We start from the raw sequence: 56400 nt of genomic DNA on the forward strand, positions 1-56400 counted from the left end.
ATGTATGTTCCTAGTATACTTTGTCGTTCGTCTTCCTCCTAAAACAGCATCAAGCATAGATTGGATACAAATACAAATGCCTGTGAACTGTGCCGTGAGCCTGTTTAGTGTTTGTGTTTTCATTTTCATAAAACCTTTGTTAATTCTTATGCAGGTAGACTGAGAAGGGTCATTTCCGTTATTCCGTTTGCATTATTCCGATCTTTTACAATATGGCAATGGTGTATTCTTTTATAAACAGCAATTGAATGTATCTAATAAATGCCAACGATGTAAAAATACTCATGGTAAAATCAAAATGGTAAATTCACTTTAATTATGAAAACGATTTTTTTTTCTTTAATACAAATTAATTTTTAAACTTTTTTGCCATACCTACAATTAAAACAATTTTAAGAAATTAATTCGTCAAGATACCTACATACCTAAATTTTATTAATTATTTTAAAAATAATAAGTTGATAATCTATAAGGCTAACATTATTCTTCCTATACATACATATTCTTTTTAAGATATTTTAAAAGTACATATGTACAAGTATGTGTTAAGCACATACTTTTAAAGTATATTCGATGAAGGTATATTCCAAGAATATACTTTTACGAATATTCTGAGATACTACGTACACGAATGTACTCAGTACCTATACTCGGCACGAGAATATTCTTTAAAGTATATGCAAAGAACATGAAATTTAGAATGTTTTTTATGGTACACGCTATGCTTGTACTGCGCATGTACTAAAAACAATATACTCTGTTGAATGTTGGTAGTATATGCTTTGAACATGATGCGAACATCATTGTTATGTGGGAACACTGTGTTACAAGTACAACTGCAGCTATTTTCCTCTGAGACATTCCTTGCATCCTTGCTCCACAAGATCAATAATATTTCTCCTTTGCATATCCGCTAACCCAACATAGAGCATATTTTCGTTTTTAAACGTAAAAATTAGTTTGTTTATTTTCAATCAATGTACAATTAGAGCAAATAATCTCTAACGTACAGAGCTGTGTTATGTGATTGTTTTATCGGTTTGTTTATTTTCAATAAAATCCTTTTATTCTTCGCAAACATAACAAGTTTTTTCAAAAGAAATAAATATTGCTTTGAAATACATGGTAATTCCATTTAAGTTTGGTTGTGTGTATAATAGTAATAAGGGATGAAATAGACAAAGCAGAAAACTCTCCCACATACAAGGAAATTCTTGAAAGAGTGAAAATGTTATAGTCAGGAAAATCAGCAAGACCTGATGACATTTATAATGAAATAATAAAAAATGGAGGAGAAGAACTCATGCATTAGATGCAAAAAATGTAAATATATCGGATCTATAATATCTAAAGAAGGCACTGTCAAAAGAGACATCGAAAACAGAAAGCAGCAGGGCAAAAAAGCGGTAAACATTCTAAGCTTTCTACTATGGTTTAAAGATATAAGACAAAAACGAAATTGACAATCTATATCGAACCTTGGTAGAGTCTATTATGACTTATGGGGCAGAAGTTTGGAAGATCACGAAAAAAGATAGAAAAAAGAATAGAAGTAGGTAGTAGAAATGGATTATCTAAGGGGAGCGTGCGGTGTGGTGTATCCAAAAAAGATCACATCAGGAATGAAGATATTAGAAGGAGGAAAAATAACTGTATATTCCAGTGTAGATAGAATTGAAACGAGACAACTAATGTGGTATGGTCACGTGAAACGAATGAATGAAGATATATGGCCAAATAAAGCTTTAAATTACACACCACAACAAAGAAGAAGGGAAGGCCTTCAGTTGTCTGGGAAAAAAATGTACAGCACATAATATGAGAGAGAGCCATCAAAGAAGACGAATAGATGGACAGAAAACGATGGCGTTCAAAATTCGAGAAGCGGCAGAGGCTGTAGGAACCTCGCTTATAGATAGATAGATAGAGATAGTATTGAGTTTACTGCATTTATTTTTATTCTTTAATTAGTTCATATATCTTCTTCAAGTACACCATCTTCGCGACAGAGGTCGGCAATCATCGGCTGCTCTGAAAAGTTCATTTGATGTAGGTACATCCAGGGCCGCGCCATCCATAAGGGCGGAGAGGGGCGGTGCCCCCTGGCGCCGAACCAAAAAGGCGCCGCCAGGTGCCGAGAAAAAAATTTGACGATAACGAAATTACCGGAAATATTAGTAATATTTTATTATCTTGTAAAATTGAAAATTTGCCAATCGTACGTAGATATAAAAATATCAGTTATTATTACTTTGATCCCAGTGTACGAACCGTTATTTCTCTCATTAAACTGAACTATTACTCCATTCACTGACGGTAAAATATTGCAAAACATCTGAATTTTAAAGAACAGCTTGTATTAACATGAAGTTTGGCATACACATAGCTAACATGTCAAAGAAGAAAATTATATTGTGTCGTCGTGTGCTTTTGCCCTAGGGGACTACCACCCCTTCAAGGGGAGAAAATATACGTTCAAAATAAGTCCGGTAGTTGTTCTATAAAGTTTTTATATCACTTAAGTCAATATCTTCTTTTCGAGTTACTTAAACTTAATTTGCGGGTGAATATGTTCATGTTTCAACAAAAAAATACAAGTTTTTTAGACGGTTTTTCGCAAATAACTCAAAAAGTATTTCATGGAAAATAGGAAACATTTTGAAAAAAGGCATTTTCTTCAAAATTTCAAATTTTGGAAAATATTCCTTCATGGAAATGGAAAATTAAATTAAAAAATGGAAAGTCCCCACTTAAATGGAAAAGTTTATTTAACTTTTTTTGGTTTTAGGACCTAAGCTTCACAACCCAATAGGTTCCCATAACGCTCGAGTAACTGCAAATTTAACATATTTTCCTCCCCTACTATTAAGGTAGTGTCGCCAAATAAGGCCAGTGTCTTAATAAGGCCAATTGCAAATATTTTCTTAAATATAGATATTATATATTAGAGGTCACTGTAAATGTCTTTCTCAGTCAAAATCGTCTAAGCCATTCAGTCGGTAGTATCACATAGCAGCGCCAAGTAGACTAGACACGTGTTTGTTACGGTGCAGAAGTTCGTTTATAAATTTTAGGTAAGTTATAAAATTACTAAAATGGTACTTAATGAATATAAGCCAATTATTTTTTCTTTGTAAAGCAATAGTAAATTAATACTTTTTAAGAAACTGGAACTGTTTTTTCTCTATATTGCTTTTTATTATTTTTTATGTAGTAGACAGTGTCCTAATAAAGCCAATTGTCCTAGATGTGTGTAAATGTACGATAGGTGTGCTTAATGTATTGACAAATTTTTGTTTTTAATATGAATAAAAGTTTCTTTCACTAAATTTTGTATTTTTTTCTTTAATTCTTAGGTTTAAATTTTATTATCCACCTCAATTTGCGTAAAAAATGAAACTGGCCTTATTAAGCTACCAGTTCTTAATAAGGCCAAATATTCCAGATTTATTAAATGTTAAAATTTTATATTTATTTATTTATTTATTTATTTAGTAAGTATTTTATCCTGAAATTCGATAGCTAAAATGTTAGGCAATACGTATACAAGAGTTTTCCCCAATATTATTCCTGAATAAAATATTACAGATATTTAAACGTTAAGGTGGCCTTAATTGACGACCTTACCTTATTAATTAGCTATGCGTATGCCAAATTTCATGTCAATCCAAACGGTTCTTTAAAATACGGAGCAAAAACCGTGAGCAAATGGACTATAATAATAATTATATATCTATTGGTTTCTCTGATAATGTAATCGTTGTTTTTTTTTGTAAATATTTATAGTATTCATAATACTTTAGCAGTATATTACTGTCTTGCTGCTAAAAATCTAAGGGCAGAAAATAAGGGTTACCCAGAGGGCCATGCTAAGAATCACAAGGAGACAGAATACCAAATAATATCAGGCAAATAACAAAAATCAAAGACATTGTAGCAAAAAAGAAATGGAGCTGTGCAGGTCATGTGGCAAGAACACCGAACAATAGCCAGACTAAAAGATTATTGGAATGGCAACCGCGGGCGGACAATCGGATAAATGAAGCAGAGATCGACCACCAATGAGCTGGAGTGACCTTGTAAAGAGAACTGCCGGGAACTGGATAGCTGGTAGCTCAAGATAGGGAGACATGGAGAAACTTAGAGGAGGCCTATGTTCAGCAGTGGACGATAATGGTTAGATTGTGATGATGATACTTTACTAACACATAAAAAATATAGCATAAGTTGGACGTATAAACATGTTATCAACGAACTGGCAACGCATCCCTTTGTAACGGCATCATTTAACTACTTGTAACGCCGACCTGAAGATGATCTGAATAGTGTAGAGATCGAAACCGGTCGTCAAAGTATTATTAAATGATTGTGAGTAAGTCTGTGTTTCATTACTACATTTAATATGGACTCACATATGCAACCCATTCAATACATAAAAAATAGTTTGTAGGTATACGAGTAGGTACCGTATAACGAATCTCTAATAAGCTACAGAAAACTACTTACAAAGGAATGAGGAAAGGGGCGCCTAAAATTATTTGCTCCGGGGCGCTTGGCGCGGGCCCGGGTACATCCGCACCACCGTACCACTCTCTCAAGTTGCGTAGCCATGATATTTCTGCATTTTCATATGCTTCTTTTTCCTGGAATCGTTCCCTGCATAATCAATTGCATCAAGTTGTGTCTCTCTTCACGTGCAATATGTCCGAGATATTTTAATTTTCTTGTTTTAATGGTATTTAAGATTTCCATTTCTTTATTCATCTTTCACAGACCTTCTTTGTTTGTCACGTGTCCTGTCCACGATATTTTCAGAATTCTTCTGTACACCCAGAGCTCGAACGATTCTAGCTTTTTCATTGAAGCTGCATTCAAGGTCCAGGCTTCCACTCCGTAAGAACGTTGATTGATATATTGGGGGTATTAATATTTCAATCAACGGTAAAACAGAGTCGAAAAAACGTAGCACCTAGCCAACCTACCTCTTAGGTCCAATTTCTATCTCTTGTGCAGAGTACCTACTTTTTTCATTTTGTTAAAATTTTTTCTAGCCTTATCTATTCTGATTTTGTTTGCCTGGAAGTAATCACATGTGGAGTTAATCGCATTGTTCCAAGATAAGCATAGGTATTGGTCTACTCGTTCGACATTGGCTCCGTTTATGAAGAGATTATCGTTATTTCTTTGAGTTTTCGATATTCTCATAAATTTTGTCCTCTTGACGTTCATTGTCAGACCGCATTGTTAGTTGTTCTTTTTCAAACTCCGTTATGCTGGTCACCAGCTTCTGTAGATCCCCAATATTTTCTGCTATGATAACAGTGGCTTCCGCATATCTAATGTTGTTAATGGGAACTCCATTTACCTCCGAGTAGGCATTAAAAAGAATTGGCGAAAACACCTATCACTGTCTTACCCCACGTTTGATTTCAATTTCCTCTGACAGCTATGCTCGTTAACACGTACTTTTGTTCGTTGCTTATAATATAAATTCGATATAATCCTGAGGTCATTGTAGTCTATCTTCTTTGATTTCAGCATATGCATTAATTGTTCATGTCGCGCTTTGTCGATTGCTTTATTATAGTCAATAAAACACGCATATGTCTTTATTGACATCCAGGCACCTTTGTATTAGTATACTAAAAAAGACCTTCACGCGTTCCAATTTTGCGAAATCCAAATTGTGTATATCATATAATATTATTTATAATTATCAATAATTATCAATAACGAAAAAAAAAATAGCAAATAGAATATCTCAATGCAATGCTATGATGATATTCTTTTCTTAGATTATTCTATGGTTTAATTACTATTATTTACTTCGGTTAGATAATATTCTCATAAAATAAGCGTAAAAATATATTTTTATTCTATAATTTTACAACCATGAACGGTTGCATAGCCACATCCAGTTGTAGTTAAGTTGGCACCAGTGAACACGACGAACGTTTCAAACAAGAAGGCTGTGATTTGAAAATTTTGAGTTTTAGCGTCGGTTCTTGTGGAAATTAAAAAAACTTTATTAAATTGTATGCATCACTTATTTTTTTACGCAAAACCACTTTTATATTGTGTCTTGCTTCGGTATCAGTACGTAGTACGTCGTGTCATTGTGTTTTACGTTGAAAAAGTGAAATAATTCATCAGGAAAGTTTACAGGTATGTAGGTACCTACTTATATTAGCATACAATTCGAGATTTTTATGTCATGCTTTTACCTATAACACCCTATAATATATTTTGGTGTTTCTAAGCGATATTCCCTTTTTTAAACCTCTAATTAATTTTGATTCTTTGCGTAGTTATCGGTTGTTTCTGCTTTTGTTTCAATTACAGACTAGATTTTCATTTTTCACATTATTTGTGCTCTCCCTTTTTGCACAGCAAGATATTTTCATTTGTGGCATAATTTTTGTCTGCTAAAAATAATTCAAAATTTGGTATATTATCATTATGATTCCGAGAAATCATAGATATCTTCTATTCTACAACATTACCGTCTAGTCACAGTATTCTCCTATACTGTGACTGTGGTCTAGTTACAGAGTTCATTGACAGTTGTCGCTGCTAGCGTCATTTCAAATCACTTCAAAAACATTTTTTTGTTCTTTACTTAATTCATATAAAAAATGTTTTGAATACCTACATCGTTTTTTCATTTATTTCAGATATTTTTCATGTAGTGTTTACTGCAGTGCAGTAGAAGTGTTTATCCCATAAGTGGCTGAGATGGAAAACATCTTCAAGATCGAGGTGTCATTATCAAGGTAGGTGGATGCCATTATCATGTAATAATAAAAAACAGTATTTGCCATTTGATATAATTGTTTATTTCCAAAATTTAAGACATAATAAATAATATCTTGTAATAAACACATAAAAAACAAAAATATATTTTTAATACTTACAAAAAAAATATTTTCTTTGTTATTTTTGTTATGCTTTTGGCTTATTAGCCCGATCAGGGAACACAAAATTTTACGAAAACCTCCAAAAAAATCAAAAAAATAAAGAAAGGATGAAAATTTGGGAATAGGTAGTTGAAATTGTCTATTATTTAATAAGAAAAAGTTTACAATTCTACATCCCCTCCATTTTGTAAAAATTGGGAAATACAGGGTGAAAAATATTTTCTCGGGAGTGAAAAAGTATACGTTTAAAATAAGCCCGGAATTGGATAAAATGACTAATTCTAAGCAACTTTTGTTCTATAGAGTTTTTTTTACTAAGTCAGTACCTACTTTTCGAATTATTTGCGAGTGAATATGTTCATTTTTAACAAAAAAAAAAAACATGTTTTTGGACGGTTTTTCGCAGATAACTCAAAAAGTAAGTATTCTAGCGAAAAAAATATTCTTAGTAAAAATATAGCCTATAAAAAGCTGAAAAAAATGGTGTACGCCTGAGGTCTGGAGACCCAATAGAAGCAGAGTTGTAGCTAATGAAAAGTAGGTTCTTCTTCGTCAAATTCCACATCGAATATTTCAATGTGAAATAACCAAAAAACAGAGCATTTTTTGGGGAAAATTCATTACAACCTTTTTAAAGTGTTTATAAAAAAGTATATTTTTGTTTTTTAAAAACAGTTCTAACATTAAAAGTAAGTGAGTTACGCTCAAAATATTGTTGGTCTCTTTTTTATTTTTTGGTACAAAAATCGCGAAAATCACCCCGTAGTTAGCTTCCCAAACAAAATTCACAAGTTACTTTACTTATTTACATTCGTTACCGCTTCACAAGTTACTTTACTTATGTATTATTTATATTATTTATAAGTTTCATTGGTTCAAAGTGCTCATTTTTGAAAAAAATGGGGTTTAAAATAAAACATTTTTTTTACTTTAAAAAAAATGGAATTGTTCATAGAATTAACTTAAAAATTATTAGTAATACCAAAAATCTTAAAGAGTAATAAAATGTACGTTTTACTTGCTTTTTTGTTTTCTTGTTAGACAAAAATTGGTTATGCTATGGCTGTTCAAAATTTGCCTAATGTGATTAGTTACTCGTTCAAGCCATTTTAACTACAGCTTTTTCAAAACGAAGCACTTTAAGCCGATGAAACTTACAGATCATATAAATAATACATAGACAAAGTAACTTGTGAAGTGGTAATGTTAAAATTTATATGTGATGCTAATTAGGGGGTGATTTTCGCGATTATTTTACCAAAAAATAAAAGGGACCAACAATATTTTGAGCGTAATTCACTTATTTTTAATATTACAAGTTTTTTTAAAAAACAAAAATAAACATTTTTTTAAACACTTTAAAAAAGTTTAAATCAATTTTCCCCTAAAAGTGCTCCGTTTTGGGTTATTTCACATTGAAATATTCGATTTTGAATTTGACGAAGAAGAACCTACTTTTCATTAGCTGCAACTCTGCTTGTACTGGGTTTACAGACCTCATGTATACACCATTTTTTTCAATTTTTTATGGGCTATATTTTTGTTAAGAATATTTTTTTCGCTAAAGTACTTACTTTTTGAGTTATCTCCGAAAAACCGTCCAAAAACATGTTTTATTTTTTTAAACATGGACATATTCACTCGCAAATAACTCGAAAAGTATTGACTTAGTGAAAAAACTCTATAGAAGAAAAGTTGTTTAGAATTAGTCATTTTATCCAATTCCGGTCTTATTTTGGATGCATATTTTTCACCTTCGAGAGGGGGGCATTCCCCTCCATTTTTGTAAAATGGAGGGATGTAGAATTGTAAACTTTTTCTTATATAATAATAGACAATTTCAACTACCTATTCCCAAATTTTCATCCTTCCTTTATTTTTTTTTGGGGTCAGATTGTTCTTTGATCGGGCTATATTTCCCATCCCTTTTATGAATAATTACGATATGCGTTAGTCGCAAACCTTGTGCTGAATTATTTATTTAAACAAATTTGAAAAAAAAAATCGAAACTTTTTGCTTTTTTGCGCCCATATATTTATCTATACTATAACTCAAGAGATACTGATGCAACAAAAAAAAAAACAGAACTAGGTATCATTGACCGAACTTTCATTAAATTTGACTGGGGCCACTTTTCCATAAGGAGTCATTCAGAGTTCTCTATGAAAGGTAAAAGTTTTAAACAGCAAATTTACTATTTTTGACTATTTGATTTCTTGAAATATGAGTGCAACATTTGGAAAACCTTTTTAAACACACTCATGGACATAAATATGGAATATTTTGGAATTTTTTTTGAAAATAAATTCTGGTCAATTAAGTCGTTTATCGTGAAGAAGAATTAATTTTAACAATGGTTCATGAACAATTTTAAGTTTTTTTTGCGAAGAAAATTGTGAAAAAATTAATGCTTAATGTTAGTAGTGCAGTCACTGAAGGTTTTCACCTCCGATTTCGTTGAACCTCCATCGATTTTCATGAAAATTGGTGAGTAATTAGAGGATACCTCAAGGAACAAAGGTGACATGATGCCAACTTGCGCTTTTACCCTGGGGGTGGATGCCACCCCTTCTCGAGGGTGAAAATTATTTTATTAAAAATAATACCATAAATCTATAGAGGGACAAATTATAAGCAAAATTTGTTATATAAAGTTATTAAAATAAATCAACACTTTTTGAGTTATTAAAGACCAAAGATTTTATTTTTTCGTAAAAAAATGCATGTTTTAAATCGGTTTTTCACGTATAAATCAAAAACTATAAGCTTTTACAAAAAAGTTATTATTACTGAAATTGAAGATAATAAGAAATTGAATACATTCCTTACATAAAGAACTAAATTAATGTTAGTTCAAAGTGAGTTATTGGCAATTGAATGTGTATTTTTTTCGACGAGTACTCAAATCTAAGTATTCAAGCTTAAATAACGGGAAAACGATGCAATGTGTAAAATATTGCTGCTAAACATTTGTTAAATTACTGCGAAATACCTATCAAATGAGCTTCAGAACAAGGAGCGTCAAAATTAAGCAAGTTATAATGAAAATAAAAGAACCGTTTCGAATTTTTTAGGAAAAAGTGAAAAATAAAACATACGCCATTTCCACAAAATTTAAAATTGATAGTAATCCTTAAAAGAACTTCTTTATATTAGGATAAGTAATGTTTTCGATTATTTTGACCGGTTTAGAATGCATATTTTTGAAAAAAAGATATAATTTAAAAAAGTCATAATTTTTAAAATTATTGTAATTCTCATATTCTTTTGATAATAACTCAAAAAATACTCAATATACATAAAAAATTGTATATAACCAAATTTTAGTTTTTTCTGTTCCAAATATTTAACCTGTTTTACTATTTCTATAGGATAAAAAATAACCGAGATAGAAACGTTTAAATCTTAAATTTTGCTGTGGGAACCGTGCAACCGGGGTCATTTAACCTTTTATTTTTTAAAAAAGTAAGGGGTTTAGAAGATTAGTTTTAACGTGCTTAAATAGCACTTAGAATTAGCTTTCAAACAGTTTTCAGATGAACCTGATATCGTAAACATGAACGGAGTTATTAAAAAAAAATAACGTTTTTTGGAAAAATTTTTAAAAGATAAATTTTGAAAACATTTTTGAGCATAAATTTTAACGCTATGAACATGTTCGGGTGCTCATTTGATAGATATTTTTAGGTAATTTGACAAATGTTTAATAAGTTTATGTTATAAAATGCATCAATTTCCCGTTATTTCAGCTTGATTACTTAGAGTTTTTTACTCGTCGAAAAAAATATATATTCAATCACCTTTAACTCATTTTTAGTTAACATTAAAAGGTTTTTCTAGTAAGGGATTTATTTGATTTTTTATTAGCTTCAATTTTGATAATAATAACTTTTTTGTAAAAACTTACATTTTTTGAGTTATTGATGAAAAATTGGTTAAAAACATGCATTTTTCTCAAGAAATATTAAAATCTTTGATCTTTAATAACTCAAAAAGTTTTGATTTATTTTAATAACTTTATATAACAAATTTTGCTCGAAATTTGTCCCTCTATCGAATTATGGGGTTATTTTTAATAAAATAATTTTCACCCCCGAGAAGGGGTGGGATCCACCCCCAAGGTAACAGCGCAAGTTGGCACCATGTCACCTTTGTTCCTTGAGATATTCTCTAACCACTCACCAATTTTCATGAAAATCGATGGAGGTTCAACCAAATCGGAGGTAATAGCTCATATCCACCTTCAGTGACTCCACTATAGATAAATAAGGTTATTTTACTCTAAACTTAAATGCTAATTTAAATTGCATAAACAATTTTTTTTTAACTGAACAAGTGCAAAGTCAGTAACGAGTATTCCCCTCTCTAGCTCTTATTACTGCCTCCATCCTCCATCCTTGTCGGCATGCTTAATTGCAAGTTAATTTTGGAGATATCTTTGGGGAATTGCATTCCATTCATCCTGTGCAAGCCAAAGCTGCTCTATCGTATTTAGAACGGGATTTCTTCATCATATGCGGCGTTTTAGCTGATCGCACATTTGCTCTATTGGATTTAATTGGGGTTAAATTTGGGATAAATGGTGGCCAATCCAATCTTCGAATGTGGACCTCATCAATATAGTTACTCACTATGGCAGCTGCTTGTGGTCGAGCATTATCGCTCCTTAACATGAATCTGTCATATCCAATGTAATCAAAATATGGCAAAACATGATCTTTCAGGATATGTTGAACGTAAGAATCACCAATCCTCAAAGCATTTTGCCACCACCTCTAAAACTAATGGCAACGCTAATGGTCTGGGCGAGATTTCAGGTGGCGAATTGTTCTCCACCCCTTCTGTAGACGTGGTTTCGACCATCTGGCTTCCACAATAGGATTCTGGTCTTGAGCTGATCAATAGGAAAAGAACATTTTACAGTTGTCGATATTCACTGAATACGTGTTCTTACAAATTTTAACGACGAGTTTTATGATTTTGGAGAGGGCCTGAAACTTTGGCAGGGCATCTAGGCTATAAGTTTGCTTCTTTTAATCTTCGTCTAACTGTTTTTGAACTCACATTAACTTGTCTAATAGGATTTATGGTCTGTTTTTAGGCCAAGAGGAGTAATTCAAATTTACCGTGCCATAATGTTTGTTTGTAATTTGTAAATCTCCAACTTCAGGCAAGTTTATTCCATTGTTATGAAATTTTGGCGCTAATGACATATATAAAATTTTGACACTTCTGTGTCAAAATAACGCTGTGAGCTCGTACGTAGTGGCAAGTCTGTAAACGTTTACCGGAAATTTGACATAAATGTCAAAGTAATTAATTTAAAATTAAAATTAAAAACATTAATTATAAAAAATATTAGTTGGTCAAAGCTATGGTATATATTTTTACCTTAAATATACTTACGTTTTAAATACTGAATTTACGTTTTTTTAATGTTCCGTAATATGTAATTATAAATTAATCTATTAATCTTAGCGACATCTACACGATAATTGTGAAAGTATCCGAAGTAAGAAATTAATATTTCATCAATAGAACGTCAAAATGATTAGCAAAATCTTAAAAAAATCTGTTACAATTTAATTACGTTTTAGCGTTGTAAATATTAAGCGATAACAATTAAATAATAAATTTACAAATTACCGGTGAAAGTTGAATTAGTAATCCGCCAGGAGCGACACCAGCGAAGCTCAGAGCGTACACCCATCGGGGATTTTTTGTGTTTTCTGCGTTATTTTTATGGATTTCCGTTGAAGGCCGATATGGCCAATAAAAAACAAGATGTATTTGGTGATTTTTCTAGTGACTTTCTTGGGTGTGCACCTGTCTCTTTAGTTTACTCCTCCTGGCATAAAAACAAACCATAGTAGCCCAGTCGGGATATCATTTGACCTTGCATTAGGGGCTGTTCCAAATTTTATTTTTCTAATCTTTAGGGGGGTCAATAGTAGTGTAAATTTAAAATCTCGACTGAATTCCGCCATTGCGTTAGCCGCCATCTTAATTTTAAACGAGAACGGTTTTTGCTCAATATCTACGATATTTTCAACTTTTCGACAAAAAATACATAAATTGAAATGATTTAAAATGCGATTTTCTATAATTTCGTTTATTATATTTTTTTTCGTGCGGTCCATATTTTCCGAGTTATGGGGAAAAAACAGTGACAGTTAAAGCATAATTATTGATTTATTGAATTATCTCGTTTATTATTACTTTTACAACAAATTTTAACCTATACAAAAATGAAGAGAATTAAATTTTGTAACATTTTGTTTTCTTTCATTTTTTTGATAAAATCAATATTTAAGGTAGTACGTATGTGGTTAAGGCGCGAGCGTAAGACCCGATTGATTTTATAGCAGTTCAATATCTTCCCCATTTTCAACTTTTCGACAAAAAGTGTAAGGAGTGAAATTGTTGCAATAACGATTTACTACAATTTTTCGAGAGAACCAGTGGCGGGTCTAAGAGGAGGGGGAATGGGAAAATTCCCCCCAACGGGGTCCAAAATTAAAAAAAATTGTTGAAATATTAAAATATGTTAGCTGACATGAAACTTAATTATCGACAGACAAATTCAACCAATAAAACCCGCTAGTTAATAAAATTAAGTGAACTGAATGCATATATTTATTATTTATGTCATTTATGTACCTACTTAGTTTGGTTAGTGTTTCATTGGAAGTTTCAAAAATTGTATAAAATATAATTCTCGTTATTTTTGTTTATGTACAATTATGTCGTAAAGTTAATAATAAATGAGCCAATTCAATAATTATGCTTCCCCTCCGCTTCCACTATTTTCCTCCTTAACTCGGAGAATATTGATCTCATAAAAAATTGTGGAAAAGAAATTGTAGGAAATTGCGTTTCCAACAATTTTAGTTCCTACCGTTTTTGTCGAAAAGTTGAAAATGGCGGACATATTAAGCAACAACGGTTCTCCTTTAAAATCAATATGGCGGCTAATGCAACTGCGGAATTCAGTCGAGATTTTAAATTTACACTACTATTGATCTCCCCTAAAGGATAGAATTATAAAATTTGGGGCAGCTCGGAAAAAAGATTCAATTCAGTAATTATGCTCCCCCCACCACTTTTTACCATTTTCCCACTTAACTCGGAAAATCTCAACCGCATGAAAAAAATTGTTAAAAAGAAATTGTAGGAAATCATATTTGGAATAATTTAAGTTGAAAATGGCGTAGATATTGAACAAAAACAATTGCTACAAAATCAATCAGGATACTATTATTATTATTATTATTATTATTTCCTAAAGTTAAATATTAACTTTAGGAAAAAAATGAAAGAAACTAAAATTGTGTAGAATTCAATTCTCTCTATTTTTGTATAGGAACATTTTTGTCGTAAAACTAACAAACAACGAGATAATTCAATAATTATGCTCTATTTAAAGGCAACAGAATCATGAAAATTGGAATGTAGGGGTTTTGAAGGATGATCTATTTAATGAAAATATTTTCATCTCTTTGCAACTTCCGGTTATACCCCTTAATTCAAATTTTCATTATTCTGTTGCCTTTAGTTCTCGAGATATTTCTAATAGGCCCTTTATTTGCCTCACCCTGTATATAACTGTCACTATTTTCCGCTATAACGCGGAAAATATCGATGGCACGAAAATTACATTTTCAACAATTTTGATTGTTATACTTTTTGTCGAAAAGTTGAAAATGGCGGAGATATTGAGCAAAAACGGTTCTCGTTTAAAATCAAGATGGCGGAATTCAGTCGAGATTTTAAATTTACACTACTATTGACCCCCCTAAAGATTAAAAAAAATAAAATGTGGGGCAGCTCCTAATGCAAGGTTAGACCTGTTATTCGTCTAACCCGACTGGACTATAGTAGCTCATTTCTGAGGTGCATCGATGTCAATGAGCGATTTTTAATAAAAACATGTCATAATTTTTGGAATATTTTATGGTAAAAAATAATAGAAGCTCATATAATATTGACAAAATACAACATTATATTAAAAGCTGAGTTCTAATGTTCCATTTCCTTCTCTTAATGCTTTGGCTATATCAATTTTATGAAGAGGAATTCCACCTGAAGTTTTCGTAAACATTGATTTCTTGATTTGTAGTTCACCTAAAAAATAACGAAGATTAATAAAAAATTAGGTATCATATCATTGTACGTTTCAATTGAATAAATGAATAAATCTTTAATTTGAAAGGGTTTCACTGTAGGCAGTGTCATTTAAAAAAATTAGTTGTAGGGAGTACTAAAAGTCTAGGTCTGAATAAACTGTCCTATCTGTCTAGATACGACCGCCTAAAATATTAACTATCGGTTCTTTTTCTTCTTCCTCTTTATAAATAATTCTGCTTGTACATTGGCTGACTGACACCTCTATTGAAGGTTGTCACTCCATATTTTGCGCGGTCGGTGGATACTTCTTCTACCGATTGCTGCTTTAGCTCATGCTATTTTGACCACACGAGCCTCCCCCTTTTTGCTTATGTGGTTATTCCATTCTTTTTTCTATTTACATAGTGTCCATTAAGTTATACATGTACGTTACATGTTCTTCTAATGTCTTCATTCAGTCCCGGATTAAGAATATTGAGGCCCCTAGGCAAACCATGCTATAAGGCGCCTAAAGTTAAATAAGTGGATAACTCTATTTAGTGCTGCCTGGTCTTTTGAGGACTAGATCGTGGCAAATGGGATTGCTTAGTCGAGTTTCATTTAAGCATTTGATCATAACTTCCCAACAGTGGGTAGAGTCTGAAAAAAAGTAGTACATGGACTGAACAAACCCAAAATACGATATTGCACCAATGCAGCACTTACTCCAACAAAATTAAGTGAGTGTGCGGCACAACGAATGTAAATTGCAAGTTTGTTAATTTTAGATAAATGAGCCTGGAGACTGTATTTGCCTGACATGTAACCCTCATTGTCGTATGATTGTCCCCTCATGTGTTTTAACATCAATGCCACAGTCGTTTAAAAAGGTTAAAACAGCAGAAGAGAGATTTTCTCCACTATGGCTACTTAAGGGTATGGAATGTGAGAAAACGCTCATACACTTTAGCATTAGAAGAACTAACATAATAATAGTTAACTGGTCAATATGAGACAAACCTGATGTTGAATCGACACTTTAGGAATGGTATTCGGCTTCCTTAATTTCTTCAACAATTGCGTTACTTCTTCACAGAACTTTGAAGATAAGTAAGGTTTTCCAGTACCCTTATTGCCATACTTAGCTAAATGAGAGCTTAAAAAAGGATCGTAATCTACAAGCAGGGCCGTAAGTAGATGTTGGGGGCCCCGGGGCAAACGTGATCTGCGGCCCCCTACCGGGGGTTTACTCCCCAGCGGAAGGGGGGGAGGGGTAAACCCCATCTCTCATCTGCAATCATCTGAAAAACGTTTTACGAAGTTGATTGCTTTGTTTTGAAGGTCTTGTTCGTTTGCATTCAAAATAAAATCAGGTTGAACAATTCGGTACGTATCTAACACTGCTTTCATTCCTTGAGAGCGAGTGTCTAACTGATGGCATAATGTATCGATCATTGAAACACGGTTACTCTAAAGCATGACTTGGGTCAAACTTGATCTTGAAATCTTTCATCTTCGCACAGTTTATCGAAATGTTTTTTCATCTTCTGCATTATTTTTGTTGCAACGTTGGCACATATTTGAAGAATTTTTCAAAGAAGGTTTCAAATTGTCCTCTCATTTCAGTTAGTTTTAGGATGCTCTCTTCAAGAAAACTGTAAGCTGTTAAAAGGTCCAAAGATTTTGATTGCAGTGTTTTCGAGACTATGTTGAGGATTTCAAGGATTTTATTTTGCACGACTAGTAACAAAACAAATTTGAATGATTCTAGTTTCTTTTTTTCAGTTGTGTTGCTTTGTCTCTTTCATTTTTTTTTTGTTACTTGTCAGAACTAGACTTGAAAGGCACTTTAAAACATCGCAAAATCTGTGTTTCAATGTATTGACTGCATCAAATCTTCCCCAGTACAGCGTGTTGGATTGAGAGGTTTTAGAGTCACTTTCGAGGAACATCTTTCAGATTGCTATGAGGACTTCAGTAGCTGCCAACGAACGATACTGTTCGTTGGGAGTTGGAAAAATATGAAGATATGAAGTTTTATTTAGAGAAAATGCGGGAAGAGGTAAACCAGATTGCTGAGGAAATACAGAAAATTGAAAAGGTGTAAGAAAAATTCGAGAATGTGTTAAAATTCGATATGGAAAAAGTGGAAGAAAAATTGAAGGAAATAGGAAAATGTTAAAAAGGAGGAGACCGTCAGGAAGTAATTGTATACAGCTCTAATGAGAGCTGACTTCCATTTGGCGGGGATATTAGAAAAAGACATCCGGTACCTTTCATTTAAACCTTAAAAAATCAATTCCTATTTTATATGTGATTGGTTCTTTACTGATTACCATTGTTTTAGTTTCCTGAGATAAAATGGTCATATTTATTTCTTTTGCTCTTATGTTAAATCTGTGGACTAATCTTTGCAGACTATCTTCATCTTGGGATATCAATATTGCGTCGTCTGCCTAACAGAGTATTTTTACTCCTTTGTTTCCCATTGTATATACTCTTTATTCTTTGATGCTTTTGATGGTTTCATCCATGATTAAATTGAAAAGCATAGGGCTCCATGAGCTGCCCATGGCTATGGGTTCTGTAAGTTATCCATCTATTCTGATTTCCATTTTATTGTTTTGGTAGATGTTTTCAATACTTTTAATGATATCTAGGGGAACTTCTCTATTATATAGAAGGTGGATTGAACTTATCCTCTTAGTTCCCACTGGAACATAGGGCATCTACTGTCATTCTCCATTTTTGCCGATCTTGTGCTTTTTCTCTAACTTCTTTCCAGGTTAGGCCGACGTTTTCTGCTTCTTTAATAATTGTTTTCTTCCATGTATTTATTGGCCTCCCCTGTTTCCGTTTTCCTGAAGGTTGGAATTCCAATGCTTGTTTTGTTATGTCTGTGTCTGGTTTCCGCAGAGTATGGTATGACCCACCCATTTCCATCTTCTTTTTCTTATTTCTTTATGTATTGGTTCTTGCTTCTTTTTTGTTCCATAAGTCTGAGTTTGTAATACTGTTGGGCCAAAATATTCTTAGAATTTTTCGTAAGCATTTATTGATGAAGGATTGAATCTTTCCAGTGTTGTGTTTTGTTATTCTCCAAGTTTGTGATCCGTATAATAGTACTGCCTTTACATTGCTATTGAATATTTTTACTTTGGTGTGCAGAAGGTGGATTACATCCTGGTATCATACTCTGTCAAATGCTTTCTTAAAGTCAATCAAACATAAAAACTATCGTTTTATATGTGCATTTATCTTGTCTCAGCATGTTGGTTTATTTCATAAAAAAATATATTTTAAGGTTTGCTTCTTCAGTTGAAAGATCTTGTGCTTTTCTTTTATTGTACTTGATTACTTGATAAATATTAATTAAAGAAGTTCGACTTGTTGCATGCAAGTTATTCGAATCTAGTTTTTTAAATATATATCTTTTTATAAGTACCTACCTATCTATAAAGACGAACAAAAAGCTTTTTAAATACGCCGTGCCGTACCCTGTTTTTAAACTTTTTCTTGTTCTTCCTCTTTATAAGCAATTCTGCTTGTTTATTGGCAATTCTGCCTTCCATATCTCTATAGAAGATTGTCACTGCATCTTTTGCGCGGTCGGTCGATACTTCTACCGATTGGTGATTTATCTCTTGTTATTTTGACCACACGTGTCTCCCCCATTCTGGTTATGTGGTTGTTCCATTCTTTTTTTCCATTTAGTGTGCATTCCTTTATACACTGTACGTTACATTGTCTTCTAATATTTCCACTCCTCTTTCGACCTCTCAGCGTATTTCCTGTAATTCTTCTCAGTACTCTCATCTCTGCCGTTTCCAGTAGTGTTTGTGTCGTGTCTGTATCGGGTCTTGTTTCTGATGCATATGTCAGTCATTATTGGTCTTTAGTCCAGGGCGCATCTGTTTTGAGATGGACGTTGAGAGGTGACTCAAATTTTTTTGCAGAAATAGCTTGAAAATAACTCAAATAATAATATTTGAGTTATCCTCCCACTCAAAATGGTCCGGAACATTGTTTAAATAATCAAAATATCAACATATGAAGGAAAAATTCGATTTTTTTATTGTTTTTTTGATTATAACTTTAAAACTATTCATTTCTGAGAAAAGTTGTACTAACATAAAAGTTGCGCAATTAAATTTCCTACAACATAGAATTGGTTAAAAATTTAAAAATTAGTCACTCTTCTTGCAAAATAGCAATAATTGCGAAAAAAACCATACAAAAACAAGGATTCGCATTTGACGTTTTTCAACCAATTATGCTACACTTAGGACCTTCATATTTTACCCAGAAAAACTTTATGATATAGTAAAACAACACTGTAAATTTTATTAAGATCGGTTTAATAGATTTTGCAAAATAAATTTTGAAATCCAGCTTTCGCAAAAAAAAATCATTTTTTTTACATGTTCCAGGACTGAAAATAAAGCAATATATCAAATTGATTTTTTTTTTGCTTATAGAAGTGTAAAGTACCTTTCATTTGCAATTTGCAAAATTAAAATCTATTAATTACCACGGCGTCAGGAAACTTTTTAAATAAACATTAATTTTTGGTGCTACGCGCAGGACAGCGGTGTTCGATTCACACAAGTTGATTTCCACCAAAATTTCTTCCAACCTTTATTTAATATATTATTTTCTTACTCTATATTTTGTTGTATTTTAATATTTTAATTCCACAAAAATCAAACTAATTTTATTATTGTTTGTGAAATATTGTTTAAACAATTGCATATGTTTAAAAATAATAAACTTTTATTCTCTAAGTTAAAATATATGAACAAAGAAAGTTTTTGCTAAAAAAGTGTTATTTCAAAGGATAGAGTATGTGTGTTTATTTTGCAATAAACAAATTTATTTATTTATATCGAAATGTAATAAAAATTAAAATGTATCAATCATTATCAAAGGTCACCGGAATGCCCAATCAGAGCAAACTATCCACTGTCCTGCGCGTAACACTAATAATTAATGTTTATTTAAAAAAATTCCTGACGTCGTGGTAGTTAATCGATTTTAGTTTTACAAATTGCAAATGAAAGGTAAAGTACACTTCAATAAGCAAAAAAAATTTCAACTTGCTATCTGCTTTATTTTCAGTCCTGTAACATTTTGAAGAAATGAATTTTTTTGCGAAAGCTGGATTGCAAAATTTATTTTGCAAAATCTATTGAACCTATCTCAATAAAATTTACAGTATTATTTTACTGTATCATAAAGTTTTTCTGCGTGAAATATGAAGGTCCTAAGTTTAGCATAAATGGTTGAAAAAAGTAAAATACGAATACTTGTTTTTCTAGGTTTTTTCGCAATTATTGCAATCTTGCAACAAGGGTGACTATTTTTTAAATTTTTATCCAATTCTATATTGTAGGAAATTTTATTACGCAACTTTTATGTCAGTACAACTTTTCTCGGAAATGAATACTTTTAAAGTTATAATCAAAAAACGAAGAAAAAAATCGAATTTTTCCTTCAGTTTTTGACATTTGGATTATTTAAACAATGTTCCGGACCTTTTTAAGCGGGAGGATAACTCAAATATTATTATTTGAGTTATTTTCAAGCAATTTCGGCAAAAAAATTTGAGTCACCTCTCAACGTCCAAATGTACTAATATTTTTACAGATGCGCCCTGGTCTACTTACACTGGCTTTAAAAATTCTTGACTTCATCTCAGTGTTAATATGTCGTTTTCGCCATATAGTGTTATTAAGGCATCCTGTCAGTCTATTTGCTTTTTGTACTTGATTTCGCACTTCTTTGTCTAGGTCTTCGTAACTTGACAATGTAATTTCAACGTATTTTACTTACTTGTTCAATACTGATACGCTGATACCATCAATTTCTATTTTACATCTGATTGGTTCTTTACAGATTACTATTGTTTTAGTTTTCTGAGATGAAATTGTCATATTGAATTCTTTTGCTCTTTCCTTTGCAGACAATCTTAATCTTGGGCTATCAATATTGCGTCGTCTGCGTAGCAGAGTATTTTTACTTCTTTGTTTCTCATTCTATATTCTCTTCCTTTGTTGACGTTTTTGATGATTTCATCCATGATTAAATTGAAGAGCATAGGACTCAATGAGTCTCCCCGTCTTAGTCCGCTGCCTATATCTATGGGTTTTGTAAGTTGTCCATATCCGCCTACAGTTTAGTTTGGTGTATCGAGTAGATCGACAGAACTGTTGCCGGTCCCAAGCCCGGATAAAGGAGGAGGGGGTCTACAGCCAAGTTAGCACCTTACTGATAGTCTTTAAAACCATACAGCCATAGAAACAGGATTATGCCTCGGAACAGGGATGATGTTTTTAAATTTAAATTTGAATTAGAAATTCAAATTTACCGCGCCGTAATGCTTGTTTCTAATTGGTCCAACCGCAGGCAAGTTTACTCCACTGTTAGAAATTTTGACACTATTGACATTTATGAAATTTTGACACTTTTGGCATTTCCTATGTTCATTAATTTATATCGGCGATTTTTTGTGTTTTCTGTGTTATTCCTTTAATTTTTAGATTTTTATTTTGCTTTTATATAAAAAACTGTTGTTTTTAGACCTCTTTAGTGAAGTATTAGTATAATATAATATTTATGGATTATCGTACAAGACCGATATGAGCAACCAAAATGAAGATATATTTGGTAATTTTTCTAGTGATGTTTTTAGGTGTGAATCTGTCTTTTGAGTTTGCTCCTCCTGGTTTAAAAACAGGTAGCCCAGTGGGGATACCATTTGACCTTGCATTAGGAGCTGCCCCAAATTTTATTTTTCTAATCTTTAGGGGGGTCAATAGTAGTATAGATTTAAAATCTCAACTGAAATTTACCGTTGCGTTAGCCGCCATCTTGATTTTAAACGAGAACGGCTTTTGCTCAATGTCTCCGCCATTTTCAATTTTTCGACAAAAAATATACAAACTGAAATTGTTAAAAATGCGATTTTCTATAATTTCGTTTATTATAATTTTTTTCGTGCGGTCCATATTTTCCGAGTTATGGGGAAAAACAGTGACAGTTAAAGCATAATTACTCATTTATTGAATTATCTCGTTTATTATTACTTTTACAACAAATTTTAACCTATACAAAAATGAAAAGAATTAAATTTTGTACAATTTTGATCTATTTCATTTTTTTGATAAAATCAATATTTAAGGTAGTACGTATGCGGTTAAGGCGCGAGCGTAAGACCCGATTGATTTTAAAGCAATTGTTTTTGTTCAATATCTTCCCCATTTTCAACTTTTCGACAAAAAGTGTAAGGACTGAAATTGTTGCAATTACGATTTACTACAATTTTTCGAGGAAACCAGTGGCGAGTCTAAGAGGGGGGGAATGGAAAAATTCCCCCCAACGGGGTCCAAAATTAAAAAAAAAATTGTTGAAATATTAAAATATGTTAGCTGACATGAAACTTAATTATCGACAGACAAATTCAACCAATAAAACCCGCTAGTTAATAAAATTAGGTGAACTTAATGCATATAAATTATTATTTATGTCTTTTATGTACTTGGTATAAGTTTGGTTGGTGTTTCATTGGATCTTTCAAAAGTTGTATAAAATATAATTCTCTTTATTTTTGTTTATGTACAATTATGTAGTAAAGTTAATAATAAATGAGACAATTCAATAATTATGCTTCCCTTCCGCTTCCACTATTTTCCTTCTTAACTCGGAGAATATTGATCGCATAAAAAAATTGTGGAAAAGAAATTGTAGGAAATTGTGTTTCCAACAATTTTAGTTCCTACCGTTTTTGTCGAAAAGTTGAAAATGGAGGAGATATTAAGCAACAACGGTTCTCCTTTAAAATCAATATGACGGCTAAGGCAACCGCGGAATTCAGTCGAGATTTTAAATTTACACTACTATTGGTCTCCCCTAAAGGATAGAATTATAAAATTTGGGGCAGCTCTGAAAAAAGATTCAATTCAGTAATTATGCTCCCCCCACCACTTTTTACTATTTTCCCACTTAACTCGGAAAATATCAACCGCATGAAAAAATTGTAGGAAATCATATTTGGAACAATTTAAGTTGAAAATGGCGTAGATATTGAACAAAAACAATTGCTACAAAATCAATCAGGTTCTACGCTCGCGCCATTATCGCATACATACTACCTTAAATATTAACTTTAGCAAAAAAATTAAAGAAACTAAAATTGTGTAAAATTGAATTCTCTTCATTTTTGTATAGGAACATTTTTCTCGTAAAACTAACAATAAACGAGATAATTCAATAATTATGCTCTATTTATATAAAACTGTCACTATTTTCCGCTATAACTCGGAAAATATCGATGGCACGAAAAAATTGTAAAAATAGAAATGATAGAAAATTACATTTTCAACAATTTTAGTTGTTACACTTTTTGTCGAAAAGTTGAAAATGGCGGAGATATTGAGCAAAAACGGTTCTCGTTTAAAATCAAGATGGCGGCTAACGCAACGGCGGAATTCAGTGGAGATTTTAAATTTACACTACTATTGACCCCCCCCCCTAAAGATTAAAAAAATAAAATTTGGGGCATCTCCTAATGCAAGGTTAGGCCTGTCATTCGTCTAACCCGACTGGACTAAGGCTATAGTGATTGCTTAAACCGTTTTGGGGACGTGGAATATTCCTGTGGGACTCCCAGATTTATTTTAAGGGTCTCTTAATTCTCTTAAAAATAGAAACATAACTTACCTGTTTCAGACTCTAGTAGTTCATGTACTACAACTTTAACGTAAAATACTCTGATGCTTTGATCGGGTGTACCGCTAATTGTCCTGTAAGAGAGAAATAATTTTTTATATGTAACTTGAGAAGCCATCTAATCTTTTAACCTTTTAAGCTGCATTTCTTAATAATTTGGGCACTGCGTGTATAAAAATTAAAGACACTTAAAAAGATTAACTAGTTTTCAATCCTAATAGCAATATTAATATTTAAAAATATTAAAATATTAAATAAAATTAACATGAAGTAAAACTCCCTAGTGTAGTTGTTATATTTAATAAAAATTCTAAAAAATTTTTAAAAATCCAAACGGATTACGTTCAAAACGTTTTCGGACTTATCAGTCCATCATCAGTGAACTCTCTGTCCTTGCTAAATAGCCACAATGCCAAACACTGGTCAAGATGTATGTTCTAACTACATGGTGAAATCTGTTAAACAATTTGGCTTACATTGGACGCCAACGGATTAGTACTAGGTACATGATGCTCTACTCCATTAATTAAGAGATTTTTTATTATGAATAGGTCTGCATTGAACTACGTTTAGTCTGTCAATCTAAAGACTAAACGTAGTTCAATGTAGACCTATTCATAATAAAAAATCTCTTAATTAATGGAGTAGAGCATCATGTACCTAGTACTAATCCGTTGGCATCCAATGTAAGCCAAATTGTTTAACAGATTTCACCATGTAGTTAGAACATACATCTTGACCAGTGTTTGGCATTGTGGCTATTTAGCAAGGACAGAGAGTTCACTGATGATGGACTGATAAGTCCGAAAACGTTTGAACGTAATCCGTTTGGATTTTTAAAATTTTTTTAGAATTTTTATTAAATATACCAACTACACTAGGGAGTTTTACTTCATGTTAATTTTATTTAACTAGATGGTATACAGCCAACCTTCGGGGATTATCCCGTTTTATTATTAAAATATTACTAAAAGATTTTTAAATTGAAAAATTATTGGTACATTTTCTTGGTAACACCTCCATGACTTCTAAAATTTGCAAGCCAGATGGATGCTGAAGCGAAGAAGACAAGAGGGGATTCAAAAACTTACAATTCACGACCCCGTCTGTTCAGCTGGTAAATTCCAACAAAAAATGGACCTAGTTACTCAAAGAAGTAACGACCAATATAAAAATAAAATAAAAATTCCATATTTATTCAGTTGCAATGCGAAGGCAAAACAATCTTATTTTTCAACTAGAATACGGAGCGCAGTCCAGCCCTCTGAATCGACGATTTTCGACTCTTGTTGGAGTCTCATCGGAGAGAACGTAGGCCTGCTACTCCATACTCCAATTGACCAACACCGAGAATTTATCCCCCACACCGCAACTGACGTGAATGGACTAGGTGACTAGTGTCATCTGGCAATAGAAAGATGAACTAGTTTTCAATCCTAATAGCAATATTAATATTTAAAAATATTAAAATATTACTAAAAGATTTTTAAATTGAAAACTTATTGGTCCATTTTCTTGGTAACACCTCTATGACTTCTAAAATTTGCAAGCCACATTGATGCTGAAGCGAAGAAGACAAGAGAGAATTCGAAAACTTACAATTCACGACCCCGTCTGTTCAGCTGGTAAATTTCAACAAAAAATGGACCTAGCTACTCAAAGAAGTAACGACCAATATAAAAATAAAAATTTAATTAATTTAAATTTATTTTATTTTATTTTTATATCGGTCGTTACTTCTTTGAGTAACTAGGTCCATTTTTTGTTGGAATTTACCAGCTGAACAGACGGGGTCGTGAATTGTAAGTTTTTGAATTCCCTCTTGTCTTCTTCGCTTCAGCATCCATCTGGCTTGCAAATTTTAGAAGTCATGGAGGTGTTACCAAGAAAATGGACCAATAAGTTTTCAATTTAAAAATATTTTAGTAATATTTTAATATTTTTAAATATTAATATTGCTATTAGGATTGAAAACTACTTCATCTTTCTATTGCCAGATGACGCTAGTCACCTAGTCCATTCACGTCAGTTGCGGTGTGGGGGATAAACTCTCGGTGTTGGTCAATTGGAGTATGGAGTAGCAGGCCTACGTTCTCTCCGATGAGACTCCAACAAGAGTCGAAAATCGTCAATTCAGAGGGCTGGACTGCGCTCCGTATTCTAGTTAAAAAATAAGATTGTTTTGCCTTCGCATTGCAACTGAATAAATATGAAATTTTCATTTTATTTTTAAAGACACTTATTTTTTTACAAAACTGTGAGTATTCAACTTTAACACTGAAGAAAATGAAAAGAAATAAAGCTACGGGATAAATACTTTGATCATAAAATCCATATTGTCAGAGGCAACCAAATGTCTGAAATACAAAGAAGAATCACATTAACATAAGCCGCATATAGAGCTCTATCAGACATCTTCAAGAGCAACATGCCAATTATTTGAAAAAGAAGACGTGTGTCTATTATTGTGCGCTTCTAGTCTAAAGCAGGCCGCGCACTGAATCGGCATAGAGCGATCGGCTCGGCTAAGAGCAATCGGCAGATATTGCTATACAGTAGACTCGCGATTATCCGAGGTAACTGGGACCGTGACTACCTGGGATACGGAAAAACTCGGTTAACACTGAGATTGGTTATATTGATAGAAAAACACGTAAATAATCATAACTATGGATATTTTAATGACAAAAGTAATACAGTACTGTCTATAAAAGATAAAAATATTTACCTTATCAATATTACCGTTTAAAAAAGTCTTTGATTTTGCATAAGCTTTATTCCTTTTTTTGATTTTGAGGCGGCGATGTTGCGTCAAGGTTGAAAATTGTAACTCACCTCTTATGACTTTTGCCTCGGTTAACCGAGGGGCTCGGATGACCGAGACTCGGATAATCGCGAGTCTACTGTACATGGAAATAAATAAGCCACCGCGCACCGCCTAAGAACGTTCGACTGTCGAACGTTCTTAGGCGGTGCGCGGTGGCTCATTTATTTCCATGTATAGCAAAATCTGCCGATTGCTCTTAGCCGAACCGATCGCTCTATGCCGATTCAGTGCGTGGCCTGCTTAAGTGTGACTTACGGGCAGTGGCGTAGCTAGCCCCACAGGGGCCCCATATCAAAGTTTGTCGCGGGGCCCTTTTCCACCAGCCACCAATGATATGGCATAGTGCTAAAAAAATGTTCAACAAAAGAAGCAAAAACGCTTGTATAGAACAGAATAAAAATATGCTTTATTGTCACTGAAAGTTTTACAATTTTATGTACAAAGCTTACAAAGATTAGGTAAAAAACAATAACAAATACAATTTACTGAAATTACATAAATCGCCAATATTATTACAAAATAAAAGATAATGAAATAAAACAAAACAATACAGGGTGTTTCATTCATAATTGGAAATATTTTAACTGTAGATTCCTGGGCTCAAAATATTAATGGTTAATCCAAATCACCTACTTCGAAAATGCTTTCTAAGGGAGCTGGAGTTCTTTGAAGATGGTGTCTTTTAATTAGTATTTTTTAAATACCTCTAGAACACTTCTATTTAGAAAAACGAAAACTGGTACGTCTATTTATCTCCCAGAGATAAATCGATTTCATAAATTGCGAATTACTAGTACCGGTCATATGCGTCCTCTTTGGGTAGGGCAACGGTTATTTTATGGCATAACTTTTTTATCTGTGACTTTTAAGCCTTTTTGACACTGGATTATTAAATCGTGAGGTATTCTAGTATAAAGTTACTTTTACTTTAAGTCGGTAGGATACACCATTTTATAGAAAAATCGATTTGAAAATGATTCGTTTTTTGAATTTGTAAAAAATTTGAAAAAATTAAAAAAAAAGGTTGTATTTTACCAACCTAGAGCAAGAGTAACTTTTAGTACTAGAATACCTCATAATTTAAAATCTAGTGTCAAAAATGCTTCAAAATTAAGACAATATTCATCTCTGGAGTAAACGTACCAGTTTTCGTTTTTTGTTTTCATAGCTTTTTTTTTGAAAATTTTTCTCAAATTAAAAACACAAAATTTTCAAATCGACATTTCTAGAAAACGGTGTATCCTACCGACTTAAATCAAGAGTACCTTTTATTACTAAAATATCTCACAATTTAATACTCCAGTGTCAAAAAGGCTTAAAAGTTAAAAACAAAAAGGTTATGCGATAAAATAACCTTTGCCCTACCCAAAACGGACGCCCATGACCTATACTAGAAATTCACAATTTATGGAGACAATTAATCTCTGGAATATAAATAGGCGTAGAAGTTTTCGTTTCTCTAAATGGAAGTGTTCTGGAGGTATTTAAAAAAACTAATTACAAGACGCCTTGTTCAAAGAGCTCTATCTCCATTAGGAAGCATTTTAGGACTAGGTGATTTGGGTTAAATCTTAATATTTTGAGACCACGAATCTACAGTTATATATTTCCAATTATTAATGAAACTGTATATTGCAAAATTTAAATAAATTGTAAATTGCATAATTCAACTTTAGAAACTAATAAGTTCTGCGTATAACACCCAAATATAGATGATAATAATAATAAACCTAATAAACTTTAATAAACCAAAGTCGAAAAATAGATTTGAATTGTTGAGACTCATTATTTTAAAACATATTCAGTTTTTTCAAGCCAAGGGTAAATGAACGTAAACAAAGAAACTCTGTACTTTAATGGCGAGCGACCGGCAAATACATAGATATACATAAATACAATTTATAGATAAAGAACAGATTACACGAAAATATAATCAAACAATACACAGTGTTTCAATGTTTCAAATATTCAAAGGTAAAGCGATTAAAAAATATTGCAATTTGGCATTAACATTATACAATGTCTCACACACAGCCAACGGTGAATAGACAATACAAATTAGCTTGAAAACAAAAAGCTCTGTAGTTATAGAAAGGCGAGAGGCAGAAAATAGATAGGTACCTGTGCATAAATATAGTTTGTATGTAGATAAAGAATCCATTTCACGAAAACGTCGATATACAAACAATACACACATTTTGAATGGAATTTTGTTTTGACATGCCGCGCTGGGGCCCCTCAATGTCGGGGGCCCCGTATAATTGATACGGCTGATACGGCGGTAGCTACGGCTCTGCTTACGGGCATCTTAAGGGCCACAGCAAGCAAACTCAGAATGGCCCAAAGATGAATGTAACGATAACGATAGTTACTTGAACTGAACTTCAGAGCCAGGGTTAGAAACGAGGAAATAAGAAGAAGGACAGACGTCACAGATGTCATAGAGCACACAACATAAATAAAATGGAACTTGTCGGGCCATGGACCCAAAAAATATCAATGTGAAGACCACGAGCAGACAGAAGAAGCAGAGGTAGGCACGATGGATAGGCAACGTGGGAAGAATCGCTGGGAATTGGCTGCAGAAAGCTCAAGACCGACAGAACTAGAATAAATTAGCGAAGGCCTATCATCAACTTTGGATGCAGAAGGCTGAATGATGATGATCGGCTTTAGAAGATATAAAAACACAAAAATACTTACGTCATATACATTTTTTCAGATCCTGGAATCCACTTGGCTTCACTATAGAAGTAGTTGTCCTTTTGATAATTGAAGCTGTACAAATCATCTTTGTATAGACGACCCTTAGCTGAATTCCTCTAAAAAATACAAACAATTGAATAACTGGTCTGATCACGTTATAGCACATGGAACTAAAATATGTATTTTTTATTTACTTACTCTATCAACGTTGACATATATCGAGTAGAAGTCATCCTTGGCCTCAACTGCTGATTTTCTGGGGGTTTCAAGGACGAAGACGATGCTTCCAGCTCTGTAGAACACTGGCGACTAAAAATTGAATGGAATTTTATAAAACATTAAAGAATAAGATAATTCTATTAGTATTGTTGTGTCACATACCCTTGATTGCGACCCCTGTGCTTTAACGAAGTTCAGAACTCTTTCTTCTAGACCAGATATTCAACGATACTCAACCTTTTTCTCCTGGGCCACATAGTAGCTACTGCCACAACTTGCGGGCCGCAATCTAGGTGAAGTAATATACAGTATGGTGCAAAGGAATAAATTCGTTATTTAGTAAGCCGACGACTTTAAGGAAAATCATGAAAGAGGTCGATTTTTATTTTTAAATAATGATTTTTGACATTTATATGTCATACTAGTGACGTCATCCATCTGTGTGATGACTAATCTATGTTTTTTTAATAAGAATAGGGGCTGTGTGCTAGCTCATTTGAAAGGATATTCAATTCTATATTCAGTAACATAAACATTAACATAATTATGTATACAGGGTGCCCACAAATTTTTGTTTTGAATTAAATAATTGGTACAAAAGGAGTATGTCACTTATTTAATTCAAAATGTATTTTACTATTGTCAGAAAACAGAAAAAAAAAATAAAACAAAATAAGTTATCAATCGAAGTAGCACAAAAAACGACAATAAATATCGTTCCCATACTATCAGATTGACAACAGGTGAAATACTTTCTTTGGTTACAGACTCCTGAGAGTTTCAAAAATCATAAATCATACAGGATGCCGAGGAAATTATGATGAGGGAATTTTAAATAATTCACGTCCCATCTGCTCAAAAAAAATGTTTATTTGACAAATAAACATTGCTTTTCGCTTAAATTCAATGTTCAAGCTTCCACCCACCTGCCTCTTGGGAGTTTTTTGGGAATTTTTTGGATATTTTCATTTTTAAATATGAGGATTCACAGAGCTATGTTGAAGCAAAGAATGTGAGGAGAAAGTAAACTCAACTTTTGAGAGTTTTATAGTTATCCAGTACTTTATCAATTAGTTTATCTGACAACTTTGCGCTATTAAATCCCAATGCCGCAAGTTTTGTAGTAGCGGCTACTTCTAAGTGCCAGGGATTTTCCACTAATAGAAGACATTTCCTAATTTTTGGCAAATCATTAAAACATTCCTGAAATTCATTGCTTAAGAAAACTAAGTATAAGTAATTAGAAATAGTAGCATAGTTTTCTGGAGATATATCAATTCCATCTTGTTGAGCTTTTACCAATGTCGAAAAGTTATGCAGATTTTTTATATTTTAATACTTTAATTGTCAACTGCGAAATAATTTTATGTTTACCTTTGAATTTTTAAACGACGATTAAGTTTTTCTGTTATGTCGCAAAAAATACTAAAAGCCACCACCAACTAATTTACTCAAGTTCAAAATAATTTCATCGTTTACAGGGCTTTTTAGTTAGCCTCCGGGCCACATAAAAACGCCAGGGGGCCGCATGCGGCCCACGGGCCGCTGGTTGAGTATCACTGTTTTAGACACACACCAAAATCTTTTGGGTCTGTGTCATTCAAACTGACAAGAACCTAGCGTTTAATTGGAGCAAGAAAGCCATGTTGCTCTTTAAACAAATATTTAAACTAAACCATATATTTTGATGTCACCATTAAACCTAGTGTGCTTGTTTCTTTTACTTTACGGAATGCACTGAGGATGATCTAAATCAGATCGAAAACGTTCTGTTTTTTACTCCATTTGGACGACACTTTTTAAGAAAGTTTTAATAATAAAATTTTATTACATCATACAAACTGAAGTTTTACTTCTATGTAATTTTTTATAAACTTATGTACTTATAATATTGTCCATATATCACAATCCCTCTCTAATCTACCTTAAACCAGCAACTTAAAAATACACATTGTATGTACACAACTCTGAAATTATAGTAATAATTTTATACAGGGTGTGCCCGAAAATAGTGCGTTCCTTTAAGGTATGGATATAATACACAATGTAGAATAAAAAAGTCCTATAACATTTTTTTCTAAAGTTAACCGCTCCCAAAAAAAAATTACATTGTTCTCCATATAAGCGAACTTTTATTTTCATTAAATTAAATAATTTGGCATCACTGTACAAGAACTGTTTGTGACATGGTTATTGACACCAGAAAAATGTAGGTCAGACAGGTACACCTGTAAAATAATTATACCACCCCATGTTTGAAAATCAAACAAAACAAGAATTTGTTTGTTTGTTGAGGAGGAAGACAAGGTTTAATGTAAATAATAAAGGTCCATGCCCCAGCTATTTTTGAATTGTGATTGTCTATTTTTAGATTTTCGTATACATAGTTGTCAGATTTCAAATTGCAAACCAAAATGTGTTTTGGTTTTTTGGCCAAACGGTTGAATTAAGAAAAAATGTTATAAGACTTTTTTGCTCTACATGGTGCCTTCTACCTATACCTTTAAGGAACGCACTATTTTCGGGGACACCCATATGTACGTGCTTAATTGTATAAAGCTTTAGTTTTGGATTTTTAAAAGGGCCGTGCTAAGCTTAAAGATCGTACCAATTTTCTATGAGATATCTCGCTTTAGAGGTTGGTACGAGAAGTACTTAGCTTCTCCGCGCGATGGCGCCACTGTCGCAAAAGAAATCTACCATCGTGTAATACATTCTTGTGGACGGCTTATGTCAAAATATCAGCCAAATTAGACCCGTTGTTTTGACCGAGTGTGTAAGCGGACCGGTTTGGGGATTTAAGAAAAATGAAAAAAGACCAAAATCAATCGGTGATTCGACTCTTGTTTTTAGAAGGGAAATCCCGCACGAAATCAAAAAGCGCTTGAATTTTGTAAACGGTGACTCTTGTCCTTCGACGGATACCGTCAAAGTTAGTTTAAATAGAATTTCAACGCGGTGACACGTCGGTTTTTAATAAGTCAGGTGCCCGAAAACGGTTACCACTAAGGATAACGTGAAATAAATCCACGATCTAGTATTGGTAGACCGCTCACTGAAGATGCGTGAGATAGCTGAGACAGTACACATCTCAAGAGATCTCGTTGGTCACATCCTGCATAAAATTTTGGGCATAAAAAAGATGTCGGAGCGATGGCTGCTGCAATTTCCAGCTCCGAACAATAAACGCAACCATGAGACAAATTCAGAGCAGTGTATGATGCTGTTCAAGCGTAATCCAAATGAGTTTCTACGTTGTTTCATAACCGTCGACTAAACATGGTTCCACTGGTATACACCAGACCAGAGACCAAGGAATATTAGATACAGTGGACGTCACCCCGCGAACGTGCTCCGAGGAGGGCGAAGACTGTCCTTCTTCTTCTTTAAGTGCCATCTCCGCGGCGGAGGTCGGCAATCATCATAGCTATTCGTATTTTAGAGACGGCTGCTCTAAAAATTTCATTTGATGTACATCCGTACCACTCTCTCAGGTTGCGCAGCCACGATATTCTGCGTCTCCCTATGCTTCTCTTTCCTTGAATCTTTCCCTACATAATCAATTGGAGCAAGCTGTATCTCTCTCCACGTGTAATATATCCGAGATAATCCAATTTTCTTGTTTTGATGGTATTTAAGATTTCCATTTCTTTATTCATCTTTCTCAGAACCTCTTTGTTTGTGACGTGTTCTGTCCACGACATTTTCAGAATTCTTCTGTACACCCACAGCTCGAATGATTTTAGTTTTTTCATTGATGCAGCATTCAAGGTCCAAGCTTCCATTCCATAAAACAAAGTCGAGAAAACGTAGCACCTAGCCAACAGCTCCAACTTCAAATCTCTTGTGCAGAGCACTTTTCTCATTTTGTTAAAATTTGCTCTAGCCTTTTCTATTCTGATTTTGATTTCCTGTAAGTAATCTCTTGGGGAGTTGAGCATTGTTCCAAGGTATGCATATTGGTCGACTCGTTCGATATTGGATCCGTTTATGAAGAGATTTTCGTTATTTCTTTGAGTTTTCGATATTCTCATAAAATTTGTCTTCTTGACATTCATTGTTAGCCCGTATTCTTGTCCAAATTCTGCTATTCTGGTCACCAGCCTCTGAAGATCCCCAATATTTTCAGCTAAGATGACAGTGTCATCCGCATATCTAATGTTGTTAATGGGAAATCCATTTACCTTTATTCCAACTGTTTCACCCTCAAGCTTTTTTCAAGATCTCTTCCGAGTAGACATTAAAAAGAATTGGCGACAACGCGCATCCCTGTCTAACTCCACGTCTGATTTCAATTTCCTCTGACAGCTGGTCGTTAACAAGTACTTTTGCTCGTTGTTTATAGTATAAATTCGATATAATCCTGTGGTCATTGTAGTCCAACTTCTTTGATTCCAAGACCTGCATTAATTGTTCAGAAGACTGACTTGTTGAAGACTGTCCAATCGGCCGGAAAGCTGATGGCCACCATTTTCTGAGATTCACAGGGTGTGCTTTATACATATTCACTTCATGGAAAAGTGCAAAACGATCATAGGGCTTTACAATATGGCATTATTGGACCGATTTGACGTCGAACTTCAGCAAAAACAGCCCCAATTGGCGAAGAAAAAATATTCTTCCACCATGACAACGGTCCGGCTCACACCTCCGCCATCGCCATGGCCAAATTTGTCGAAATGGACTATAAACTATTGTTTCATCCAACTCATTCTCCAGATTTGGGCCTATACAACTTCTTTTTGTTTCCAAACTTGAAAAACTTAAGTCGAATAACGAGTTCATCACCGTCACGGAAGTCTACTTTGCAGGCGTCGAGAAAAGGTATGTTTTAGATGGGTTATAGACGGTGGAGAATCATTGGGCCATGTGTATCTTGCTAAAAAGTGACTAACGTTCAAAAATAAATCGCTACTTTTCCAAAATTTTCGTTTTTCTTTTGAAGGCTAAGTACTTATCGAACCACCCTAGTACATAGAAAATTAGTTATAAATCATTTTCATGTTATAAATCATACTGACGCTAGTGATGTCCACTTCTATCTGTTCAACTAGTCCAGCTCTATATTGGGAGAATTGCTTCTGATCAGCTCTATACCAGAAGTCGGTCTGTTTGTCGAAGGGATCAGTGTCAGAGTAGCCACCAGGGAAATAGACTTCGACAGATTTTACACCAGGTTTGGTGACAGCAACTGACATTATATCAGCACCTGAAGAATAATGAGTTTAGTTTAGTACCAGAATTAATACAGTACCAAAATAAACAGTACAGAAATGAATATTGAAATGTTTATGATTATTTATACAGTGTGGCCCAACGAAAAGGGTCCACCCCGATATTTTTCAGTATTTATTAGATTTTAAGGAAATGAAGAAACAGGTCGATTTTTGATCTAAGGGGGACACATTTTTACGATACATAGATCTGTCATTTGTCAACGCCCTCGCTTCCACTTTCCCCACCCCTTATTTTTAAATAGGAAATAGGGGTCGTGTGCTAGCTTATTTGAAAGGTTATTTAATTCTCTATTTAGTAATGTTAACATTGACATAATTATTTGTACAGGGTGCCCAAGAAAAATTGACACAAAAATTTGAATTAAATTAATTGACACAAAAAGAAGAATATTCTTGTTCTCATGATCATTTTTCAGTGCGTCATTAATTATGACGTCATATACTGTATTGGGTGTGTCGAGACTTATTTCATGTAATTATTGACGAATCTGACAGATGCCAGAATCGTACTTAGCCATAGGTGAAAAGCTTGTGGAATTAAACTAATAATTAGTAATTTAGTAGATTTGATTTTTACACAATATGCTAACATGTAGGTATTTTTTATAAAGGGGAATAAAATTAAAAAGTAAACAATATTGTTAATTAAATTTATAAATATGGAAACATTAAAAAATGACACAAAACTATCCATAAACTATGTTTATATCTTCTTCTCTAGGTGTTGTCTCCGCTTCAAAAGTTGGCAATCATCAGAGAGATCTTTATTTCTGAAACCGCGGCTCTAAATAATTCATTGTTATTACATCCAAACCAGTTCCTAAGGTTCTTCAGCCATGAGTTACGTCTCCTTACTATGGATCTTTTTCTGGCATAATGATCTGGAGTATTAGATATACATCTCTCATCACATGTCCCATATATCTCAGTTTTCTTCTTATTTGTTAGTTTTCCTCGTTCCTTATGCGTAAGTCTCATTACCTCCATGTTGGCTATTCTATCTACTCATAAGATATTTAGCACTCTTCGGTACATCTTGAATGTCTCTAGCCTCCTCACGCCAATGACTAACTTTTAACGAACTAAATTCTAAACCAAAACACAAAATAATGCACAAAAACGTTGTGAAACACAAGGGAAGTCGAATTCGAAATTTCAAAATGACAGGTACACAAAATAATGACCTGAATAATAACCGTCACTTGACTCTTTGACACTTCTAAAAAATGGCCAAAATGGACGAAGTTTTTGTCAAATGTTCGTAATACGTGTATTTGATTGGCTAGAAAAAACGCGCATTCTAAATATCAACGAATCAAACGTAGGTTAGGAATAGACATCTTATGTATATGTATAACCATTATAATGCTGCATTATTTTTGTGTTTAATCACGGAGCTACCACTTTTTCCGTCTCATCAAACTTAATGCATTAGAGAGAAATCGAAAAACTGTGACGCACTGAAAAATGATCATGAGAACAAGAATATATGTAATTTATTTAACTCAGAATACATTATACTGTTGACAGAAAATAAAAAAAAGTTTATCTGATAAATAAACATTGTTTGTTGCTTAAATTCAATATTCAACCTACCAAGAGGCAGATGGGTGGCAGCTTGAAGATTGAAATTAAGCGAAAAGGAAGGTTTATTTATCAAAAAACATTTCTTTCTGTTTGGTGACAGCAGTAGAATGTATTTTGAATTAAATAAATTACATACATTCTTCCTTTTGTGTTAATTAATTTAATTCAAAATAATTTTTCTTGGACACTTTGTACAAATAATTATGTTAATGTTTATATTACTGAATAGAGAATTGAATAACCTTTCAAATGAGCTAGCACACGACCTCTATTCCCTATTTAAAAATAAGGGGTGGTGGAAGGGGAAGGGAGGGCGTTGACAAATGACAGATCTGTGTCCCCCTTAGATCAAAAATCGACCTGTTTCGTCATTTCCATAAAATCTAATAAATACTGAAAAATTTCGAGCTGGACTCTTTTATTTGGCCCCCTCTGTATATCTAGTATACCTACATGATATAGCCTTGCAATCATTATTCACAACGACACGCGGCGCACTTTCCCCATATATGTTATAGGGGCCCTCTGGCCAGTGGAGGATTTTCGGGGAGAGAAAATGAGGATATTTCCCCCTAACAAGGTCCAAAATTAAAGAAAAAAAAATTGTTCAAACATAAAAATATATTAGCTGACATGAAACCGAAACCACAGAAAGACAAATTAAACCCAATAAACACGCCAGTTAGGAAAATTAAGGGAACTTAATGCCTATAAGTTATTATTTATGTCTTTTATGTCATCTGATTTTATCCTTTTTATTTATTTTGGTTTTGTTTTCATTGGAAGTTTCCCCCTAAGGCAAATTTCCCCTCCCAAGGCAAATTTCTAGATCCGCCAGTGCCTCTGGCACGAAAAAATCTTTATTCTAGTCCGCAATTCCGAAATGGCAGACGTTGGATCTGTCTGACTCCTTCAGCATTCCCCAAATGTACGTATCTGGTGGCGTTAGTTCTGGTGAGTGGCAACTCCCAAAATTATCGCGTAGTATTCGAAGAGACTCCATGGCAGGGTCACAAATTTTCCCGTTCTGCTGAAACTTTTGTTAATTTTAAGTTTGGACCGTTTTCGTGACCTTTTCCGTATGACCGAAAATACTACTCCACCATAAATTTTTTTTCTGTCAAACTGAGAACCATTCTGAAGCACCTAACATTATTACGACCTTCACATACGTTATAACGACATTCTGAAACCACTCAATACGTGTTGGCGCCTGGCACATACAAATTTGAGGCATACGAATTTCAGTACTGTTTATTTTGCGCATACCGTAGTTTCTGGAGTGGTATACATTAAAAAGTTATTAAGCGGAATAAAAAGGAAGTAACTATGGTGTTAATAATATGGTACAACTTACCAATCATTGTTTGAGTATCTCTGTCGTTAACTCGTGGGTATTGATAGTAGAGTGGGCTGATAATAGGGTCTCCTGTAACTGTATGTTCGTAGAAGAGGGTGTAGATAGCTGGAATGTGTTGATAACGCAGTCTTAAAGCATTTCGGATGACATCTTGAACATCTTTGGAAAATAGATATGGCTCACGTCGTTTGCTCTCTCTGCTGGAGTGTCCTCTAAAGAAAGGAGTCCAAACTGCTCCCTAAACACAAAATTTGTCAGTTTCAAAAAGGCTTTTGATCGAATATTTCTTCTGATATTTACCTGATACCATCTTTGTAAAAGTTCGTCGGACGGATCGCCGATGAAGCCTCCGATATCAGCTCCACAGAATACCATTCCCAGCATATTGGCATTCATGCATTCAGAAATGGAGTTGGCAAAGTGTTCCCAAGTGGCGCTGTTATCACCGGTCCACATAGCAGCGTATCTTTGTGATCCTGCGAAGTTGGATCTGGTTAGAACGAAAGGACGTTTTGCATTTTGGTCTCTAGCCATTAGACCTTTGTGGGTGGATTTGACCTAAAATTAGAAGTTCAATAAATGTTGCAATAGCTTTTACATAAAGGCATGCTGTGAGAAACGTACAACATTCCTGCTAGAAAGATTACTTACATGAAGAAGACCGTAGATATTATGAATATCTCCGTGTTCGACACCTCCATAATGCTGTACCTCCCAAGGCATGGTCTTTTCTGTACTATCATCAAATACAGCAGGTTCATTCATGTCGTTCCAGATTCCAGCCAACGTTGGAGTACTACCGTTGAATTTTTCAAAAGAAAACCAAGTCGAGTAATAGTCAGCGGCTTCAGGGTTCAAATAGTCGATCCAGCTGGATGCTCCGGGCCAACAATCAGCTAGACACAAAGATAAATATAGATTTTGTGATACACGAATTAAATAGTGTAATTTTACAACTTACCAACATATTCACTTCCGTTTGCCCATTTGGTGAAGTATTTGCCCTTAGCTCCGGCATAGACGTCGTAATCATCGTCGACTTTGATGTGGGGATCAGAAATTGAAACGCAGACCCTTCCGGTAGCAGAAATGTTTTGTTGTAGCTCAACGGGATCAGTGTAAGTGGTGTGGTTCCAGTGGAACCATTTGTAGTCATCTGTGTGGTCACCGTCTAACCAAATGGCGTCCCAGGGAAAATCGTTTTCATCCAAACGAGCTACTACGTCTTTTACGTCGTCTTGGGATTTGTAGGAAAATCTGCACTGGTGGTAACCGAGTGCCCAGATCTGAAAATTTGGTAGTTTATTTACAAATATAAAACATTGATTTAGATAAAGCAGTTCACCCTAATATCAGAGAAACTGATAGGATTATTTAAAATGACGCTAACTAACACAGTCAATAATTTAATGATAGAAGGAAGTTTTTCAAATCAGTTTCTTCAATAGATAAACGGCTGTTGAAAGGTACCAAAGCAGTAGGATCATGAAACGCACTGTTGAAAGCAATAAACGTATCCAGGGCAGCCAAGATTCGAACTTATGAAACAGTAGTGTGACCAACGGTGTTGTATGCATGTGAAATTTGGACAATGCATCAGAAAGAAGAAGAAAGCTAGAGATTTGCGAGAGATAAATCTTGAAAAAGTTTTTGGTGGCGAATGGCGCAGAAGAACAAGCCAGGAGTTAAGAGAGATATATAAGAGACTTAAAATAACAGAGAAAATCAGCGCGCAGAGTTAGATGGTTGGGAAATGTTTCACGAATGCCACAAGAAAGAGTTACAAGTAGTAGAACAAGGAAAGAGTAGGAGGAAATAAAAGGAGGAGGAAAGAAAAGAAGGGGAAGGTCACGAAGGAAGTGGTTTGTTGCCGTCCGGTCCGGACTGACATAGAAGAAATGGATACAAGGGATTGGAGAGAACAAGTGAAGGAAAAAGTAGAACAATCTAGTCAAGACTATCGAAGCCTAGGGCCTCTAGAGCCTATAGTGCTCTTATACAGGGTGAGTCATGAGGAACTGTACATACTCCTACCTCGTATAGAAGCCCCTATGGGGAATAACAAATGACCATTAAAAAGTGTCTGCTCCCATTGATTAATAATATACAGGGCGAATTTCACATTTTGACAGAAATTTATATTCGTCATAATTTTTGAACGGTCAGATCGATGTGTCTCTTATTTTGGTCAATCGTTACACTATTACCACCTAATCAAATAATTTATTCAAACTAGAAAAAAATCAGGTCCGGCTTTAAAAAATTAGTTCGTTGGGTCTTAAAAAAATTTCACCCTGTATACGCTTTTTGAAAACTCTAATATTAATTTTACAAATTACACAAATAGGCAATTAAAATGACATATTTATTTTTTTCCATACACGATTACTTAATTTTTTATAAAAAAATCAAATTTGACTATGAAGTAAAAATTTGGTAAAGTAAACCATAGATTTAAAAAAAATTAACTTTTATTACAAAAATTAATTTTTTTAAACAAATATTTGATTTATGTTACCACCCAGTCAACTGATTTATTTAAACTAGAAAAAAATCAGGTCCGGCTTTAAAAAATTAGTTCGTTTGGGTCTTAGAAAAAATTTCACCCTGTACACGCTTTTTGAAAACTCTAATATGAATTTTACAAATTAGACAAATAGGCAATTAAAATGGCATATTTATTTTTTCCCCACACGATTACTTAATTTTTTATTAAAAAATAAAATTTGTCGAAATCGCAATTTTACCATAAAAATAAAAAAAATTAAACAACATTTTTCTTAAAATTAACAGTTTCACCATTCTTTTTTCTATAACACGTCTAGATTTAAAATTCCCCATAACACTTCTCCTTGGACTCTATAGTTTAACATAGACGTGATCAAATAGATAAATTTTAAATTTTTTCACTTAATTTTTGCGATTTAACTTTGAAATTCACGAAGCTTCACCTTTTATTTTTAAAAATTCATAACTTTTACGAGAAGAAGACTGAAAGTCTACAAAAATTGTCATAGTCATGATAAGAGATATGTGCTCTCAAAATTTCAGAAAAATTTTTTTAAATGGAACGTTGTAGCGAGTTAAACCGTGATTTCATCTTTTTTTTTTCATTTTTAGGTTAAAGTTCCGATTTTGACCAACTTGTTTTTTAATAAAAAATTAAGTAATCGTGTGGAGAAAAAAATAAATATGCCATTTTAATTGCCTATTTGTCTAATTTGGAAAATTCATATTACAGTTTTCAAAAAGCGTATACAGGGTGAAATTTTTTCTAAGACCAAAACGAAATAATTTTTTAAATCCGGGCCTGATTTTTTTCTAGTTTAAATAAATCAGTTGATTGGGTGGTAACATAAATTAAATATTTGTCCAAAAAAATTTAATTTTTGTAATAAAAGTAAATTTTTTTAAATCTATGGTTCACTTTACCAAACTTTTAATTATTATTCATAGTCAAATTTGATTTTTTTATAAAAAATTAAGTATTCATGTGGGGAAAAAAAATAAATATGCCATTTTAATTGCCTATTTGTCTAATTTGTAAAATTCATATTAGAGTTTTCAAAAAGCTTATACAGGGTGAAATTTTTTCTAAGACTCAAACGAACTAATTTTTTAAAGCTGGACCTGATTTTTTTCTAGTTTGAATAAAGTAGTTGATTAGGTGGTAATAGTTTAACGATTGACAAAAATAAGAGACACATCGATCTGACCGTTCAAAAATTATGACGAATATAAATTTCTGTCAAAATACCAAACTCGCCCTGTATATTATTAAACAAGAGGAGCAGCCACTTTTTAATGGTCATTTGTTATTCCCCATAGCAGCCTCTATACGAGGTAGGAGTATGTACAGTTCCTCATGACTCACCCTGTATAGTTGATCCTGTTACTGTTTAAACTTTTACTAAAACCGTCTATGGTGAAGCAAAATATATATAAATTACCTGAGGTAAATGAGCTTTGCCTGTTAGTCCTGTAAACTGCCTAACGATTTCTTTGGGAGTAGGCCCTAGAAGTATGAATAGATCAAACGCTGCTCTCTCTACGATGAAATAAACTGATGGGTCCTTGCCCTCTGATCCAGAAGAAGCATCTATCCATTGTTCAGCTGCGTTATGTAGGAAAATACCAGAGGTTTTGTTTGCACTGAAAACACCATGTGACTGATTAGTTCAATATATTAGAAAGTTTTGAAGCTTTAATATAGTAATTAATTAGATACTCACGAATGACCGTAGACTACTGGTCTGGCTCCATACAGGGCCATTGGAGAATTGGCTTCGTAGCCCCAAGAATCAGAATTTCTAAGACGGAGCGGATCTCCAGATTCAGCAGTACCATTATTGGTATCTCCCAAAGCCAAACTCCAAGCGTGATCCAATAGCCCGTATAGTCTGTTCGCTTCAGGGAAGTCTGCTTTGAAAGTAAATGCTTTACTTTCATCAGTCTAAAAAAACAATAAATCAAATTTAGCTTGATACAGAATAAATTGACACTGTTAAGTTAACTTACGCTTTCATACACTAATCTTTCACCATCTAGAACAACTTGTTTCAATCCGCCGTAGTAGAAAGTTATATTTAGGGGTGGTCCTGCATCAATAACCACTTTATAAGGAAGAGACTCATCTTTAGGGGTCACTAATAGGCTACCATCTGTACCATCCAATGTGTCACTCACCAATCTGGGACATTAATGAAACATGTCAATGGAAATCGTCAACGAAATTGTAACTGTATACTTACGGTAACTCTTTTAGTTCTTCGATGATGACGATATCTCCAAGTTCAAATCTTTTGCTATCTGGGTCTTCAACTTTAACCCTTATTTTGTTGCCTTCGAACATAGAGACAAGCAGGTTCAAGCTGTTGCCGTTTTCGTTCTTCAAAGGTACCGTCAGTATGTTGTCTTTGATAGATGCGGAATATACATCGGCTGAGTATTTGGATTTATCATCGACCACATAGTTACGGAGACGACTAAAACATCGTTGTTATTAAGACAAGTTAAACGGGGGATATTTTTTTGTACTTACTTGCAAAATGGTCGTTCGGAACAGCTTTTGAAGACTGTTTTGTCAATGGCTGCGGCTGTGGTTGCCAAAACAACCAGTAGTATGGCGTACCTGCAAATATAATATAATATTATTATCCTTGATTACTAGGGCAGTCTGAAAAGTACTTAGCCTAAAAAAAGAGAAACGAAAATTTTGAAAAAGTAGCAATTTATTTCTCAACATAGTCTCCTTTTACCTCGATACACTTGACCCAGCGATATTGCAACTTCTTTAACTCGTCTGAAAAATAGGTTTTCTCGAGGTCTGCAAAGTAGGCTTCCATGAAGGCGATGATCTCCTCAATCGACTTAAATTTTTATCCAGCGAGAGACTTTTTCAAGTTTGGAAACAGAAAAAGTCACACGAAGCCAAATCTGGAAAATACGGTGAAAAAAGCAGCCGTTTATAGCCCAATTCGACCAATTTGACCATGGCAACGGTGCGTGGGGGTGTGTGCCGGTGCGTTGTCATGGTAGAAGCACTTTTTTGTTCGCCATTTATAGCTTTGTCTCACTCCTCTTTTTAGATTTATTTCATTCGCCAGTTCTTATTCCACTTTTATTCTTGCCACTTGATGCCAGTATAGATTTGTAATTATTTGTAAATCTTTATCGTTCAATACAGCTAGTTTAAATATTTCTAGCATTTTGTTATGTCCTTGTGAGGACATACCTACGTGTTCATTTCAAGACAGTGCGGTTTTGAAATAGACACCGAAACGGTAATACTTAGTTCCAAAAAGGTGTTGATTTGAAAGAGAACTTCCGAAATATGCACGGGTTTGTACCGAAACATCTGTCGTTGGAATGCTACAAAAAAGTGCATAGAACTAGGTCTATTCGTTGGAAGTGCTGTTTATCAACTTAGCTTTGAGGGTTGTGTTGTTGTGTATTTAAATCAATTTAAACGTGATGGAGCAGTTCAGTGGCGTACTGATAGATCAGCGGGCCCTGGTTCAAGTTGGGATGCGGGCCCTGGTTCAAGTTGGGATGCGGGCCCGTCTGCCCAATAAAACCACACATTGTATACCTATCAAAAGTTTTTAATAAACATTGAACATAGATCGTCATATATCATAAAATGTATCATACATTTTTTATAAAAACTCAAGCTAATTTATAGTTCATTTTACTCACGGTTTTTGCTCCAAATTTTAAAGAACCGTTTGGATTGACATGAAATTTGGCATAAACATAGCTAAAATGTCAAAGAAAAAAAGGGATATTGTGCCGATATGTGATTTTCTCACACGTTCAAGATAAGTCCGGAATTGGATAAACTAACTAATTTTAAGAAACTTTAGTTCCATATATTATTTTCACTAAGTCAATACTTTTTGAGTTATTTGCGAGTGAATATTTTCATTTTTCAACAAAAAAAACTACGTTTCTAGGGTTTCGGAGATAACTCAAAAAGGCCTCTGTAGACTCAGTAGGAGCATAGTCGCAGGTAATGAAAAGTAGGTTCTTATTCGTCAAATTCCAAATCGAATATTTTAATTCATCACACCTTTTTTAAAAGTGTTTAAAAAAAAGCTGAATTTCTGTTTTTTTTTAGTTTCTAGCAGCATCAAAAGTAAACAAGGTACGCTCAAAACAAAGTTGGTCCCTTTTCTTGGTAAAAAAAAATCGTAAAAATCACCACCTAATTAGAATCTCAAATGAAACTAATCGTTACCGCTTCACAAGTTACTTGACTTACCTATGTAGTGTTTATATCATCTGTAAGTTCTGTCGGTTCCATTTTAAAAAAAAATTGGTTGAGTAAAGATTGCTTTTTTAATCATGAAAAATTTTTTTTAAATAACTTAAAAAGATTGGTGATACCAAAAATCTCAAGTAGTAAAAAATATAGGTTTTGCTATTGTAAATATTTTGGACTTTTTGTTTTCCTGAAGACAAAAATTGGTTAAGGTATGGGTATTCAAAATCTGTATACACTCGTGATTAGTGACTCGTTTAGCCCATTTAACTACAGCCTTTTCAAAAATATGAACCAAGAAGCCTATGAACCAATGAATCTTACAGATCTTATAAAAAATATATAAGTAAAGTAATTTGTGAAGCGGTAACGATTAATTTCATTTCGCATTCTAATTAGAGGGTTATTTTTAAGATTTTTGTTACTAACAAAAAAAAGAGATTACCATTACTTTGATCGTAATACTTACATTTTCACTCGCAAATAACTCGAAAAGTAATGACTTAGTGAAAAAACAGTATCTATAGAAAAAAAAGAATGTGTGTGTACTTTGTACGCACATAAGAAGTTATACTTCTATTACAATATAATTTCAACGAAATAAATATACCTACTTAACAGTTACAATACAAAAAATTAACAATAATTACCAAAAATGAACCAAAACTTAACAATGCCAGATATTAAAAAAAAATAGAAAAAAATATGGATCGTCCGGGATTTGAACCCGCAATCTCCCGATTTTTTGATCTCTGGTCCAATGCTCTACCAACAAGGCCATCAAGCCGCATGCTAGTAACCTTTCACATATACATAATTATACATCATGGTGACATCATTTTACGCCCAAGGAAGACAAATCAAAAGACACAAAATTATAATAAAAAACCTTTTAAACCACCTTTTTCAAATTGCGCAAGTTGTATTATTAATATTAATGTTAATAAATGAAATATAAATATTTTGACGTTTCACAATTTGACAATTCACTTTTAACTGCAGTGCCTTAAACATTTTAAAGCATTAGTGCCTTAAAGTAGCATTTTTAACGCTTCTATGGAGTCCTAACATTTTTAACACGTTTGTAGAAAAATATATTTAAAACCACTAATATATTCTTTCCACACCTTTTCTGGACTGATACATACATAAATTAAAACATTTTGAAGTATAACTTCAAAAATATAATATGAAAACTATTTAAAAAGGCAGTATAATTATTAACTAACCTTTGTTGTTTCTCTTCCCACAAATTTTAAAACGCAACAACCATACATAACCAAACCGTCAACCGTCCAAACCACAGCTGCGCTACAGCTGCCATATTGGATAATTTTTGACATGTCATTTGAACATCTAATCAGAACAAACTTATAATGCGCAAGCGCCGGGATCGTAGGTTTTAACATATAAAAATTCACCCTCATATCGCGCGTAAAGAAGTGTAACTTCAAAAAGTTGCTTAGAATTTATTAGTTAGTTCATCCAATTCAGGACTTATTTTGAACGTATATTTTTTCACCCGAGAAGGGGCGAAAGTCACCCCCTGGGCAAAAGCACACATCGGCACAACACTTTTTTTCTTTGACATATTAGCTATATGTATGCCAAATTTCATGTCTATCCAAGCCGTTCTTTAAATTTTGTTGGTTTAAAGATTTTTCAATATTTTACCGAGAGTGAATGGACTATTAAAGCAATAAATTAATGTTAATTCTACTGTTATTATCCTTACCACTATAATTGTCTATATTTATGCAGTGTTATGGGGGTAAATCGTAATATTGTTCTTGATGGAATGAATATTGAGCAGACTGCATCTTATAAGTACTTGGGACATGAAATTCGATTGGGAAGAGATAACCAGACGTGCGAGCTCCCACGTCGCATAGGATTAGCCTGGGCAGCGTTTGGTAAACTGAGCTATGTATTTAAATCGGACTTACCCATATGCCTGAAAAGGAAAATCTTTGACCAGTGTGTATTGCCTGTACTCACTTATGGAGCGGAAATATTAACACTCACAAAAAAGGTAGTGAACAAGATTCGCATAACTCAAAGGGCTATGGAGCGCCAAATGTTGGGTGTCTCCCTGAGGGACCGAATCCCAAACGAAGAAATACGTCAAAGAACAAAAACAGCGGACGCCGTCGAAAGAATCGCGTCGCTCAAGTGGAATTGGGCAGGACACGTCGCCAGATTGTCAGACAACCGATGGACAAAACGTATTGTCGAGTGGAGGCCACGAGAAGAAGCACTACGGAGCAGAGGACGACCACCAACCAGATGGGCTGACGATCTGAAACGTATTGTCGGCAACTGGATGCAAGCCGCACAAAACAGAGAAAGATGGAAAGAGCTGAGGGAGACCTATGTCCAGCAGTGGACGCGTACGGGTTGATGATGATGATGATGGGGGTGCTATTAATACGAACAAAAGGAACATGGAACGTCTTGGGATTATTTTTATGACCCAGCCTATAAAATTTGCATTGAATATATGTTCCCGAATTACTGTAACTTTGCAGTTTACAACGCTTACATACTCATATATCGTGCTAATATCTTCTTCTTCTTTTAGCGTCTATCCGTTTCGGATGTTGGCGACCATCATGGCAATCTGTACTTTGCACACTGCTGCTCTAAAAAGCTAATATAAAAAAATACAAAAGTGTTTGTGTTAGCACGTATTTAGGCAGGCACCGGCGGTTATTCTAAACAAGTGTTGAGACAAGGGCTTTGTTTATAGCAGATTAAATGAAGGAACCTTACAATCGCGTTCTATAAAGGTTTTCAAATTTTTTGATGAATAGATATTTTTTGTTTTTATTTATAAATACCTACACCAAAATTAAAATCTTTTAAGCAATTTCTTAGTGTGTACTTGTGTAGTTCAACATGTCCCAAACAAATTAGAAACAAAAGAAGCAAAAAGCGCGTATAGCAGGCCCCTGCGAGGCCCGGGCCCTGGTTCGGCGGAACCCGCGGAAACATGCTCAGTAAGCCACTGGAGCAGTTTAAAACTGTTTTTACTAATATCTCGTAAGATTTTAAAATTCTGTTGTTTGAACAAAATGCATTTGAAGATATGAACTATAAGTGCAAAGTTCAGTGTTCGTTATCTTATACCGGTAACTACGATGATATTTGTGCTTATAGTGTTAACATTTTTTAAATTGAAACTAAAATATGTTTTTAATAGTATAAATACTAAAGTTTTATTGTGCATTACTAAAAAATGTATACGTATCATAATGGTTTACTTTAATACAGGATATTTTGGTTTGATACTACTTGGAGTTTATTGAAAATTTATAAAGAAAAATAGAAGGAAACTTTGGTAACAAAATTGTTTTGTTTCGACAAATTTAACGAATGATATTTGTTAACCAGTGCGCTTTTCAAAATTACACGTCTTGAAATGCACACGTGTTTGGAAGCACGTTCCGCCGTTCCCGTGCCTATTCCAAAACTACCCTGTCTTGAAATGAAAACGGAAACGTAAATACGCCCCGGGGGTCGGTTCTGATGACATATTCGTGTTTAGCTATCCCAAAAACCACGGAGTAAATTGTATCAATTTAGTTCCAAAATCTCTCGAAACTCCAGATGGAACCCTGGGACCAGGTGCTCCGAGGGTTGGTTTTGATGGCGTATTTATGTTCATGTGTATTCATGATGACTTATTTGATGGCGTATTCATGTTCAGTGACCCCAACCACCCGAGTAGCGAAATATACCCTTAGTATACTGATTTTGACATGTCTATGCACTTTTGGGTGTATTTTATGCACTATAAATGCAGTCATACATTTCCACCCATTTTTCCATTGTAGACTTTTTTCCTAACGCCATCCTGAACACAATGCAAAACTCCACTGGCGAAGCGTCCATGTAACCATTGTTACCATTGGTAACAGTTAAAATTTGTAAATAAATATTTTATGACTACTATGAAATAATTCCATTTATATTTTTTAAAAATAGAAATATTTGTTAATAGTATCTACCTAATTCAGTAAAATAGCCAACTAGATGCACAAAAATATCAGCGAGTTTATGTAAAATCGGTTGCACGTTATTATAATACGCCCTTACCACAGTATAAAGAGGTTCCATATTTATTATACTGTGCCCTTACCGTGCGCCGCGCCGTTTACCACTTCTGTGAGTGGCAACGATCGATGGTAGGATCTTTGTATCAGTCAGAGGACTGGATCGTCTCTGAAAATTTTGCGGGGACGATGGCTCTGAAACCGCGTATTGGTGTTACCAAATTTTAATTTGGTGACGCTAGGTAGGGCCGGTGTCTATCGGGACAGAAAATACCGACCGTAAGAATATCAGACTTAATAAATGCAATTTTAATTATTATTATAATTATAGGTAATAATTATAATTCCATTTATGAAGTCTGTTATTCTTAGGGCCGGTATTTTCTCGATTAAACTCCGGTTAGTTAACCGTACCGGCCCTTTGGATTCGATTATTGCATAATATGCATTATTAATTATTAGTTTATAACTTGTAACTGTACTTGCTTATTATACAGATAATATATCTATACCTTTTTATCCTATATAAATCATATTAATCGACTTTAATTACTTGTCGAAATATATTAATTAACAACAACATTATTATAATATGACATATAATAATATTGATTATACAGTACATTGTAGTGTATAATCAATAAAATAAAAATTGTTTAATATTTTAAGCTAAAAATGACAAATGAATGTACTGATTAGTACCTATACTAATTATACAATTTGGATTTTTTAATAAAGTATAAAGGTGATATAATACATATTTTACCTAAAAACAACAAATATGTTTTTAGTTTGTAGATACTTTATATAATTTCTTAAATTTTTAATTTTTTAATTTTATTTCATCTATTTTTATAATAGACCTGGATCGCGCGTACCAAAAAAAAGTTGATTAATAGCAAGCTGAAAATTCACGGTGTCTAGTCGAACAAACTTTGATGTATGGGAACACTGTATATATAAAAATATTTATAAAATACATTATATATATATATATATATATATATATATATATATATTATATATATATATATATATATATATATATATATATATATATATTATATATATATATATATATATATATATATATAGATAATATATAATATATCTGCTATATATTTAATATCTGGTTTTGGTAACACTTTAGAAAAAGTCACGCGTCGCCACTGCAAAAGTCGTTAGGTGCTATATTTAAAAATCGATTTATTTTTTCCTAAATGCCCTGGTCTAAGTTGAAATATCCCAATGATTCTGATCCAAGAGACCACACTGCTTTATATTCATATTATATTCTTCTATAAAATTGGTTAAAAATGGCCAAAAACCATTTGCAATAGAATAATATACACCTGGATGCAGCGTACCAAAAAAAGTTGATTAATAGCAAGCTAAAAATTTGTTAATAGCTTACCGGTGTCTAGTCGGACAAACTTTGATGTACGGGAACACTGGAGCAGGGGAAGTTTTAATTGTGGAACAGTTTAAAAATTTGTAACGTTAGATTACGGAAACGTTCCATGTATTTGTTTGGACAGAACTTCTAAATGATTTGTTACCATTTCATTAAACTCTCGTACAAAAATCAGACTGGTGTTTATCACCAACTGAGCATTTTAATGAGTGGAACACGAAGAACATATCAAATGACAAGAATCATGTTGGTTAGTAATAGCAGTCTGATTTATGCATGAGAGTGTAATGAAAGGGTAACAAATCAATTGGAGGTTCTGTCCGACAAAATACATGGAACGTTTTCGTAATCTGACGTTCCAAATTTTTAAACTGTTACACAATTAAAACTCCCCTGTTCCAGTTTTCCCGTACATCAAAGTTTGTCCGAATAGACACCATTAAGCTATTAACAAATTTTCAGCTTGCAGATAGTTGCTGTTACAGAACACTGGCTTGCAGTCAACGAGTCTTTTTTGTAGAGAAATATACCACAATTGCTAGGTATGATCGTCCAAACTCAGCTCATGGAGACACCCTAATTCTTTCTGCAAACAATGATTTTTCTCTGATAAAAAAAATATGACTTTTTGTTGAATGAAGCCTTCTTTGAATTTTCCTTAGTTTTTAATAAAAATCTTAATCTTTACATTATTTGCATCTATAGATCACCTGACTCTTCCGTGGAACTATTTTTTCAGAACCTGCTAAATTGGTTAGATGACTTGCCTCACAAAAGCAGAAAAATTCTATGCGGAGACTTCAACATAAATTATGCTGCTGCTTGTGCTACCCAAATGTTCTTGGTCAACATATTTGAATCATATGGTCTCTCAATGCACGTTAATTTTCCTACAATGATTACAAAAACTACATCTACCATAATTGATTATATTGTCCCCGATTTCTCACCCCTTGATGTTTGCTCTACAGTTATTAATGCGGAACTATCGGATCATGAAGCAGTATATACGAAATTTAACATCTTCAGCAAACCCTCCTCGAAAACCCGACGTTTAGATAGGATTTTTTCCGCTCGGCATTTTCATAAATTTCAAAATTTATAAAAAAAGGACTAAGTTTTCACTCTAATGGCATATAACATATCCCACCAGAACGAAAACAATGGGAACCTTCTCTGGTTACACCTCCGAGGCTTCTACAATTTGCAAGCCATACGGATGCTGAGACTAAGGAAGATGAGGGAATTCTACAATTTACAATTCACGTCACATCTGCTCAGCGCGGTAAAATTCCAACGAGACTGGTTCCCTTCATACTCCACACAGAGTAAATGTAAATCAAAAATGAATAACCACTTTCAATTTCGTTGCAAAACGAAAATACAGCCGAACCATATTCCAGTCCAATCAGAGAGTGCTGCAAGCACCTCTACCGGTTTCGAAACTTATTAGTCTCTCATCAGGAGGCACATATGCTGCTCTCCCTGATCCAACCAAAACAAACCCCAGCGTGCAGTCCCGAATTGCAACGAACGAAATGGCATAGATGCCCTAGCGGCAACTGCTAGCAAAAGACTAAGTTTTCACTCTAATGGCATATAACATATCCCACCAGAACGAAAACAATGGGAACCTTCTCTGGTTACACCTCCGAGGCTTCTACATCTTTTTTTTCAGAGGCTTTTTTTTTCAAAATTTATGTTTAACTTCTGACTGACAGTTTCCTTCTACGGACGTGGACTATAATTTCAGTGATTTTTTGGAGAAGCTTGTCTGTATCTTCAATAAGGCATTTCCTTTAATTACGATTAAGCCAAAACGTCGCAAACCCTGGACTACCAAAGGTATCCGCATATCAGCAAAAAATATGCGGTCACTATCACCAATTACAGAGTCACATACCTAAAACTCATCAAATCAGCTAAAAAAGCCTACTATCAAAATCGTCTGGGAAGCTCCAAAAGTGTTGCAAAAGAAACTTGGTCCATAATAAACGATCTTCGAAATAAAACCCACTGAAAATCTAAACGAATACTTCATTAACGTGAGTAAAAATATAACATCAACTATTCAGTCTCAACAAGATCCCATTTCCTATCTCCCTAATTCATAAATTGTCTCGAATTCATTCTTTATAAGTCCAATCTATAAATCTGAATTGATCCAAACGATCAATAGTATCAAAAGCAAATCATCTTGTAGTACTGATGGACTATCCATAAAAATCTTCTCAAATCTCACAGATAATGTGTTAGAACTCCTCGTGTCACTAATTAATGATTCCTTTGAAAACGGTAAATTTCCAGAGTGCCTTAAGACAGCCATTATTATTCCTCTTCATAAAGGTGGCGAAAAATCTAATGCCTGCAACTATAGACCTATTGCCCTACTACCGGTACTCTCCAAAATTATTGAGAGGCTCATAAAAACCCGACTTATGTCCTTTCTCTTTGATAACAATATTTTATCACAAAATCAGTTCGGCTTCTTAACTAATAAATGTACAACTGATGCCATGTTTTCTGTACTTCACGAGGTTTACCAAGCACTAAACAATAATCTTTATACTGCCACTGTTTTCTGTGACTATTCCAAAGCTTTTTATTGTGTAAATCACAACATTTTGATTAAAAAACTTAAATACTATGGAATTCGAGGTATTTCGAGGTATTCGAGGTATTCGAGGTATTCGAGGTATTCGAGGTATTCGATATTCGAGGTATTCGATATTCGAGGTATTCGAGGAATAGGAAACAATTGGTTAGAGCAAATGATACTGACTCTAGTCTCAAAAACATTATATGTGGAGTACCACAAGGTTCAGTATTGGGTCCTCTACTTTTCCTGATCTTTATAAATGAAATCACTAATTTAAAAATCGATGGAAACATTTTTCTTTTTGCTGATGATACCAGTATCACTTGGAGCAACTCAACTATTGCAACTCTTCATGCAACTATAACTTCTGATCTTCTTACGATAAAAACCTGGTCTGACTCTAATTTACTCTCCTTTAACGTGGATAAAACGGTAGCATTATCATATAAAGGTGTTCTTCAATCCCTGCTTGTGAATAGCAGCCAGATCTCTACCGTTGATTCTGTAAAATTTCTTGGTATTCTTTTAGACAGCAACCTCAAATGGTCCCTTCATATCGATTTGTTAAGTAAGAAACTCGCCTCGGCCTGCTATGCCATAAGATCTGTTTCGAAGGAACTCAATTTAGCATCTTCTAAAATAACATATTTTTCTTTATTCGAGTCTCATCTTCGATATGGTCTTCCTTTTTGGGGGTCTAGTACAGCTGCCTAATTTGATGTTATTTTCAAATTACAAAAAAGAGCAATAAGATATCTGTTTGGCCTCAGAAGAACAACCCATTGCAGAAGTTACTTTAAAGATCACGAAATTTTAACCCCTCCATCTTTGTATATTTTAGAAACTGTTTGCTTAATTCGTAAACACATGCATGTCTTTCCAGCAAGGCCTCATCATGACTACTCCACCAGAAATTCAACTTTTGATGTCTATTTACCGATCCCGTCTTCTGAGTTAGTAAAGAAATATATACTATATTCCGCAAAAAAACTATAGAACCATCTCCCTTTACAACTCAAATCTGCAACATCCTTTCTCAAGTTCCGTAAAATGACAAAAGCTCATTTACCTAAAAGACCATATTATTCAGTAGAAGAGTTTCTTAATGACTAACTAAGAAATCACAGTAATGTACAAGTAACTAAAGTGTATTTATCTATATTTGGGTGTCACATACAGCAGCTTAAACTTATTAGTTCCTTTGTTTGTGTTTTATTATATTATGTTGTATGTTCAATTTTGCAATTTATAGTAATTTTGCAATATATTGGTTTCTGGTTTTTTACTTCACTTTTTTAACTTGTTTATATTTTTTTTATTGACGATTTATCTAATTTTAAAAAATTGTATTTGTTATTTTTATGTATATCTTTTTCGTGAATCTATGTTAAGCTTTGTCCATAAAATTGTATAATTTTCAGTGACAATAAAGCATATTTCTATTCTATTCTATTGCTATTAATCAACTTTTTTTGGTACGCAGGATCCAGGTCTAATACTCTAATAGCAATAATAAAATAGTAATATGAAATAATAACTTCAAGAACATATTTGCGATATTGATTGTTGCTAGGTGCAACATTGAGTGATTCTAAAGCGTTATAATAGATATAATAGACAAATACTCACCTAATCATCTCTGCCATTCGAAGTACACCACTTATGGTTAACTGACATTTATTTATCCTCGGATATAAATATAAATGTAACTACCTCTTATCTTATTGTCGAAATTATCTACCACTTGATATTTATCGGGATATTAAGAAGAGCAGCTGATACCTATAATACACAACAATAAATACAACGCTACTAACTATTTTCTAAAAACTTATATGCAAATACAATGTTTCAGGAAACTTACTTAGTATGTATCTACTGCTAGTTTGGTATCATTCATTATACAGTGATGAGCGCGCTAATAACCGGCAAAATAATACAAAAGATGGAAAACATTTTAAGTTGTGAGATAAAAAGAAATAAATCTAGTAGAGTTGGGAAATTTGGCGATAAAAACATATAATTTTACATTCTATTTATTGTTTCCCACCTTTAGACGTATCGCAGGTGTTTGGCAACTACCACTGTGACAGTGACAAATAGAATATAAATTTATAGGTTTCTATCGCTAAATTTCCCAACTCCACTAGTTTCATCTCTTTTTATCTCACAACTTAATATGTTTTCGATCTTTTGCGTCATTCGGCCGGTTATTAGCGCGCTCATCACTGTATACATACCTATTTCTAAAAATGGACTTCATTTCTCATGAAATATTTTCCACTTTTAAGTCCATTCCCCACTTTTATTAACAAATAATTCATTTGTTTAGATTTCATAATTACTGACATTAATTAATTGTACCTTTCCACCAGTGGCGTAGCTAGCCCCGCACGGGCCCCATATCAAAGTTTGTCCTTGTCGCGAGGCCCTTTTCCACCACTGATATGGCATAGTGCTAAAAGAATGTTTAACAAAAGAATCAAAAACGCTTGTATAGAATAAAATAGAAATATGCTTTATTGTCACTGGAAATTTTACAATTTTATCGACAAAGCTTACAAAGAGTAGGAAAAAAATCAATAACAAATACAGTTTACTGAAATTACATAAATGGTCAATATTATTACAAAATAATTTGACAATGAAATTAAACAAAACTATACAGGGTGTTTCATTAATAATTGAAAATATTCTAACAACTGTAGATTCCTGGGCTCAAAATATTAAGGTTTAGGTAACCCAAATCACTAACACGGAAAAGCTTCCTTAGGGAGCTGGAGTTCTTTGAAATACGGTATCTTTTAATAAGTTTTTATTAATATCTCTAGAACACTTCTATTTAGAAAAACGAAAACTGGTACGTCTATTTACCTTCTAGAGATAAATCGATTTCATAAATAATTGTGAATTTCTAGTATTGGTCATATGCGTCCTCTTTGGGTAGGGCAACGGTTACTTCATCGCATAACTATTGTGCCTTTAACTTTTAAGCATTTTTGACACTGGATTATTAAACTATGACGTATATTCTACTACTTCAAGTTACTATTAATTTAAGTCGGTAGGATATACCGTTTTCTAGAAAAATCGATTTGAAAATTTTCCGTTTTTTGAATTTGAACAAGATTTGAAAAAAATTTCAAAGAAACGGTGTGTTTTATCGACCTAAAGCAAGAGTAACTTTTAGTATAAGAATACCTCATAATTCAATAATCTAGTGTCAAAAATGCTTCAAAATTAAAGACATAAAAAATAATGCGATAAAATTACCGTTGACCTACCCAAAACGAACAAATATGACTGGTACTAAAAATTCGCAAATAATGAAATCGATTCATCTTTGGAATGAACCTACCAGTTTTTGTTTTTTGTTTTCATAATTTTTTTTTGAAAATTTTTCTCAAATTAAAAAACACAAATTTTTCAAAACGACATCTCTAGAAAACGGTATATCCTGCCGATTTAAAGCTAGAGTACTTTTATTACTAGAATACCTCACATTTTAATAATGCAATGTCAAAAGGGCTTAAAAGTTAAAGACAAAAAAAGTTATGCGATAAAATAACTATTACCCTACCCACAACGGACGCCTATGACCGGTACTAGAAGTTTTTATGGAGTCGATTATAGATAATCATAAAAAATAGATAATAATAATAAATCTAATAAACTCTAATAAATCAAAGTCGAAAAATAGACTTGAATTGTTGAAACTCATTGTTTTAAAACAGATTTAGTTTTTTCAAGCCAAGGGTGAATAGAAATTGAAAATGAGCATAAACACAGAAGTTCCGTTCTTTAATGGCTAGCGACTGCAAAATATGTACCTAAATACAATAAAATTTAGATAAAGAACAGATTACATGAAAATATACGCAA

At 33.5% G+C, this 56400-nt stretch overlaps 1 protein-coding gene across 2 annotated transcripts; it reads right to left on the bottom strand.

The window, feature by feature from the left end:
- Positions 1-14853: 14853 nt before the first annotated feature.
- Positions 14854-54811, bottom strand: LOC114329117 (neutral alpha-glucosidase C-like). 2 transcript variants are annotated; one of them, XM_050659568.1, is made up of 17 exons: positions 54759-54811; positions 54383-54436; positions 54148-54300; positions 42729-42818; positions 42439-42672; positions 42206-42377; positions 41920-42140; positions 41638-41839; positions 38649-38973; positions 38339-38583; positions 37988-38245; positions 37685-37925; positions 34525-34712; positions 29483-29593; positions 29282-29400; positions 23743-23825; positions 14854-15042 (listed from the first exon to the last, which is right to left on the bottom strand). In XM_050659568.1, the coding sequence occupies exons 3-17, from the start codon at positions 54162-54164 to the stop codon at positions 14924-14926; spliced, it is 2625 nt and encodes an 874-aa protein (XP_050515525.1). In that variant the 5' UTR covers positions 54165-54300; positions 54383-54436; positions 54759-54811; the 3' UTR covers positions 14854-14923. The 2 variants fall into 2 exon arrangements, with proteins under 2 accessions (XP_050515525.1, XP_028133936.1); XM_028278135.2 differs by lacking the exon at positions 54759-54811 and having other exon boundaries at positions 54383-54515.
- Between the last annotated feature and the right edge of the window lie 1589 nt (positions 54812-56400).

This window comes from Diabrotica virgifera, chromosome 8, assembly GCF_917563875.1.
Source record: "Diabrotica virgifera virgifera chromosome 8, PGI_DIABVI_V3a".
In the NCBI taxonomy this organism is placed as follows: Eukaryota; Metazoa; Arthropoda; class Insecta; order Coleoptera; family Chrysomelidae; genus Diabrotica; species Diabrotica virgifera.

What these genes read in the sequence shown, in the direction of transcription:
- LOC114329117 (XM_050659568.1), bottom strand. An exon ending in TTTTACAAAGATGGTATCAG is followed by an intron (nt 37,926 to 37,987) that starts GTAAATATCAGA and finishes TTTTGTGTTTAG; the next exon opens with GGAGCAGTTTGGACTCCTTT. An exon ending in AGATACTCAAACAATGATTG is followed by an intron (nt 34,713 to 37,684) that starts GTAAGTTGTACC and finishes ATTATTCTTCAG; the next exon opens with GTGCTGATATAATGTCAGTT.